General features: G+C 46.0%; 2 protein-coding genes across 2 annotated transcripts; one reads left to right on the top strand and one right to left on the bottom strand.

Moving 5' to 3' along the window:
- Positions 1–13,733: 13,733 nt before the first annotated feature.
- Positions 13,734–36,980, top strand: LOC144821673 (uncharacterized). Its single transcript, XM_078678897.1, has 4 exons — positions 13,734–13,770; positions 34,154–34,246; positions 35,483–35,614; positions 36,341–36,980. The coding sequence occupies exons 1-4, from the start codon at positions 13,734–13,736 to the stop codon at positions 36,739–36,741; spliced, it is 663 nt and encodes a 220-aa protein (XP_078535023.1). The 3' UTR covers positions 36,742–36,980.
- Positions 34,761–39,333, bottom strand: LOC144821865 (zinc finger BED domain-containing protein 4-like). The gene is made up of 2 exons (XM_078679019.1): positions 37,238–39,333; positions 34,761–34,975 (listed from the first exon to the last, which is right to left on the bottom strand). The coding sequence occupies exon 1, from the start codon at positions 39,256–39,258 to the stop codon at positions 37,243–37,245; it is 2,016 nt and encodes a 671-aa protein (XP_078535145.1). The 5' UTR covers positions 39,259–39,333; the 3' UTR covers positions 34,761–34,975; positions 37,238–37,242.
- Positions 39,334–72,089: the final 32,756 nt, after the last annotated feature.

Here is a 72,089-nt window from a genome sequence, read left to right as displayed (position 1 = left end):
CCCCTTTGTGTTCTCTTTGATGTGTACTAGAAACATTAATGTCCCACTTAACACCAATATAAACCCTTGTGCTTTCCCATGGTACACACGCTGTGGGGTTCTAGAGTGGGCTAAAAAATAGGTCGGCCACGCGAAGAGTTGAGGGTCATGCCCCTCCATCTCTTGGCAGTTTGGAGCATGAACTGGAATTTTGGAGAAGGAACGAAAGGTGATGCAGTGAGCCATTGGCCACCATGTCATAGGTTTTTGCTGCACCACTTGCTCTTCATGCACTCAGGATACTTCCATTCTCTCAGGAATCACAGACATGGAGTTCTGTCTTGTGTCCAAGATCTTGTGTGTATTGGGGGCCCCTTGGTGTCCTGCAGAAATTAATGCAGCGAAACATGCAGTTCATCAACTATGCATGGACCCATACAGCATCAACTAGGCCATGAGACCAAATAGGACAGCAAGGCTGAAGCATTCACATGGTGTCAGTGGAACTTCTTGCCTGTGATGAAGGGCAGGAAAGGAACATGTCAGCAGTAAGAGTGAGTGACAAGCAAGGGAGAGAGGGTGGTATCTAGAACAGGGGTGAAAACGTGGATAATAAAATATAGACAAAGGGGAGCAGTGAGAGTAAGGCAAGCAAAGGGGGCACCACGGCCACACTAGAGGTGGCATATTGGCTATTTCTTATTCATACAAATCTACAATTTTCATACATATTTTCTTCCAGTGGCCTGCACAGCTCATGCTGGACCTGACGGTTGCTAGTCTCCTGCTTGGCCGGGTCTGCCGTTCCATTCTCCTATGCCGGGCACCTTAATGCAGCACTGCCCACACCTCACCCTCTATACCTGCCAGGACTAGAGCCCACCCCTCCTTCCCTCCACAGCCTTCATGGTCCTAAGCCACTGATTTGGGGACGCCCACTGCAACAAGACCACCAGTTTGTCTTTGCCCCTACCGACCCATGCTTTGTGTCACTTTGCAGCTATGAACAGCCTGGACCAACCACTCTGTGTTCCCTGCAAGGACCGTTACCCACCCATCTGACTTGTCTTGCTGCCACCTTCACTACCCTCACTGTTCCTGGAGCTGGGCCTGATGATTTGCTGATGCCCAGCTGGTCCACGATCCTCGTGGGCACCCTGTAAGTGCATGCATGTGATCACGGTCTTGAGACACCAATGTACCCAGATCTTTGCTAGGCTAGGGTCTAGGCTAACCCTGCTGACGAGTGCCTCTGTAGTCTTCTGAAAAATCCTCTTGATTGTAATTGCCTCACAGCAGTTGACAGCCCTCCCTCCTCTTGTTCCTCTTCTCTGGTACCTTTAATTCAATGCCTACACACTCTATTGGAAGAATTGCAACCGGCAAGCCATCGTTGCAACTCCATTTCACGGAGGTCATTGATAGAGGGAAAGCTGCCACTGTACCTGCTCAGCTTCCCCCGTCCTCACCATCGGAGGCTCCTTTGGACTCCATCTGAAAAGAACTCACCTCCATAGGTACCTGCCTCATGGCAACAGACACTAAGATCACCGATCCTATCCAAGATGTGCAGACCGCTAAAACAGATATGGGGCTCTTCCACTTGATAGTGGCTGATCTAGATTAGCGCTTCTCAATGACAGAGGAGAAAGTGGTGGCTCTGGCAGCCTCTCAATTGGATATATGGTGTATCCAACAGAAACTAATTGACCTTAAAGACTACTCCCGCCGTGGTAACATCAGATTCTACGGCATTCCAGAGAAGATGAAAGGATCTGAAACGTGTGCATTCTTGCTGGAATCAATCCCCAAAGTCAAGGGGCTTGCCTTCACGCCCCCTCTTGAAATCCGATGAGCGCACAGAATTTGGGCCCGTCGTCCACCAGCAGCTTAAGAAACCAGGCCCTGCCACATAATCGCCTGTTTTCTGCACCATGCCCATACCAGACAGATCCTTTTGGAAGCACAAAAACATGGTTCATACGACGTGGAAGGCTTCATATCGAGGTAGATTTCTCAGTGACAAGCGTTGAGCTTTCCTAACCCTCTATCCTCAACTGAAAGATGGGATATCAATTATGGGCTTCTGGAACCAGCAGTAATGTGTATCACCCTGGATGGCCACTCCAGGAACTATCATGATCCCATTGATCTAGCCTGTTTTCTGGATTCCCTGAGTGATTCCAGTTTGGACACTTCTCTCCCTCCACCGTAAGTGCTGGACGGCCGCAATATACCGGGGGCTATCCCTCCTTGGCACAGGCATCAATATGAAGCTTCAACTGAAGCAGCAGGAAAGGGAGAGGGTGTTAAAGACGGTTGAAGAACTGGCCCATTCTGATGAGCAGGACAATTCCAGGTCATCTCTCAGACCTCCCACACCTCACAGCGAGTTTCCGGACAATCCTCCATGAACCGCATCAGAGACTCTGCTTGCTAGGCCAGATGAGTATATTGTCCCTAAATGCAGACTTTGTTTCAATTTTTGGTTCTAGGGTTCACTCTCAGCCTGTGATTGTTCCTGTGTCAGTACGATTTCATGCTCCTGCTTTGTTGACTTTTCCTTCTTTATTTTTCCCGACCTGTAATCATATTTAATTTGATCTGATCTTACTTTGTTTTATCTTATTTTATATTATCCTATTTTTTCTTATCTTATTTTTTACCCCTTCCCAACTTCTTCTTTCACTTGCCTCCTTCCTCGTGCCTTGTTTTGGCTCATGTGTTTTTTTTCGCTTCCATTACGTAAAGCAGGGCCTCTGTTTGTTTTCTTTTTACTTTGTTTTGTCTCAGCTATTCCTTGTTTTTTCTTTTATGCATTATTACTGTTGGGCTTTGAATTTTTGCTTGTGACACATGGTTATTGCATTGTTTACCGTTAACAATATTACCTTCATTGCTTGTCGGCCACACTGCCCATCAGGTGCCAGTCCTTAGTGCTTTGTCACCTTCTACGTTCTCTGTTCAAGCTAAGGTGTTCTCTTTGTCCTCGGGGACTTTCGCTATTTGTATCCCCTTTCCCAGACTTACCCACATACATCCCCACTCTCTAATCCTTCAGCTCTCACCCCGGCATCAAAATCCGAGAACCCTTCTCCTGGCGGCTGCTCCCATCCCCCATAGCGACCTGGACTCTTGAGGAAGGTTCATCCCGATTTCATCTCAACTATCTTCCTTGGGCCTTGTATCCACCCTCCCTCTTTTTTAAAGACCCTCCCATACCTGCCCTCTCCCCTCCCACCCACACTAGCCTCCAGGCTCCCGTACTTCCCTGGCCTCTTGCACTGAACAGAGTTTCACCTAATTGGCACTAATATTTCCAATTCTGACAGTGCCCATATGACTGTACCCAGTCTGCTCTGACACCTAAGGGCACCACCCCCTTCTCGTCCCCTCCTATCACCATGACATCTCCCCCTTACCATTATTTCTCTCAACGTGAACAGAATGTCCAACTATGTAAAACGCAAAAAGATGCTTTCCTTCCTTGCTTCCCGTAAAACACAGACATTGCTATTCTTCAAGAAACCCACCTGTCCCTCAAAGAGGCAGAAAAACCTAGGTGGGACTTGGTGGGAAACGGCATCTATAGCTGCACTTCTTTCCATACTCCCAATCATTCTGGACCCCACACTTAATAGCCTATCTCAAGGAGGGGAGTTGTTATCCTTATTCCTAAGACCCTCCCATGTTTTGTACTTCATACGTGAACCGATGACGATGGGCTCTATGCTCTTGCGAAGCTTAGGATCGGCTCTACACTTCTTAAAATGGAATCCATATATGCCTCGACTGACCCAAAAGACCAATGACTGACAGGGCCTGACCGACTACTGGGCAGTTTGGAATGCTGCCGAGCTGGGGGCTGATTTCATTGCGGTGGGGGCTGATTTTGTTCATGGAGACCTGCGTGTGCTCCGAAATATTTAAAGCAAAATGAATTTCGTATAGCACACGCCGGTCTCCATGAACAAAATCAGCCCCCAGCTCAGCAGCATTCCAAACTGCCCGGTAGCCAGTCCGGCCCTGATGACTGAGCTTAACACATCCAAAGTGGTACCTTTTGGGGACTGGAATTTGGCCCCAGATGCCATATTGGATAACACAGGCCTCATCGGGAAACAAAACAATGCTGACAGAGCACTGCTACGGGACCTCTGTGAAGACCGCAGGTTCTTTGATATTTGGCGTCTTCTCATCTGACGGACAAGGACTATAGATTTCTCTCCACTGTTCATGGTACATAGTCTCAGCTTGAGTTCTTCCTTGTGTCCCATTCGATTACCACCTAACCCAGAATTGTTCTAACCTTGAGGGCTCTCTTTCAGACAACGCCCCAATGAGACAGACCTAGACCTGAACTTAAGGTTTCCTAACTGCAAACCCTGGCGGTTCAAAGAGGCGAGATGCAAGCTGCCACAGGAAAAGTAGAGGCTTTAATCCCACATGACCACATACTTGGCAGACAACTAGGGGGCATATTAGCAAGGGCGTGCGACAAATATCGCCAATCGCGCTTAGCATATATTTTTTTATTGCCGTCTATCACTGGATCCTATCGCGGAGATAGCGAGTTATTACCAACATTTATCTCCCATGCGATAAAAGATCCAGCAATAGCGGCGAAATCCACCAAAAACACAAGTAAAAAAGCATTAAAACTTTTATCACTAACGTAAAGCTTGCTAATAGGCAAGGGGATTCCGCCTTAGAATTCACCTCCCATTGAGGATAATGGCTAAGTCAGGATTTTAGCAGGTGTAAAAATTCCTGCGATAACCCCGGTTAGCGCAACTTTTTCCACCGCTAACCGGGGCCGGGACCTCTTTGCTAATAGGCGTTAGGTCTGTTAGTAGCTGATTCCGTGGTCTTTTGGTCGGGAACGCCTACTTTGCATGTCATTAGCGATAAATATTGCTGACATGCAAAGCGGCCCCCAAAACGGTCGCTTTCGCCAGAAAGCTATCACTAACAGCTGTTTGCGACAGCTTGCTGATAGGGTGATAAAATATCGCCGCTTTAGCGGCAAAAAGTGCTGCTAAAGTGGCAAAAACGCTCTTGCTAATATGCCCCTAAGTTTCTCTATGGGACACAGCCAAGGCCACTTTGTATGGGCAATTGATGAGGGATGATGTATTAGCTAATAAATAGCATAATCAGTGGCATCTTTTACTGTTGCAAGATGTCAACTCCTGCTCCCGAGCATAAGCAGCGGGTCCATCAGAGGCCACCAGACGTGCCCTGGAGATGGCCAAAATAGAACTCAATTCCCTTTATACATCTCCGGCAGAATATGCCCTCTATAAACTTAAAAGCCCGTCATTATGAACAGGGAGCAAAAGCAGGCAGACTCCTGGCGTCAGAGCCCTATCAAAGGTAAGCAGCGGCAGCGATCCCTGCTATTAGGGATGACTTAGGCTGCATGGTCCAGGATATACAAAGGATTGCTAACACTTTTGGGACCTACTATGCCACATTGTAGGGGCAACGATGATGCCCAAATAGATGCCTTCCCCTCCACTATCACCAGTGGCGTAGCAAGGGGGGAATTCACCCTGGGCAGCACGAGTTTTGGGGACGGCACCCCCCATTCTTACCTGTGGCAGATGCGGGGCGGCAAAGGCAGGAATGGTCACCACCCCCACTCTTCCATGCGGCCGCAGGGCGGCAAACACAGGGACTGCCGCAGGCAGCAAATGGTCTAGCTATGGCTCTGACTGACACTCTTACTAGTCTTACTTATGATAGTAGAGCCCACATGGACAAAGAAATCATTAAGCAAGAGGAAGAGCAGGCCATCTCTGCCCTCCCTTATAACAGAGCCCCTGGAGATCACAGGCTCCCAGGAGAATTCTATCGATGGCTGAAGACTGATGCAGTGGAACACCTTCATGCAGCTTTCCAGGAAGCAATCGACATAGGCTCTATTACTTTAATGTCAAACAAGGTGGTGATCACGGTCCTGCCGAAGCCCGGCAAAGACAATCTCCTTTTTGGAAGTTATTGCCCCATCTCCCTCTTGAACACAGAAACAAAAATCCTAAGGAGCATTGTGGCTGCCTGTCATCTCATGTCTAATCCATGGCACGCAAGAAGGGTTTGTCCTAGGTAGATCCTACCATCAGCACCTCTGCATGCTGGCTCCTCTTCTAGAGTTCTCTAAGGACTCTCCGGAGGCTAAGATTGCTCTCTCTTTGGATGCTGAAAAGGCAATTGATCCTATAGAGCGGCGTTACATCTTCAGAGTCCTCGATTGGCTGGGTCTGGGGTACGCTTTCAAAAACCCAATGGCTCTATGCGGAGCCTACTGCTCAGTTCAATTGTGGGGGATTTCTATCGAACACATTCTCGATTTACAGAGAGACAAGACAGGGGTATTCCCTTTCACCTCTACTGTTCCTATTGGCCATGGAACCCCTAGCAGCTGCCATATGACAATCGCCCCATATTGTGGGCATACCAATCAATGCCGGTATTGCCAAGATTCTGGTGTATGATGATAGTTTGCATACGCCCATGGACCTTGACAGATCGATCTTGGCCTTGATGTCTCTTATCTTGTCCTTTTCCAAAATCTTGGGGTACAGGATTAATTAGGATAAGAGAAAGGCTCAACCTATGTCCGGTGTAACGACACAGGCATCCGTCTCTTTTTTTCCATTCCACTGGAAACAGAGGCATCTCAAATGTTTAGGTATCCTGGTCAATAGATGTCTCAAACACATTGTTTCGGACAATACAGACCCCCTTTCCGCTAATGCCTGTCTTGAATACACTAAATGGAACCGTCTTAACTTGCCTCTGTGGGGGAGGGCACATGCGGTCAAAACGGTGATAGCACTGCGCTTTACATATGTCTTGGAATGCTCCATCTCCTGATCCAAGCTCACATCTTGTGGACTATAGATAAAGGAATTCTCTATTTTGTCTGGGGGGCCTCAAGGCCCTGACTATCTTTCTATCTTTCTCTAAACTGGTAGCACATAGGAGGAGTGGTGGACACGGGGTTCCTTGTATTGATCTTTATTATTACGCCTTAGATTTGGTGAAACTTCCCTATCTAGTACCTAAGATGAGGGATCCCATGTGTGGATATGAGTAGAGTGCTGCATGAGTGGCAGTGGTCATGGTCTAGACATCCTTTATTGCCACAAAGCTCCCTCCACTCTGACAACTAATCGTATGGCACAAACAACAGTGCATGTTTTCAACCATGCTCACAAGCTCACTGACAACCCAGCCCATCTTCATCTACAGGCCTCCCTGTGGAATAACGTCGCCATTCTAGTTGGCAACTGCCCTCTCCGATGGCTAATCTGGATGACGATGGGGATAAGAACACTAATTAATTTAATTCACAATGGTGAACGGAAGTAATTTCATATACTCCCTCACAGATATGCTGCTAACCTTAACAGCGACACTGCCTTCACAGTGCAGTTGGGACCAAACTGTGGAACATCCCAGCCTTTTCCACTGGCCAATATCTGGACACCTGGGGGACCTACAAAGGAGTCATGCCTGGGTTTTACAACTAGCTGGTCCAGAGCCTTCACTCATGCTACCTTTTGTCCTCTCTCCGGACGTCTTGGCAAAATGCTCTTGGCATCCAATACTCAGAAGGAGGATGGAAGAATCTGATCGCAGTACTGAGCAGTAGGGTGTGTAAAGCTAGAATTAAAACATTTTTTTTTTGCTTTTGAAAACCTTTATTATTCTTTATGATGTCGTACACAGCTTGCAGCCAGAACCCGGGGGCCAGCAGCGAACTTAGCAGTAGTACTGCTCTTTCAGTCTATTATACACAGCCAAATAGCCGACAACCCGGGGGTCCGGCGGCACATTCAACAGAGGTCATGTATGCACAATCAGGAGTGTCTGGCATCACTATTTCACCCTGTATGCTGAACTCCGGATGTAGGAAGAATACCTTCTCCTCACTACGCGGGCTTCTAGGGTTACTCGGCTAGTGTGTACAGTCATATGTTCCCCAAGAAGGCTCTTATCTAAACAAACCCCGAACAGCCCCCCTCCCCTACCCCATTTTCACCCTCCCCCGCTGAATCAACACTTACTCTAATCTACACTCTGCCATTTGCCCTTGCCTACCTAGGGAGAGCCTTTACTCAGTGGAGGTCCCGACCCGTTGCTCATGAAGTTGGTCTACCACAAATCCGTCCTCCCACTATTATGAGGTCCTGAGCTCCCCTTCCTGTGCCATGCCAGATTGCGTCACCATCTAACCGGGTCTATCGTACCACTTCTCGTCCAGGCCCCCTTCCGTTCTCTCTATGTGCGTCAGGACTGCGTCCATTACTTTCTGCCTTCCAAGTCAGCCTCGTCTAAGTGTGCTGTCCGTCGACCTCTTCTACCTGTCGTCCTTCTCAGCGTCCTTTATTCTCAGATGATCCTGATATAGGCCCCAGAAATTCTTTGGGCGACTCGTGGGAGGGAGTAGCTCGCTGTAGCATTCTGACTGCGTACAGCAGTACAGCATGTCATGTGCCCATCTTTTCGTGGTTGGCAGTGGCCCTCTCATCCAGCACATTGCAACAACACGTCTGGCCATCAGCATGCCCATATCTGTTAGTCGTCTCACCGCGACAGGGAGGCGCCTGGAGTGGCCTAGAAGTGCTAAAGCGGGATCGGCAGTCAGCTCCATTTCCAAAATCGAGCTCATTTCAGTGAATATACCGTCCCAGAATTTGCGGATTCCCGGGCACCACCACAACAGGTGCATGAAGTCTGCAATCGGTTCATGGCATCGTTCGCATTCGGCCGTTTGTCTAAGGCCGTATCTATGCAGCCTCTTCGGAGTGTAATACACTCGTTGGAGATATTTGAAATGAATCAGTCTGTGCCTGCCATTTAATGACAGTTTCCTGGTGCTCGCACAGCAGTATGTCCACATGCCGTCATCTATTGTAATCTGTAGGTCTCTCTGCCAGGCTATCTTAGCTTTCGAGTGCTGCTGCTCCCTATGCACTCTGTTCATTCTATATAGATTTGTGACTAATTTATAGGGGGAGGAAGTTTTGATAACATAAGTGAGTTCCGGCACCTCCGGCGGTTCCGCCAGGTCCGGACCCAAGAGGTCCAGTAATGCGCTGCGAATTCTATGATATTGAAATCGAAGTAGTAGTGGGGCCTCTCCAGGGACCGGCACAGTCTGCTCCCATGTTTTCACTGTGCCGTTTGAGAACAAGTCTCCGACAGTGGTGATGCCCACCGTTCGCAACGCTCGAATTACTCCCTTCTCCGTCATAGGTGACAGCCATAATGTCCATTCAATAGGCATAAGAGAGGAGTACAGTAATATGCTTTTCTGCGCTTGCAGCAGCGCATTCCATGCATGGTTAGTGGTCGTGATCGAGTCCAGTATGCCAATTCTGCGGTCTACCGGTTGAAATACCGTGGCAGGAAGCGGAGTCGGATCCGCGAAAAGTCGTTCTAAACGTACATGTGGTATTGTCGCATTCCCGTGAATCCACATGTGCAAGTGGGTCGCTTGTGCCACTCTGTAGTACCGTTCCATGTTTGGAGCGCTCAGTCCCCCCAACTCGTACGGGAGCGTAAGAGTCATCCATTTCACCCTGGGCTGTTTGCCCCCCCAAGCGAGTTTAATCAGTAGCTGCGTCAGGTTTTTGAAGAAGGACTTCGACAGCACGATCGTATGTTGTTAAATAGGAATAAGAATCTGGGTAGTACCACCATTTTCATAATTGCTATCCGTCCCATCAAGGACAACTGTAGTTTGCACCATGCCTCTACATCGTCTTCTAGCTTGCTATACGCAACACCATAGTTTTCTGGTACAAGAATTTCCGGGTCAGTATGGAGCATAACCCCTAGATACCTGACCGGTTCCGTCATCCATTGCAGCGGGTATTCCATGTCAAATTGTGCTGTCTTTGGGGTCAATGGAAAAGCCACCGATTTAGACCAGTTTATCCTGAGGCCGGAAAGTGCGCCATAGCGTACCACCTCCCTCAGCACCGAAGATAGATTCGTCTCAGGGTCGCGGACATACAGCAAAGTGTCATCCGCGTATGTCAATATGACAATTTTGTACGTTGGAAAGTTTATACCTTCGTTACTGGGATACTCCCTGAGGGCGCATGCCAGCGGTTCAGCCACCAGCGCATAGAGTAGTGGCGAAAGTGGGCAGCCCTGCCTAGTGCCCCTGTTAATCACGAAAGAGTCCGAGACACGATCGCCTATGCGAAGTCTAGCCGTAGGGTGGTGATATAGCGCTCCTATCATTTGCAAGAACGGCTCGCCCAGTCCCAGCCTTCGTAGAACACGCAACATAAAGGGCCTCTCCACTGGCCTTTTCCATGTCAAGGAAGATAGCTATGGCCTTCGTGTACTGCCTGACAAGTTGAATAGTTCCCTATATGGTTCTAATATTATAGGTGAGATTCCTGCTGGGAATAAAACCCGCTTGTTCCGGTGCCACCAACTCTGAGGTCAGTAACACCAATCGTGTCGCCAGTACCTTGGCGTACAGCTTGGCGTCAACATTCAGTAAGGACAGGGGCCTGTAGGAGCCACATGCATTCGGGGGTTTGCCTGGTTTAAGAATGGTCACAATCAGCGCTTCCCTCATGGATCGCGGCATACTGCCCTCGACGTCATCAAATAGTGTGGATAAGTGTGGAATCAGCTTGTCTTTAAACGCTTTATAAAAGCCCACAGTGAGCCCATCTGCCCCGGGGGCACTGTCCGAGCGCATACTCGCCAACGCATCCGCTATCTCATCCTTGTGTATGGGTTGCATCAAGAATTCCCGGTGGGTATTCGTTAGGAAAGGCAACTGTATATGACCTAGCTAGTCGTCTATGTCATCCTCGTTATTCTCAGTCCTAGAAGTGTAAAGTCCTGAATAGTAATTCCTGAACTCATCTACTATCTCAAACTCCTCCGTGAGGAGCATACCGGCTGACGTCTCCAGCTCCGATATCACCTGAGTGCGTCTGGTATTTTTCAGTATCCTGGCTAGGAGGGAGCCTGGACACTCTCCCTCACCATACGTCCGGGAAGTCGCATACTTCCCCATGTGCTGGACTTCCCTATCGGCTTCCTCATTGTATTCTACTATGAGAGACTTGATGTCCTCTGTCACGTTGGTGTCTAAGCCACCCAGCTGTCGCTTCTCCAACTCGGCTAGCTGCTTCTCTAAGTGTAGCAACCTCTGGCGTTTAGACTTGAGTACACTCGAATGTTTTGACATAGCTATGCCTCAGATGTACACTTTAAACGCCTCCCATACTGTTTGGAAGCTATCAACCGACCCTGTGTTAGTTTCGAAGAACTTCTCTATCTCTTCAGCTAGCTCACCCCTAAAGTGGTCATCTAGTAGGGAGTACGGGGGAAAGCGCCATGTGAAAGGCGGAGTTCTTTTCACTGGCGTCTCCAGTACCAAAAGAAGTGGTGAGTGGTCAGAGAGGGTGCGCGTTAGCACAGGACTTGATGCATCTCATAACTGAGGGTGACGCCAACCAGTAGTCAATTCTGGTGTGTATATCGTGGTAGGCCGAATAATGTGTGTACCCCCCCTCATTGTGTGCCTGCTTCTCCACAAATCCACTAGGTCTAGTGTAATGAGCTCTGTTTGAATTTTCAATGCAGCTGCTGAGGGTCTACGCGGAGGGCCTGAAGACCTGTCTAGCTCCGGGTCTAACACCAGGTTTAAGTCTCCCCCCAAAGCATTTGTGCAGTGGTATATGCTCGGCAGTACTGAGCTAGGATATCATAAAAGTCCGGGGAGTCGTAGTTAGGACCGTAAACGTTAACCACTATGAGTTCGTATCCCTTCTCCGTGCATCTTGATATTAGATATCGGCCTTCCGGGTCCGCTCTCAGTAAAGACAATGTTAATTTTGATTTGGGATTTACCCATGTCAATACTCCCCTGGAATGTGTCGTGAACCCCGCTACCGTGATGTTGCCCATTAGCCCCCTACCAAGAAGCATTTCACTTGTGAGCGGGAGGTGCGTTTCCTGTACGTTGTGTCGCTGTACATAATTCAAGACCTTTCTGAGTTTGCGATGATCATTCAGACCTCTTACAGCTCTGAGTGTCCCTGCCTCTCCCTCTGCAGTTACTCCATTTGTACTAGCCATCTTAGCAGTGGGGTAGTTCGGCGAATGTCAGCAGATATTTCAAGGCTAGCGTAGGCAGCATGAGCAGACAGAACGTACAATATTGTAACCAAATCCTCCCCAGTCCATCCACCCCCCTCCCACAGCAGAGTCCCCCAACTTGGCCTTGCAGATTCCCATCCAACCCGCCCCACCCCACCCCAAATCCAGATCCCCCAACTCGGTAACTAGAACTTCAACAGTGCATTGCGCTCGGGGGCCAAGGTCGCCTGGCAGCCTATTACCCTCAATGTTCTCAAAGCGCTTTGTCAGGACCCTACCCCCCCTCCACCATGCACAGACTTAAGTATGATCAGAGCTACATAACATTTCCGCATTCTTACCCAATAAGGTCTTCATCTCCCCCCCCCTCCTCCGCTGTCTCTGTTCTCCCCCTTATGCCCACTCAGTTCAACATGGGACAGCCTGGTCAGCTTCAGTTTATTCGCAGATGCCAGTCAGATATCTGATCTATCGCCACCGCCCTCTACTCCTTCCTCTACTTATCTGACAGACGTCTACCGTCCGAAGAGCGGTCCAAGCAGCCGATCATATCCTCTCAGCTGGGCGTGACATTCTAGCAGCCGGAGATCTTATGCTCCCAGTCCGGCCTACTGTAAAGTTCAGGGTTCTCGGTCATTCCTGGTCGTCGATGGCTATTTTCGCCGTCTTCCGGCGCTTCCGCGTTGCCATGTCTCTGTTCTCTCGTCCATCGCTTCATTGTTTGCTGCAGTTCCTTTGGGTCTGTGAATATATGCGAGTGCCCCTGTCTATTGACACGGAGTTTGGCAGGGTACAGCATCGCATAATCCAGTCCCAACTCAACTACCGGTAGTTGAGTAGTTTAGCAATAATTGGGCGGGGAGGCGCTCCCGGTCGCGGGCCCAGAGGTCGGTGTGCCCGTTCCACAACAAACGTCGCTGAGAACACCCCCTCCCCCAGGAGGGTGGTGAGAAGCTTCTCAACGAATAGTTCCATTGTGCCAGTTTGCGTGTTCTCCGGCAGGCCCCGTCGCGAGCGTGCTTCTAAATCCTCCGTCTTGTCTTGGAGGGTCCGCATCAGGCTCTCCATCTTCTTGTGCGCCGTATCTAACTCTATCTGCGCCTCTTCAACTTCCGTCATCCTCCTCTCAGCCATGTCGTGTTTCTCAGCATGTTTGTCCAGGTGTTCAGCCATGCGGTCCATCCTGTACGTCATAGCGTCCATCTTGGTGCCCAGCGCAGAGATGCTGGATTGAAGACTTTGTTCCATGGAACGCAGCATGCTCTTGATATCGGCGCCAGCCGCCTGGTCTTCCTCCGGCTGCGTGATTTCCCTGTGCTCTGCGGGTGGGCTTTGCAGCTGCAATCTTCTCTGCGTGAAGGGAAGTTTACTTTGCGTTTTGTTCCCTTTGCCCATCGCAATGGCTGGTCCGCCACCCGACTGCGGATGCTCACGTTGTTTGCCTCACCGGGGGTGTTTGTTCAGCGTCCGGGCGATCCACCGCGGTCTAGGCCGCTCCACCAATCTTAAGCGTAGGGCCGCAAATGTCGCCATCAACCAGGTTTAGGGCGTCTTCCGCTTGCCCTACCGTTCCTAACGGCCTGGCTCGATGTGTCCCACTCAGGAAGATGGACTCTGTACTCCACCAGGGCCACGCTGTAGCGGGTATGGCCGGTTGCCCAGCGTTATCGCCGTCCTGCACTCCTCGCTACTGCTGGTCTGTGAGGGCCATCGTTGCGCCCCTGCGGTGGGGTGCGCTCAGCATGTATTCATATGCCAGGTTATGACCGCCACAGTTCTGCTCCAGTTAGCGTGGACCGGTCCCGCAGCGAGGGGCCTGCATTAGGGATCTATGGCCTCCTCTTCTGGCCTCCAATGCCGCCAAATACTCGCGGCCTCCGCCGATGGCTCTCGGGCCGTGTCGCTGTAACCACCTCTGGGGGGGGGGCGCTCCCAGTGTCCCGTGGCTCTCCTCCTGTGGGCCTCTAGTCGTGCCCTCCCTCCAGGTTCCTGGCCTCAGACCGCGCTGACATCAGCACCACCACTGCGCCGGGCCCCCTCACCGCAAATGGCCTCACACAGCAGCGTGTTGCCTTTCCAGTCATGCGGGACCTCAAGGGCGCGGGCGGAGATGGGATACTCCCTCTACGAGTCGCGGCGCCGCCTCCTCATCTTCCGACTCCGTCAGGAAGGTCCCGATCAGGGCTTCGGGTTTTTTCTTTTTGTTTGTTTTTTCCCTTTGGTCTCCGAGGCGACCGCACTCTCTGTGGCCGCACGCCCGTTCACGTTGCCCGGGCCTGTGTTCCACTGGGGACCGCGGCTTTTTGGCCCGTCAGCGCGTGGAACTACACCGCCCCGCGTTCGGACCCCGGGGCGTCGAACCTCTGCAATTTTAGGGTCGCCGGCGTCCCAGCAATGTTTGCCGTCCAGGGAGGGAGTGGGGGACGTGTATAGTTGCTCTGTGGTAGGATAATGCAGGATATTTAGCGGTGCACGGCGGAGCTTCGGGTTTAAGCGGCCATCTTAGCTGCTGGCAAGCTCCGCCCCTAGAATTACATTTTGTATCTTCAACATGATTCAGGACTGGTACTGGATCCTCGAAAACTCACGGCAGTGGGACTATTGCCCCAGTCGCAATGTTGGTGCTGCTCCAAACCCAACTGCGACACACCGCATTATAATTGTCAGGCCATCTCAATAGGTGACCCCCTCAGCCTTGTGCTTTTCCTGCCCTCTCCCCTCCCATGGTCTATGGTTCTACTGCATAATACTGCCGATTTACCAGTGTTTACCACACACATGCAACAATTCTTGTCCACTGCGTTAACTACAGCCAAGATATATGTCATGCGTCACTGGTGCTCACAATGGTGAGCAGTCAAAATATCGAAATTTTTATACCGACCTACAGTAATATCGAGTTTTTAATATCGTAGGGACAGAATATTGAAGTCAAGAATATAGTTGACCAGAATATCGACTGCAAGGTAAGTAATATCGATTCATTTAATATCGAAGTAAGTAATATCGAAGTAAATAATATCGTTAGCAAAAATATTGGTAGTAAAAATATCGTTGTAAATATTATCGATTTTTTTAGTGTAATGTATTTAGTATGTATTTTATATGTATGTTTAACTTTTTTATTTTTTCATTATTTTCAAATATATGTATTAAATGTTTAAAAAATAGTAATTTTTTAAAATATTTTTTTTGCGTTTTAGTATTAGAGCGGGTTGTGGGTTTATAGGGGAATAGAGTGGGAAGTAATTTAATTATAATTAAAATATGTTTATTTATTGTTATTGGTTGTTAATTTATTGTTAATTGATTATTAATTGGTAATTCGTTTTTATTAATTGGTTAATTTATAATTATATTATTTATAATTAATGTATATTAATTGTTAGTTATTGTTATTTATTTATTGTAAGTTAATTAATTGGTAATTCTATTTAATTAATTGAGAATTAAATGATGTTATTTTTAATGTTTAGCGGGTTGTGGGTGTACAGGGGAATAGGCTGGGAAGTAATTTAAATATAATTAATTAATATGTTTTTATTTATTGTCATTGATTATTAATTTATTGGTAATTAATTATTAATTGGTAAATTAATTTTTATTAGTTGGTTAATTGTAAATTATATTAATTATAATTAATTTTTATTTTTTGTTATTGTTAATTAAATTATTGTTAAATAACTATTAATTGGTCTTTTTTTTTTAATTGATTGTTTGATAATTTAATTCATTGTGTTATTCATTATGTGTAGTGTGTTGTATGTTTATAGGGGAATAGGGTGGGAAATAATGTAATGTTCTTTAAGTAAATATTAATTTAATAAGTATTGATTCATATTTTTTTTATTCAATAATTATTAATGTTATTTATTTTATAAAAAATATTTAATTGATAAGTATATTAATTTAATTCCTGCGCTATCCAACACTTTCCCTACTGAGTGGGAATAGTAATTTTTACCCCTACGCTATCCAACGCTTTCCTTACTGTTGCACTCTCTGGAGTTGGAATAGTAATTTTTACCCCTACGCTATCCAACGCTTTCACTACTGTTGCACTCACTGGAGTGGGAATAGTAATTTTTACCCCTACGCTATCCAGCGCTTTCCCTACTGTTGCACTCGCTGGAGTGGGAATAGTAACTTTTGCCCTGACACTATCAAACGCTTTCCCTAATGTTATAATATGTTGAGTAAGTATATATATTAATTTATATGTAGATTTTTAATTAATTTTAATATTATATGTATTAGTTATTTTTTAATATTTATATCGATTTTTTTATGATATGTATTATTGACTTATTTTTACATTATTATTAAAACATTAAAAAATATATATTTTTAACATCGATAATTTTGACAAGGATATTTTTGTTCTCGATATTTTTGTACTTACCTTTATGTAGATAGGACTTCAATATTTTTGTCTTCGATATTTCTGCGCCGATATTATTGTATGTCGATGTTTTGTCTGTCGATATTTTGACAGACATTCCTCACAACACCTACTCTCACACGAGTAATGCCTCTTAGATGTTTAAAGTGGAATTGTATGGGCGCATAACCTATTGATTGCAAGACAAAGTTGACCTATTTTACACCATTTGGTCCCATTTCCTGAACCTTGACGCCATCTCCTGAGGCCTCCCCCATCCTAATCGTATTCTTAATCTTAATTCTAATTTTAACCTTATTCTGCTTTGATTTTAGGACCTGTGTCTGAACCCCTGCATTACCCTCCCCCCTCCCATTTAGGATTTAGCTATGCCATCTATTCCTTCCCCTCCTTCAACCTACCCTCCTTCCCTACCTCTTCCTTTCCCCTCCTATATGGAGCGCAACAGTCCAGGATGTTGACCGGCCCTGCACCTCTCCTACTTTGAGCCTGGGATCCTTTCCCCATTCCTCAACATTGCTTCCCTGCCCACCCATTTGACACCCCCTCAATTGCCTCCCCATTAAGGTGCAGAGTACTCTGTACTTCGTTATAGAGTTTCTAGAATGGTATACTGTTCTCATGATAGTTTCCTATGGGTCTACTTCCTCAATACATATTGTGTTCCCTCCAGACGGCTGGTGTGTTGTCTATCCTGTTACCGATATTCCAGATGTGGGTTTTGCTAATGGACCACTGTTCGACTGTTGATGTTGAAATTAGCCTACATATTGTGATAGTGTAGCTAAATGTTGAATGGTTGTACAATTGGTCTTTGTTTCCAAACAAATAGTTTGAAAGCTAAAATAAATAAATAATAAAAAATAAAACAATATAGTGTGATCTCCAAGGGGATGGGAGGACAGGTGAGAGATCTGACCATGGTTGACTAATCCTGGTGGGATTGTGGGAGAAGCAGGAAGAAGTGTAGGATGTACCTACGATTAGGTAGGAAAAGGCCCTGAAGGAGAGGGTCTTGCTACAAGAGGGGAGTACCAAGAGGTTACAGGGTAACAACATGTCGATTGAGGAGGAGTTTTTAGCATTTTCCTTTAAGGATGGAGGGATCTGAACTGAGATGGTGCTCCAGCCCTCTGGCCATTACAGGATTCTTGACATCTGTTCATCTAGCCTTTGGTGCTTTATTCGGGCTGCCATTCATTTTATTTGATAGCACAGGAGCCACTCTAACCAATTTTAAAAGATACTCAAGCATTTCCCACATGAATGCAATTGGTATCACACTTATGAAGATATTAAAAAGTTTTTGTGTTAACATCTCAAATCTATTTAAGATTCAGAATTAAGTAAAGAAGGCATAAGAAGAGAGAGCACGGTTGTGGACACATGTTTCGCTCTCAACTCACTTTCTTAAAGCCTGTGAAAAAGGACATTTTTTAATTCAAACATATTCTCATTTTGTGGTTTCCAAACAATGGAAGGTTTCTTAGTCTCACAGTTAATCAAACTATGTTTCATAAATAACAGTCCAAAGCATGTTCACATCCTGCTATGGTCATATTGCAAGAAATCCCTTCCCAGATGGGTTTGGTTTGTTCACATGTCTATTAAGTCTGTTGGTATTCTGCACTACTACCACAGTGAATTGCTTGCTCTTGTGGTGACAAGAGTTGTGGTTATTTATAGACAGGAAAAAAGGCTTTCTGTTGACAAAGAGAGAGTTGAGACGAGAGTTGCTGAAAGTTGAGCTTTTTCTATGCTAGACTGTTACTGTGCTGGGCTTGTATCAGGGTCACCATTACCAGTGCTGCAATTGCAGTTTACCAAGGCCCCCTCCCCTACGTACCTCCTTAACCATTGCTTGAGAAGCTTCTGTGGACTGTAGCATTAGCAGAAATATTGAAACGCTGTGAGAGGATTTGGTGACCATTTTGAATGGCACCATACATACATATTTATTTATTTTAATGTATTTAATAGTTTTTCATATAAACATCTACATCGAAGTTTTTTAACTCATAATTTTATTCTACTTCCTCAGCCTTCCGTTCAAGATTTTTCTGAAAGAGAGAGCACTTTAGATGTAAATTAAATGGCTGATCCGACCAGTAGCTAATCGATGAACGTTTTGAAGACAGAGATGTTTTAAGGCATGGGCAAAAGGGGCAATTGCCCATGGCCCCCACTTTCCTGGGAAAGTGAATTTTCTCGTTATTTTTTCTCCATTTAACCTCTGCCTATCCTATTTTTCTATTTGCACCACTCTCCTTATCTTCCTACCTCTACGTCGGACTCTGTTTCTCCACCCTGAATCATTTTAAGGATTTTTGGGTTCATGGGCAAGACATATTTGAGCTTTTTGTGTGGGCTCGTTAAAGGATTAAATATAATTTAATACTGTTTGGCATTATGCAGGCTTGAATTAGCAAGAAATGGATAAAAAAAATTAAATTTGTTCTGTATGGGGGCACCCAAATTTGTCTTGCCCAGGGCCTCCAAAATCCTTAAGATGACACTGTTTGAAGAGTAGCCCTGTACATTCTGATCCAGATGAACAATGTGTGTAAGCCGGTCCTCTGCCCTGTTTCTGAAGTAGTCAGGTTCACCCACCATGCCTCATGACATATGCTCATGCGGTGAGTTTTGGCGGTGTGTCTCATTGTACATAGCAACAGTTGCTAGGAGGGGAGTCTGCAAGCAGCAGTAGACCGCTGGGGCTGATCTCACAATACCCCGTAAAGGGCCCCGGGCCACAGTGTGATAAGGAGTATCACATTAACAAATCACCATCAGGCAGTGGCCTGGATACCTTTTTGATGGGGGTACCGCCTGCCATGGACTAGCTGCGCAGAGGTTGAAATTCCTACTTTCCTTCTGCTTTCCCTTGTAGGGTACAAGGGTTTGCTATGCAGACAGTGCAACTGAGCCTGAAGAAGGGTAAAGGGTCATAATGAAAGAAATACTCTTACTGGCCCTGGATAGTAAATAACATACTGTCAGGGCCCCAACCGATCAGCATTTATTAATTTCCATCATAAGCTCTGAGGAAGCGGGACAGCTTTCGCGAGACATATGTGTTCGTTGACTGCACCAATCTTGGTTCAAGGAACCATCTTTACTCTCGCCATAACTACATCATGGTACATTCAGAATATCAAAATAAAGAAAATTGAAGCACTCGAACAAAAACATAAACGCAAAAATCAGCATGTCAACATACACCATTTGCGAAAAGTTGAAATCAAATATATTGCTAATGAACTTTTGAAATTAGCTTAATTTGTTTTCATTTACTAATAGTGTATAATAATAAAAATGTGATTTTAATTTAATCTGCACCTTTAATAGTTTCGTTTTCTGCCTCAAACAAGCAATTTTCTTGCTTTTGTAAACGTTTATGCAGACAATGCAATTTACAATGACAATTGTGAACTGCAACGTCCATTTCAATAATTTGGGCTGATCCTGTCTTTTTTTCCTTTTTTCTTCTGAATGACAGTCTTAGCCCGCCACTTTCAGGCCATTTGCATTTTCACTTTAAATACCATATTTGTCTCAGTGACGTTACGTAGAATGATTCGCTACTCAGATGACCAGCTAGCCTCTTTGAATCTGACGTCCCGGCTAACATGGAACAGGGAAGGCCTGGCAAACAACGTGTGTGATCTTAGACATGTCTTTTATGACTCGACGCAGACCCCAGGCAAGCTTCAGGTGACCCTCTTTCAACACTTGGATAACTAATGAGTCTGGCGCTTCTTCGCCCCCCTCCACCCCTCCCCCGCCAGAGAAAGCGCCTAGCACTCTTTGGGTCTCTCTGCCTTAAGGAGCACATGTCGTTTCTTGGTTTTTCTATGACGGATTACTGAACTCAATCCACATACAGAGCATTCAAAATCCGAGTCCTAAAACGGGTAAATCTATGAGCTCTAAGCTTATGCCTATGGCTGTGCCTTGTGCACTGTACATTGCAAATGAGCACTTCTATGCATTCATACACTGCCCCTCTCCCTGTTTCATGATGCAACACGGCTCAGCGGTATCCCAAGGCAAGCTCAAAATGGAAGCTGGCTTTTGTAAGTGTAAACTTCAGCGGCCCACTGAGCCATGTCTCGAATGGACTGCATGGCTTTATAACCAACGTAGATACAATAAAGCATGCAATAAACAGTACACCTGTGTGAGAAGTTGGGTTGTTGTTGGGGGGGGGGGGATAGAGGGTGAAACCCTACTCAAGCAGGAGCCACAATCCTTATCAGGGTGAACCACCAAAAGTTACAAAATGAACCTGTGCTGGCTCTAATTAGAGGCAATGTGTAAAACACTTATACCCCATACAAACAATAATAAAGTGAAAACACAACACAAGACAAGAAAAATCCCACACCAATTAAAACAAATAGAGTACAATGTAATTCATTATTTGACACCAAAACGACTAAACAACAAAAATCCAATCAGTACAACTGGAGATATGCAATTTTAAAGGTTTAGATAAAAACAGCAGCAAAAGGCACAAAGACCCAACTGAAGGTATCTGGGCACGCTGGACCAGAACAAAGTCACAAGTTGAGGCGGACCACGATGAAGTGTAGGCTGGGCACAGGACCAAGATTGGCAGGTCCAAAATGAGTAAGTGCACTTACTCATTTTGGTATTCGCAGAAGGCACTTACTCACCAAATGAGTGCCTTCTGTGAATACCATAATGAGTTAGTGCCTTCTGTGAATACCAAAATGGTAATAAGTTTAGGATTTTGTCTTAAGTTAGTTCTGTGAATCGGGCCCAAAAAGAGTAAACACGTTATTTTGTGAAATAACCAACATTATTTTCAACTCTTTCCAAACAGAGAGAGGGAGAATGTGTGCGTTTTTAGTGGGTGTGTGTGTGTGTGTGTTTGTGTAAACATTCCTGGGGAAATCCAACAGACACCTCACCATATGCGACGGAAAGCACCTGTACCCAACTATTTATCACTAAATACGTTTATTAGGGGGGCGTAACGCCCTAAAACACCCTCCCCCCGAAGCTACACCCCTTTTGACAAGATCAAAACTCATGTATTAAAGAACTGTTCACAGCGGAATGGTCAGAGGGTCAACATGAACTATTCTCCTCCAGGCCATGGGCTGATTGCCAGAAGAGCTGGCAAAGCTAGCAAGAGGCCCTACCCAGTTCCCATTCACAACCTGAGAAAAGGACCCCAAATAATATGAAAGGTGTGCAGTGGATCATTCAGTTTATATATGAGTCTCTCATGGGCTGCGGCCATGGAGTCCATCCAGCCGTCATGAGTTGAAGTGGTCCCTGTTGTCTATTCCTGGTGACTGCACATCTTTGCAATCGCCAGGGCCGATGTTAAAGCAATGGTGCTTGTGGCAGGTCTGGCTCAGGAGCGCATGTGTGTCGTTGAGTATCTCATGCAGTTCTCCATAGCTTCCACCATAGGCCGTGTACCATATCACCCACCACTCGGTGGCACCTCCAGCAGAAAGGTGTAGGGGACATTTTGGCTTGGTGAAATTTACAGGGAGTTCAGTGTCAGTCCTGTGGCATTTTGAGGGCACTAGATTTTAGGTGGGCTTCTCTCGAGGGTCTTGTCATATAAGGACATTAAGTCAGCTGAGGCCATCTTATGCAACACATAGCATCTCAGTTGCAAGAATCGCCAATATGGATTCCCGCGCAGGTAGAATTCCGCATGAAGGATTTGAAAGGACCTACTGAAAATAATTACCCAAGGGTATGGAGTCCCTTCGTGGACCTGTCTTTCCACAGGAATAGTTTGTTACATTGTTTTTTTTTTTAAAGTTCAAAAAGCAAGTTTATTGAGGGGAAAGAAAATGATAATAAAGAAAATATAATAACAATGAAGTATTACATACAATAAAGCACTTTAGAATTAATTTGTTACATTGTTTAGATGAATTATTCCAGATTGGGGTGTCTTGAAAGAGGTAAATCGACATCCTCTTGCCCTGTATGTATTTGGTATTCAAGTTAATAAATACACAGCTGAACAAACTGGCAACAGACAATAAAAACAGAAGTATTATTTCAGCATCGAATATTGTAGAGAAAGGTCATACATTCATATCCACTTCAGCCTGGGGTCTAATAATAACTTATAAGTAACCACTCTTCTATCTAAAAACATGACAGTGTGCTTCCCTAAGATCAAGTCGTTTTGTTGTTGAATTCAGCTCGACTGGTGGACATGTTGTGATTCACCCCACTGAACTGAATCCGGGAAACAAATGCTTAAAGAGTTGAAAGTAACAGGTAAACCCTTATGCTGGTATCACAATTGCGAGGTGTTTAAGTGAGAGTCCTATTACACACACAATTATTGCTCACTACACTTAGGGGCTTATTTACAAGAGGCTTGTGCTGCTTGAGCGCCACATTTGTTTACGCTACAGCGGCACAGACTCTCAATAATATCTATGAGGCTACGCAAAGCCACTTTGCGTTGCTTTGCATTGCTCCATAGCTAGGGAGTAAGACAAAGCAGTGCAAGTCGCTACGTTGCCTTACTCGGCGCCAGGGAGGTGTTCCATGAGCATTTCGTAGGTTTTCCCACGCAACACCCATGGATTTTGACGCAGCCACAGATGTTCTTTACCACATAAACCTGGAGCATCACTAAAACCTTATGCCTCCCCAGACCAGGTATAATGAGGAGAAATATTTGTATATAATAAATATATTTCTCCTCATTTTTTCCTCTTTCCATGTGTGCTGCATTCTACAATACACATAAAAAGAGGAAAACGCCTCTCTCGGTTTTGTTTTTGTGCAGGAAGGTGCTCCTCCTGCACAAAAATAATCCTGCATGCAACGCAGACACCCTTGCACTATGGTGCACCATGCAAGGGTGCCAGCATATGCGCTAGGCAGCAAATTGTGCACCAGCGTAGGGGATAAGGACAGGAATGCACCATACTTCATAAAGACGGCACCTTCCTGCGCTTTCACATAGGTATAGGGCAGCGCAGCAAGGTGACCTGCGGTGCTGCCCTTAGCCATTTGCCCGTAAATGAAGGCCTTAATTCATATTTTGCTAAATGCACAGTCCAGGGTTGTCTCCTACATCAACAGTATAAGAGAAACGTTTAAAGCACAGTTTAATGCCTAAATACGTTATGCAGCAATACCAGATGTAACAATAAAAACTGGAAAATTCGTAACTACCTTTACATTATCGTGTAATACCAAATCTTCATTATCAGCATAAGCAGCTTGCTAAATGCATGTAAATGTAATAAAACACTCGCACGGATAGATAAACCTGCAATCCCAATATTTTATGAACCAAGTAAATATCCATATATAACATAAAGAAAGTACTGTATTCGGGCAGTCATGAGCATATAACCAAGTACACAATAAAGGTGTAATAAAGGTCGTAATAATGCTACCTGAACTTCTATAATTAAAAAGGGTAACACGATGATATTGAGGAGAGAAAGGTCAATTTGGAGGTAGGAAAGCGGAGCAGGATATATAGCAAGTTGCTACACCTCACATAAAGATAATGTTGTACCCCTAAGTTATGAAATTATTCTAGTTGCCTTTTAAGAACCATATATAATAGAGAACAACTTAAATTTGAATATGAACAAATATTTGCTTAGACAAAACTAAGGACAATATACATTACATTGAAAAAAGGGAGTACTTTTTTTGATCGGTTTCTTCTGCCTCGTGGACAGATGGAAGTAAAACATCCTTCAGGAACTAGCTTACTTAAAGTTTTTGTCTCATAAATATTAGTTTAATCAGAAACGTATGCCCCACCCCCCAAGTCCTGACTAAAGCACCTGATTTGACTCCTTTCTTTTGTCAAACCAGGCAGCAGCTGTGCGTCAAATGTCAGAAGGGAACACTGTGCCTTTGCTAATGTGTGCATTGACAGCATACTGGAGTTAAAAGAGCCAGGGAGAAGGTAAAGTAAATCACTGAATAATTTCATGAAAATTGATAGAGGTGTAGATTGAGTCAATGTTGTAAATCTGCCAGCACAGGTAGGACAGTAACCCAGACTGCAACTGCAGATATTAGACACTGTGCCTTGACTTAGACAGTCCTGAGTTACCACTAAAAACACAAGGATGATCCGGAGTGAGCATTTGCTCATTCCTTCTTAACTTGAATAGTTAATATTTCAGAAACAAATAGTAAACATTCCATATTTCCCCCGACAACCATGACTAAGCATAGCAGACAGAGCGGCATATTTAATAGGAAGTGGCAGAGCATGGTGTTACATCAAAACTGGAAATGCAACACACCGTCCATTTCAAAACACAGGAATGCGATGTGGTAGAAATGGGGGTCTCTAGTTGGCAATGGTTTGCAAGTTTGTCCAAGTAGGGACCCTTCTTCCTAGTCAGGGTCAGGGGGATACACTTCTAAAAATACCCCTGCTCACCCCCTCGGTAGCTTGGCACGAGCAGACAGGCTTATCTCAGAAGCAGTGTGTAAAGCATTTGTGCATGCATTAAGCAACACAGTGAAAACAATACAAATGGACACCACACCAGTTTCGAAAATAGGCAATTCTTGATCTAAACCAACCAAACAAGACAAAAATAACAAAAATCCACAATAGTGTTCTGAAAAATATGCAGTCTTCAAGAAAACCTTAAAATTTTAGAAATATCCACAAAACACAGTTCTTCCTAGTCAGTAGCTCTGTCCGGGGCTACCGTGATGCTGAAAACAACAGAGTCAAACAGTTCCAGCCGACCATGTCGGTATGGGCCAGCTAAAGCGCTGACAGGCTTGTGAATAGTACCTTTCTCGTTGCAGCCGACATGTTGGTGTAAGTCGTTCGGGGCAACCATCGCGGCTGCATTGTGAAAATGGAAGAGGTGCAGGGCGCAGTGCCCTCACGACGCGGTGCAGGCAGTGGCTCAGTGACAATCATCCACACGGCATCGGTGAGACCAAGGCTTATGGTGCGGGGTGAGGCGGTGCTCGATGCAGTGCTGGCAGGTTGTGGTGCAGGCAACGGAGCCAGTCTAGTCGGGTCGTGAAGCGACAATGTCGGTAACGTCCAGGCAGGATGAAGCGAGGTGGTGCAGAGTGCGGTGCTCACAGGTCATGGTGCTAGCAACAGCTTGGAGACGATCATCCAGACGGCATCGGTGAGACCAACGATGCGATACGAAGTGCAGCGGGGCTTTCTGCATTGCCTTCACAACACAGAAACCTGCAGCCTACTCGGTGACAGAGTCAGCTGCTCCTTTCTTCTGCGGCGAATGTAACCAGCGGTTCCAGAGTCGGTGGCCAAAAGGATGGGGAGGTGTTTGCTGGTTTTGAGACCTCTCGAACAGGGGGCAAGCTCCACTTAAGGCCCTTGGAGATACTTCACAAGCAGAATACACACACAGTCCTCTCCTTGGCAGAAAATAGCCACTGCAGGCCAACCTCAGACACCACACAGCAAAGTGGCAGCACTTCTCCTTCAGCTTTTCCCAGCACTTCTTCTTGGCAGAGGTTCCTCTTGAATTCCAGAAGTAGTCTAAAGTTCATGGGTCTGGGCCCCAACAACAGTTCTGTTCTCTCTGGTGCAGCTTCCTGGCAGGAGGTGGAGACAGCATTGTTATAAGCAGACCAGGCCCATTTAGGTGTGAAAGAAATCTCCTCCCCTACTCTGAATGCAACTCAGGTCTATTCAGCCCAGCCCTGACTCATTCAGGAAAGGTAGGACCCACATCAACCCCCCCACCCCACTGGCTGTCTGAGAGAATGCACATCCCCAGCCGCTGTCACTCCAAAGCCAGACAGTTAATCCACAAACCAGCAGAGGCACACAGGATGGCTAAGCAGGAAAATACCCACTTTCTAAAAGTGGTATTTTCAAACACACAATATAAACATCATCTTTACTAAAGGATACATTTTAATATTCTGAGTTCAGGCATACTAAACTCCAACTTTCGATGTTGTCCCAATGGAAAGTTATATTTCTAAGATGCTATAAATAAACTCCCATTCTATCCTATAGGACAGATAGCCTTTCAAAAGTGAAAAATTAAATTGGCAGAAGTTCACTATCAGGGCATGCCACACACATCAGGGCATGTCCTACCTTTCCAATACACCGCACCCTTTCCACAGGGGTACATTGGGCCTACCTTAGGGGTGACTCACATGTAGGAAAAGGGATGGTTAGGGCCTAGCAAGTAGGTGCACTTGCCAGGTTGACATGGCAGTATCAAACTGCACACAGACACTGCAGAATTTGGTCTGAGTTACCTTTGAAAGGCTGCTTGTGTGGGTGGCACAATCAGTGCTGCAGGCCCACTAGCAGCATTTGATTTACAGGCCCTGGGCACACACAGTGCACTGTACCAGACACTGGGGGACATATTTACAAGGGCATACAAAGCCAAAAAAGCAGAGATTAAACCAGCACCCTATTTAAAAGAGGGTGCTAACATGCATAATCGCATGTTAGCACCCTTTTTCCCAACGCCTCCCTTTGCATCTCCAATGACATGCAAAGTGGGCGTTACTGGGCGTACCCCTGATGGACTACCTTGCAAATATCGCTGATGTTTACATCGTGATATTTACAAGGCAGCCCACATGAGTTTAGCACTGCCATTTTCACCAAAATCTAACGTCTGCTAAAATCATGATTTAGCCATCCATTTCATAGGGGGTCGACTATGATGATATGGCCCTGTGGGTCCTATCAGCAAGGTTATTGCATTTTGCAGGGAACATCGCTTCGTTGACTGCTTTTGATGAAAAGCATTGATTGAATAAAAAAAGTTGGATCCATTAAGAAACAGAAAATCCGAAGTGATTATTTTATTAATGGACTGATGATAATTAAGGAATGAACAGTATTATTCTTTGAATTTTGGAAAGACAAATCAAGGATGGACATTTACACACTCCTTTTCTTCTAAAATTGGAGTATACTTTATTTATTCACTATTAGTGTAATCAAAAATTGACAGAAAATAAAGAGAGGAGCCCCTGCTGCCCTTTGTTCCTGCCAATGAATTAGCCACACCTGAGGCCAGGGATCGCAAAGGCAGTTCTAGGGTTAGCAAAGTGCAAGCCAAGGGATCACAATAGCGACCTCTAAATGACATTCATGCATTTAAAGGGACCAGTCAGTGTACAGATGACAACCTTATCTTTACCCAGGCCTGTATCTCTAACAATTACCAACAAAAGGTGTTATAGAATGATGTTTAATTGGATGATGTCTGCTTGGATTTTTAGATGTGTTTGGACATCATTCATCAGGTGGCTGGGCCATGCGATATATCTATAGGGACACAATACCTGTTTGGGGTTGGAAGGGGAATTTGCACTACAAATATGTCTTTGATGTAGCTGTAAGAAATTGGAATACTATTTATGAAGGATGCAAGTCCTTCACACGAAATACATCTACAACTGTCTTTTTACTGGGAAACAAGTACCCCATTGTAAGACTTGATTCTCTCCGGGTAGTGAAATAACACTCAATAGATTACTGTCCAGTCAGTGCCTTTTCTTTTAAAGGAAAAATAACTTGATACACACTACTAAATAACACTTGATGAATTACAAATATATACATTCAGGTAGATGGAAATACATTTGGTGACAGCCTCATATCATAATACACCTCTAGTGGGCTCCAAACCCCATAACTACAGAACTCCCACCTATACCAGATGCCATATCACAACAAGGGAGTGTCATTATAATTAAGGCAGGCCTACTTGCTTTGTTAGCATTTCACCCCATTAGTAAACACAACCATATATAGAATAATTCAGTATTGCAACACCATTAAAATCAATAAACACAGTATTGACGATAAAAGCATTCATTATAATGGTACATTTTGCATTGTCAGTATAAATGTTGTACCATTTTAAATTCATGACCCAACCATAAGTGATCCCCACACTACAGAGTAAGAGCAAATGCAGGCGAACCTCTCCCGGGGTTAGACTTTCAATTCCATGGGAGAGGTATGGTGACTTATGTAAAAATCTCCTATGGGCTTCAGCACTTCCTGAAGCCCCCAGAACACTGTTAATAAATGTTGATGGTGCCCCCTTGTTCTTCTTTACGGGCACCATGAGGAAAGTATGCCAATTTTACCCCCCTTGCGTGCCATTATTGGGCGTGCCTAGGCCGGGAGCATGAATATTAATTAGCTGAAAGAGCCGGTGTTCTCCTGTGAGCAGCCTTGTGCTGTGTGCTATCTACTTTCTCTATTCTCTGTTTAATGGGGGTATCAGTCCCAACTGGGACACCCAGGAGCAGTAGGGGTTGTTTGCAGCCATGTAGAGATCCCCAAGGCCCTGCAGCCATGCTGGCTTAGCACCCATCTTTGGGTACTGCGTAGGAGCTGGCAGCAGTTCTCTGTGCTCCCACCTGGCAGGAGCAGCCTTTCGGTGGGAGCCGCACAATTTCCACTGCCCGTGCTGATGGGCAGGGAGACAGAAGGATGGCACAGCCTTGCCTCTAGATGTGGGCATAAGGGAAGGGCTGCAGATGTGAAACATCAGTTTCCATGGTCCAAGGGGATTTAGTCCCCAGGACCTTACAGTCATGCATAGGATCTGGGGAGATGAGGGCCACCGGGGGCACATGGAATCTGGGGAGGGCACCCGACTTACCCCCCTGGGGAAAATATAGATACAAAAAAACAAAGGGAGTGGTAAAGGGTCCGAGGGGAAACTGTTTTTATAGACCGAATAGTACCTAGTCCCCCAACTTGACAGTAAAACACACGGGAGGTACTAACAGTCTGAATTCAATGAATCTACTGGAACCTAATAGTGTCCCGCATTCATACTAAGACCACAAAGTTGATCCAAAAAAGTAACATTGTTATACCAGAAACAGTGAGAAGGAGAAGATACAGAGTCTGAAGAACTAGAAAAAGTACCCATCAGCCCACTCAAAAGTGGAAACTCGTCATCTGGGTTGTTTGTGTTAGAGAATGGTGTCCTGTAGGCTCCTCCTCAGGGAGAGTCTGAGGCTACCTAATTCCGGACCCAATGATCAAGCATTCAACCAACAGATGACAGTGTGTGAGCGGAAGGGGCAAAAGTTGCAGTGCTCAAAAGAAGAAACAAGAAGGAAAATGATCCTCGTGATTTAAAAATACCTACTTTGATGTCATAAGAACAAACTTTATTAGGTCTGACCATCAATGTGGTATTATTAAAAGCAGTATAATGATAGCATGCAAGGAATTGCTATCCACCATGTGTGTTAATTGGTCAACATGTTTCAGCCTTAAGCGGCTTTCGTCAGGACCTATGATGTGCTACTGCAACACTTACTTAATGTGATGTGATACGTGATCTACACCCACTCTCCAATTTCTAAAAGGAAATTGGTGTGTCTTCTCCTGTATATACAATGTGGGAAACAAAAACAAAACAGGATTAAAAGTATACACATCTGTCGCATGTATCTCTCGTCTCTGTGTAAGTTGAATATTTGAATAAATGATTCTCACTCACCCTAGTTGAAGGGAGAAAAAAAACCTCACCTCACCTGGCAACTGCTCAGGGTAAAAGGAGGCCACGCACTAAAAGTAAGTGCATAAATCTGAAGTTAACTCCAGAATCAGACTTTAACAGTCACAAAATTTAAAAAGCATTTCATTAGTGATACAATAAAGGCAATATGGCAGGCCTAGATTAAGAGTGCATGAGGATGAGAAAGGCGTCAAACTAGAATCCTTAATTTGGCTCAACTGGGCTGCCTTGCATAATGATTAAAGTAGCAGAGTAACCAGATGTCAGGAAACATGGACGCCTTATCCTGACCTGTAAAATAATTACTTCCCAGTCTAAGATCTAACAGTTACAGCACTCAGCTATCTGAACCATCTATCTGAACAAAGCCACCTCATTGTATGGTCCCAAATCGCGATCACTCACCTCTCCGTCGTTGCCTCGGGTGAAAAACTGAGCCGAGGGGGAGGTGGTGACGCAGAGTTGTGCACAGGTTTTTATCCGTGAATAGCGGACCTTGGAGGGAACTGTCGAAAGGAATGCTCTAATTGGCTCACTGCGTGTTAATGGTCTGGGCAAATGGCAGCTTTCCTCATTCAGCGCCTCGGAGAGGAACTGTCCGAGGCGGTTTGTGTGAATGGTTCAATGAAGACCAATAGGAAGGGCCATTTTTGTTATTAGCGTGTAGCGGACTAGAGAGTCCGTTAAGAAGCGGACCTTGTAGGGAACTCATGAAAGCAATGTCCTGATTCGCTCACTGCGTGTTATCGGTCTGGGCCAATGGCAGCTGTCCCTTCGTTCGCAGAACGAATGCGAACTCGTTTAATTAGTTGTCTGTTTACAGAAAAGCGGAGATAGAAAGCCACGATGTAAACATATACAAATGAAAGCAATGACACATGTTTATGCAGTCTTTTGAGGCGTAAATCTATATATGTTTTACTGCGCACATGGTGAAATATTAGACGGCATATGTGGACTGTGGAGACCACACGCAGTGTGAGCAACAGGTCAGTTGTAAGGCTACGATAATTGACCAACCACTGCCCGGTCTCAACATGTGCGTTATCAGGTCAATATTGTTCTGAAAATAAACAACATACAAAGGCATTAGTGTGGCACCTGATGAGACACAACAGATCACACAGATATGGTGTGTGGTCAAATGATATTCTGGTGAATGTAGAGAACTGGACAGTTATGCTACTTCGTATTTAAGGGACCTTAATTGGAAGAATGGCAAAACACTTGGAAAACACTGTGCCAAGTGAATTGTAGTCAAAAAGTGAACAAACACAAAGTGCATTTAGAGGGGAACCAGTTGAAAAAACAGCTAGACATACAGATATAGACTATGGTCTGTAATGTTAACTCAGTGACTCTGGATATTTGACAGTTATGCCACCTAGTATTCAGGGACCTTAGTGGGAATTCTAGCGAAACACTTCGGGGCCACTCTGTTGTTATTTTAGTAAGGAGGGAGAACTGCTCGATACTGGAGGAGCTCCTGATGGGCCTTTTACTGGGTGACACCAAAACATTGTCAAATGATGTCAACTATAGAGGTTGAATGTGTAGGTATATAGATGTATGCACTAAGTTAAGACTCACAACTGCATCCACGGGATGTCATCGTTCAATCCTTCCGTGTCACTGCGTAATTTGAAGACCCATCTTTGCTCTTTCCTTAGTAGGAAAAGTGAGACATCTGTGACATGACCAGGTATATATGGTTGTTCTAGGATTAGCCACTTCAAATCATCAGGATTGTGTTTTTTATCCAAAAAGTGCGAGGTGAGCCGGGTCGCCTGCTTGTTGCGCCTGATTGTGCTCTTGTGTTCTTGTATGCGCAATTTGATCTTTCTTGTAGTCATTCCTATGTACCTCAAACCACAAGGGCAGGTAATCTGGTAGATGACTTTCTCACTGTTGCAGTTGGTATGGCGTTTAAGTAGCCATGGTCGAGTGGTGCCGATGTCGACTGCAAGAGTCTTGGTTGTTTGCGGACACACTGAGCAGTTCCCGCAGGGATGATGTCCTTGCACTGGCGGAAGGTTCCACAAGGTAGACGTGGGTTCTTCGACTTCTTGTCGAGGTCTCGTGTGGACCAGTGCGTCTTTCAAGTTGGTGCCTCTTTTAAATGAGAACAGTGGGAGAGGAATGTTCTCACCAGAACTATTCAAGATCCGCCATTTCTGTCTAATGATTTTCTGGATCTTGGACGATGAGGTGTTGTACGTGGTCACACATACCAACCTGTCAATGGGTGGTTTCTTAACTGGAGGCTCCAACAGGGCCTCGCGATGGTTGTAACCCTGGGCGTAGTTCGCGTAGCCGCACTCCGCGACGCTACGCGAAGACGCACTTGCACTCCGCGAGCTACACGTAGCTCCGCGGACATGCGTAGTAGCTTGCTAGACCCGTTCGCGCGCCGTTTTTCGTCTTCGGGAGCGCGGTGCGCGTGTTCGGGGCGCTGCCTGCATGCTCGCAATAGCTAGCGCGCTAAGTTACTCAATGAGGTTTGTCCCGCCCGCTTGCGTTCCCTTATTTCCGGTTCCGGGTCACAAGTAACGTGTTCGCGTTGTGTTAGACATGTTCGGGAACTCATCTTCTCGTTCGCACTGCCAAAGTGCGTGATCGCGTCAAATATCGCGCGAACTTACCGCGGCGGTCGCGACGGGCAGAGCCATCTTCGATTTCACACTCTGGCTATGGTTTTGGGCCTACTTTAGCATCTCACTCCTATCTCTTCCATCCTGGTCTTTTCCCTCAGTTTTTCTAACTTTCTTTACTTCTTACCTATTTCTGTCTGTGCCTAGGTTTATATTTCTCATTTTATTTTTACTTTTACCACTTTTTTTGCAACTTTTCTCTTGTTTTATATTACTTCCTTCTTTTATCTTTCTTCTTTCTTCCCCTAACCTTTTTGTCTTCAACTTTCCTTCTCCCCTCCACCCAGAACCATGGTGAAGGGTGCCAGCAGCATCGGCGGCTCAAAGGGCAAGGCGGCTGTGCCTAAAAAAACCCGGCTGCCTTGCGGCAGAATGCGCCCGGCAGGAGTGACGCCCCGCCAACTTTTTGGGGAGGAGGAGGTGGCCGCCCTGGTCTTTTTTATCCAACGTCACCTCCCCTTGACTTTGGCAGCAGGCGGCAGGCCCGGCTCCGGCTACCAGCGCATTGAAGAGCGTCTCCGGCGGTGGGCGAAGGTGCGCCGTGCAGTCTTCCGCTGCTCCGGTATCCGGCGTACCCACCATCAGCTGTCCCACCGCTGGGCCGACATTTTGGACCGGGAGCAGGACCTGTTGGACCTGCTTGGTGTGGAGGTTGTGGGTCTTGGTGAGTGGCTACCCCAAAAATAAAGTGTGTATATATATATATATATATATATATATATATATATATATATATATATATATATATATATATATATATATATATATAGTTATATACATATATATATATATATATATAGTTGTATAAATATTGTTATTGTATCTTTGTAAATATTGGCTGAATAAGTAACGCGATGACTGTTGCCCCTAGTTACATTTGCGATGTATTCCGGTATATCTACTGTCATTGTATGACAGTGTTCTTCTTCTTCACTGGCTCTTGCGTGTTGTTTCAACTTGGCGCTAGCTGTTGCTGTTTATTGATGTGAGATTTTCTTTATTGTTGAGAACTGACGTTAGTTAATGCTATTAATAGAGTCTTGTCCTTCCTTTGTCCGTCAGTGAAATAGCGGTGGATGGATAATTGTACGTAGTTTGCATATTGTAGCATTTTTTTCACGGCCTTCTCTTCTGCATGAATCGAATCCTTTTCTTGCAAAGAATGCTAACGTTACTTTGTTCTTCTTACCTCAGCCAGGGCCGGCTCTAGGGGGCATGTGCAAGCTGTGCAACTGCACAGGGGCACCAAACTTCAGGGGCCACCGCACCAATAGATATCCTTAATTTAATAATACTCTAAGGATGGATACATATTTGCGTTGCGGCCCCTGGCATGGATTTGTTGCCTCCGGCTCTGTTCCACTGTAGCAGTGTTTTTTGCAATGATGTCTATGTTTCACAGCACTCAATGTTTTTCTCTTTGTTTATTATTTTAATTTTTACATGAACCACAGAACCCAGGGGCAAGCAGAATACAGGGACCGAGTCGGCGGGTGAACCACCAGTTACACAGAGCTCCTCTACTGAGGATCCTGCTGCTGTCCCCAGTAAGTCCAACAGTGCTTGTTTTTTCCTCTGTAATGTGTCTGCAGTGCTTTGGCAATTGACAGCAACCAAGTATGCATCCAGAATGATGTTTGTCTAGTATTTTTGTAAACGTTAGTATACCACTACTAGTCTTGTGGGTATTCTTCTATCTCCTATGGAGTTATATACATATTACACAACTATGTAACTATGCACACGAAAATTGGATGTTGGTACTGATAGGCAGGTTGGACCTTACTTACACCTCAGTCACAGAACTCTGAGGAACGCACAATTCACTGAACGTCAGCCTATATGGCCTGAGTCATTGGTCAATTATTCAATTCACACTCCTGAACCCCAATACCAAGATGCCGAATGCTTTTAGGACACAAACCGTTACCTAAGAAACCCCCTTTTGCTCACTCACTCGTGTGAGTCTCTAAGACAACAGACACTGAAAATAAACTTCAGAGTCAAAGTGGTCATTCAAAAGCTTTATTTTGTTAGAAGTAAGTAAGTAACATCAATGTTTTTAAGTTGTTCCGTCAAATACGTTGAAGGGCCCACCAGAAAAAATCCAGAGTTAAAAAAGGCATAATAAAGTAATCAACATTTGTACAGCTACTAGTGCACAATAGGGAAATGTGGCAACTATCGGAGACCTCTCACCAACGTATACTGGTCAGATATTCCTCTTTTTTTGTAAGCTATGGAAATGTCCGCTTCGTAGAAGGCAATCTTCTCACCTGCCGAAAAATAATGACAAAAGTGGTGCACGTTAGACAGTATGAAATACATTTATGCCAGTTTTATGCAGCCATGCTAAAAAGAAGTTGTAACCTGTAAGCAAACTCTATTCCACAATCCACATAGAAAACTTAAATACGGGCCCTTTTACTTTCCCACCTCTTCAGGTGTATGCATTGAACAATGATGTGTTGCCCCAGAGCGTCTTCTCGTACTGCGCAACTCACTGCGAGTTAACATGCGCAAAACTGGATACATTGATGTACAAAGGTTACATAGTTCACTTCCAATTTCCAAGGACTAGAGTAGCAGGACAGATGAGATGAGCTTGGGTACCATACCATAACAATGAATGCTAATATGTGTAGTGACTCTGCTGTACTATGCAATGTGGACTCATACTGATTACGTACGTTGTACTTAACTGTTTTGAAGAACTCCATTCTTGGTGAACAAGTACAAAGGGGGCTGTGCATCCATCTAAAAAGGTGTACCTATTTTTATAGGTGCAGAACCCTTACCATCGACCAGTGCCGACGGGGACAGCGGCGCAGCTTCAGCGATCCCGGCGGGGACAGGAGGAACAGAGGCACCTACACCAGCAGCAGTGGGGGGGGAGCCAACAGCGGCGGGCGATGGTAAGTTACATTCAATAGTGATCTGCATTACTTGGTGGGAGGGGAAAACTTTCTCACTGTACTCTACTGGAAAATATATGATGTTACCTTTACTTGTCATTAGCATGCTAAGCATTACCACTACAGTAATGCAAGTGGCTGATAGCAGTCGGATGCATGGGTTGTTGTTAAAGCATGTAAAGGGGAAAACACAGCTGCCAGCGTGGTTGGGAGACACACCCAATACCGGTGGTTAGTGGATAGTCTCAGCAGCAGCGGTGTTTTGGGCAAACCCAAAGGCAAGGGAAGGAGGGGACGACTGGGTGCATGGGTCGTTGCTGGTGAAACACAAACCAAATAAGGTTTGTTGCGCGGTATAAAGTATTATAGTCTTTACTAGACATGTGCTACTAGCTGCCCCCTGTTAATTAATGTTACTTTGAGAGTGTTCCCGCCTTCCCGGAATCAGAGTATATAATACAAAAGGAGATATGAAAAAGACAGGTGTTCGTTCTAATGTGTGTGACCGTTGAAGTACACCCATGCTAATAGGGCAGGCATAATGCCGTGCCAAAAAGTCCCAAAAATTAATAGAGGCTGTAGAATGTTCAAGATAGACGCAACACAATTTCTGGTACTCAGCTTGCTTGCTAGTGCTACTGTGCCGCCCACTATGTGTTGAATCAATGTTGTGTTCTTGATTTGCGGGGAGTTTGGATTACAACAATTCTGTTTCTTTCTTTATAGTTACTCCTTCCCAAAAACCAACAAGGAAGGAGTTGGCAGTCCGGGCCCGGCAGCGGAAACTGCAGGCAATTGTAGAGGCCTACCGCCGGCTGGTGGATCAGGCCGAGGAGGAGGAGGAGGAGGCGGCGGCAGCAGCTGCTGCCTCTTCCAATGCCCCGGGCCCCAAGCCTGCAGGACTACGTCGCCGTGGTCAGGCAGCCGCCCGCCGCCGCATTGTTACATCTTCGGCGGCCCCCCCACAACAACAACAACATGCATGCAAGTGTAGGTGCCGTGATTTCAAAGCAAAGATTCTCCGCCGGGTAGCGAAGTTGGAGGAGGAGCGGAAGAAGCTGGAGGACGGTCTAGAGGAGCGTGTGAAGATAATGGTGGACAAACACCTGAAAGCCCGCCGGCTTTGAAATGGACCCTGTTTTTTGCCCCTTTTTTAATCCTTTTGTTGGTGGGTGGGATGTGGGAGTTGGGGTGTACATTTGGGTTGAAATTTGGTTGGGGTTAGGGGAGGGTAGGGACAGCTCTGGGTCAGGGGGTTACATTTGTTATATATTTTATTTTTCTATTATCATTATGAAAATATAAAAATAAAACAAAGATATTTTCACAAGAAAACATTTGAAGTTCATTTGTGTTTGTTGGGGGGGTGGAGGGGGGACTGTTTCACCAAATAATGTACGTTGTGCAACATGAACATGAACTACGAACGATAAATTAAGTACTGACTGCACCTGTAGTAGTAGGGTCACAAGTGCATAAATAATTTATATTATTAAATAACATGGGAAAATTGCCCATCACGTGAGTCTGAAGTTACTACTAGTATACTTTAATTCCATGCACATTTGCTCAGAGTCGGCTAAACAATTCTATGCAATGCATTGCATCATTCCTTTAATATACCTGTCCTAGTTGTCAGGGAAGAGGAGCTCGTCCTCAAACTCTGTGCGTTCAGACAGAAGTAGGTCATGTAACCCAGTAGTGAGGACGTCTTCTTCACACTCGCTTTCTTCATCCGGCGGTGATTCACGTACTTGATAGTCTGGTGGTATGAAGCGTTGATTCATTTTTATCATTGTCAGCCGCTCCACGCTTTTGGGGGAGAGACTAGTCCTTTTCGATGTGACAATGGCACCAGCAGCACTGAAAACCCGCTCAGAGGAGACACTGGCTACAGGACAAGCCAGATACTTTATCGCCAGCCTGCTCAGCACTGGCCACTGTCTCCTTCTTTCATACCAATAGACCAATGGGCTTTGCTCCATGAACACCTCTGTTGTGTCATCCAGATAGGCCTGAACCATCCGCTCAATGTTCATTGGTGCTCGGCTTTGCTGGTCCTCTTTTCCCTTTGCAACAGCAACGGACTTACCCATCCCTTTCTGTAGAAAAAAAGCAGTTATGCTTTTGGTTGGGTCTGCTGAATCAGATCGTGTAGGTGCTGCTTTTGGTACTGTTGGTGCCTGCTGGAAAGCAGACGCACTGCTCTCACGCTGTGAAGAACTTGCGTCAGGAGTACTTGGACTGGCCTGGGCTGGCAGTGGCAGGCCTTTAAGTAACAGCCGTTCAGTTTCTAACTCATTAGCTTCCGCAGCTATGGAAGTTTTGTACTTGTCAACATCCTCATCTGAAAATGGAATTACTTCGTTACTGCTGACAAATAATTTGTACCGTGGATCCAAGATTGTTGCAGTTATGTAATGTTCACCTGACACAATATTGTTGAGCCTTACATTTTCACACAAGCGGTTGACTAAGCCCTTGGCTAAGGTATATGCATCAACTTTTTGTTCGTCACCTTCGTATGTTTGACAGACCTCCTTCACCTGTTGCTCAAGCATGTACAACAATGGGATGGCTTGGCCCATAGTACAGTCCTCCCTGCTAACTGCACGTGTGAAGACCTCAAAGGGTTGTAGCATCTCTGTGATGCATTTAATGAGGTCCCACTGCCACATCTCAATGGTCAGGGCTTTAAGATTAACAGTAGGATCCCCTAATCTTCTTGACATGACATAAGCATTCAGTGGGATGTACTGCTCAAAGAGACGCTCAAGCATGAAATAAGTTGAGTTCCAATGTGTTGGGACCTCCTGGATCAGTGCTTTGACTGGCAACCTATGCTCTTGCTGAATGACCCGTAGCAGCTTCCGTCCTTTGAAAGAATGGTTAAAGTGCGTGCATATTCTTCTGCAGATGGCCATTATGTTGCTGACTTTGGCTTCATTTTTCAGAAAGTCTTGCACGACTAAGTTTATGCAGTGTGCCAAACAGGGTACCCTGAAATAATGTCCTTCTCTCATTGCCTTCACTACATTACTGCCATTGTCGGTGGAAACAAAACCAATCTTAAGGCCTCTTGGTTTCAGCCATTCAAAGACCTTGTCGTTAAAGTCAGACAAAATGTTTTCAGCAGTATGACTTTTGTCCATACCAAACATGGCTATAGTTGCATGTCTGCGCGTATCATTAAAAATTCCAGCAACGTCACGGAGGCCTGAAGTTAACTTGTCTTTAACACCTGCAAAAGAGATCCAGTGTGCGGTGATGCACATGAAATCTGTAGCATCGCAACTGCTCCACATGTCTGTTGTCAGGTGGATACAATGGACAACACTCTGTTGTAAGGCTTTCCCAATCAATTCCAGCACATCGTGGTGTAGTGCTGGAACAGCCACTCGGGCAAAATAGTAGCGACTGGGAACGTTCCATTTTGGGCAGAGGGTTGCCACTAATTCCAGAAATCCAACAGCCTCAACAAATGAAAATGGGAGAAGGTCCAGTGCTAACATTTTCGCAAGTTTGGCATTGTATAAACGTGCTACTGGGTGGTTCCGCTCGTACTTTCCCTCCTGCCTTAACATGCTAGGAATGGTAAGCTGCTTTGCATGTCTTTGAGTTGTGCTAGACGGACCACCTTGCATCGCAGACTTTGCACTCCTTGGTGTTTCCAGCTGACTCTGGTGCCACTGAGAAGTTGCAGATGCGGAGGATGTGGACTTTACCACTCCAGTGCTGGCGACAGGGGTCCATTGTGTACCACTCCTAGATAGAAGGTCATCGTCTCCCTCTTCTTCTACCTCCTGGTCAACCATGAGTGGACCTTGTACCACTGTATCCCCACCAACACGAGTGCTAACATTTTTTAAGCTTGCAAGGTGGTTCTCCCACCTGATCACGTGTGTTTTTTTCAAATGGGTCGTTTGGCCTCCAGTCCCATAGTTTGTACCAAGCTTACTACGACTAACATTGACATGACAAATGGTGCATACAGCAATGTTCTCCTGAACTGGGTGAACCGTAAAGAAGTCCCACACTGGGGAGGTAAACTTTTGTCTCCTGCCATAGGAAGAGGAGGACCCACTGCCAATGCCGGATGGACTGGAGGATTGTGGAATTTCACTATGGGACAGCTCAGTCCTAGTACTGCCACTACCTCCTTCTGTTGAAGTGGCGCTTCTGCTGGATGTCGGATGCTGCCGGGCCTTCGCTGTTGAAAAAATTGGAGCTGGTGTTACTTTGGGTGTTGAGTGTGTAGGAGTTATGCGTGGTACCCGCTCATCAGTCATTGCAGCATTTCTGGATAGGGTGAAAATGTTGGTCTCTACATCCTCTGCACAAGGAATAACGCTTGTGATGATGACAGTGTCAGACCCGTCTTTATCACCAGCAGTATCCTGCTCACCTACATCGACCTCCATAAGTTCAAGCCTGCCTGGAAACTTCCTTTTTCCTAGCATGGTCTTCTTGGGATGTCTCTCCTTTGAATGCGCAGATAGTTGTGGCTGCCAATCCGTATCAAGGTCATCGGAAGGGATGCTTTGCGAAGAACTCGATGCACTAACCCTCCTTTCCCTTGGTGAATTCAAAGGAAATAGATCACCTACAGAAGTGGCTTCCTCTTCTTCTTGCTCGGAAGGAGGCTCTACTTCCTGAACTGCCCCGACTTCGGGAGGAACAACTACTACTATTTGGTGCGGAGATGGTGGTTGTTGTTCTTGAGGAAGTACTATTGCGGGCTGGGGTTTTTCAACAACAACTGTTGCGGGCGGTGGTTGTGGTTGTTCAACAACTGTTGCGGGAAGTGGTTGTGGTTGTGGGTGAACAACTCCTATTGCGGGCGGTGGTTGTGGTTGTTGAACATCTACTGCTGGCGGTGGTTGTTGAGCACTTCCATCTTGCGTGGATTGTGTACTACTTTGAGACAGCGATAAGTTTAGTTCTGGCTCAGTATCACTGCTCGCAAGCAGAAGGCTGGCTACCTCTTCGACCCTCATCATGTGCTTGGCCCTGGGATGCTGGCTTGCCCCCACTAATGCAGATGTGCTGGTCCCAGCTTGCACCCCAGACCCCGCTGCTGCAGGCGTACCTTTTGGGGTGCCAAAAAAGGTTTTGGGGTCCATACCAGACTTAAGTGACACTTCCTTCTGCTGTTCCTTCTTCGCAGCAACTTTCTTTGTGGTGGAGGACCTGGTAGCTTTCTTAGGGCCCATCTTCTTCTGATGTCAGTCAGCTCACAGCAGCACAAATTGCAGAGATGTCTGGTCAGATGAGTCACACACCACACGTGGCGTACAACTGAAGGACGTCCGTCTGGCAGTAGAACGAGCGATGGATGAAAAAACAACCAGCACCTCCTCAGTCTTTTTTGTGCACCTACAAGTAAAGAAGGCAGAACAACATCAGTCAAACAAGCAGTAAGGCAACATGAACAATTGAAAGACACACAGGTCAATGTATAAAAGACAAAACAGAAGACTAATAATACCAGTCCAGCAGCACCACAGCTCAAAGGCCACATGAAGTCCAGAAAGAACCAATAAAGTCAAGCAGGCCTATAGATACCAATATGGACAGAAAAACGAGGATGCCTGCTGCACATGACAGGTTAATGTGCAAGGAATAAATAGCCCATGGCTAAGACAGAGGTTGTAAACCTAACACCGCAAAAACACATACAAAGAAACCCCTGCCCAGGCTCCCAAAACAACAACCAAATGACAAATTCTGTTTTTTTGGGTGCACAAGAAAGACCTGCAACATTTTTGAGAAACTTTTATGCAACTCGGGACATATTGTCCGCGAGAATGCTAAATCGGCATGTTCGGCAGCGCGAACGGAATAAAAAGTCGTGTTCGCGTTCCCGAGCAAGTACATTGAGTGCGCGAACAAGACAAAAAATGTAAGTTCCCGTGCTCACACTGTGCGAAGTTACCAAAACTACCCAAGCTGTATTCCTAGGGTTACCTAATGGCAGAAATTGACAGAGTATTTAAAGTTTAAACACACCCAAAACCAGAAATACCCCACACATAAAAATAAGATTTTCTATATCAATCCAAGACATCCATGATTTTCACATTAAGGGTACACCACAAAAACAGTTGATTAACTTTCATGACCCTACTATGAGTAGTACCTATGGCCTACTGCCAGAGTAGGCCACAAGGTTGGAGGCCTATGCCTATGGCAAAAGCACAAAGGAAGGACACACAAAATGGCCGCCGACATAGGGCCTGGCCACCAACAACAACATGGCAAAATCACAAAGGATGTATACACAAAATGGCCTCCACCACATGGCCTGGCCACCAACAACAACATGGCAAAATAAATCACAAAGGAAGCATACACAAAAAGATCACCACCATAGGGCCTGGCCACCAACAACAACATGGACAACTTTACAAAATGGCCTCCACCACATGGCCTGGCCACCAACAACAACATGGCAAAATAAATCACAAAGGAAGCATACACAAAATGGCCGCCACCACATGGCCTGGCCACCAACAACAACATGGCAAAATCACAAAGGATGTATACACAAAATGGCCTCCACCACATGGCCTGGCCACCAACAACAACATGGCAAAATAAATCACAAAGGAAGCATACACAAAAAGATCACCACCATAGGGCCTGGCCACCAACAACAACATGGACAACTTTACAAAATGGCCTCCACCACATGGCCTGGCCACCAACAACAACATGGCAAAATAAATCACAAAGGAAGCATACACAAAATGGCCGCCACCACATGGCCTGGCCACCAACAACAACATGACAAGAAAGAGAAGACAGACAAAAATGCCTATGGCAAAGGGACAATGCTTTGCTTCAGAAAATGGACACACCACACCACCGCCCAAATTGGTCACCCCACCCAAAAAAAAAAAAAAAAATTACATAGAGGACAGAAAATGGAAGTGGTCCATGCTCCAAAAAGAGAAAACTACAACCAAAATGACAACATAACATAAATGAGGACTTTTTGGGTGCACAAGAAACACCTGCAACATTTTTGAGAAACTTTTATGCAACTCGGGACATATTGTCCGCGAGAATGCTAAATCGGCATGTTCGGCAGCGCGAATGGAATAAAAAGTCGTGTTCGCGTTCCCGAGCAAGTACATTGAGTGCGCGAACAAGACAAAAAATGTAAGTTCACGTGCTCACACTGTGCGAAGTTACCAAAACTACCCAAGCTGTATTCCTAGGGTTACCTAATGGCAGAAATTGACAGAGTGTTTAAAGTTTAAACACACCCAAAACCAGAAATACCCCACACATAAAAATAAGATTTTCTATATCAATCCAAGCCATCCATGATTTTCACATTAAGGGTACACCACAAAAACAGTTGATTAACTTTCATGACCCTATGAGTAGTACCTATGGCCTACTGCCAGAGTAGGCCACAAGGTTGGAGGCCTATGGCAAGAGCAAAGTGGCTGGAAACATTAAATGGCCGCCAACACATGGCCAGGCCAACCACAGAAAGTTAATACAATGAACTCATGCATGCCTACACACTAACTACATGGGGTACTAGGGTCAGATATTGGCTTAAAAATTAGAAACATTTTAAATTCCACAAAATGCAATGTTAGAAAAAAATTACAATTTGGGACCTCATGAAAGTACAGGCCTCCATCAATAATTTCATTCCAGGATTGAATACTGTAGTTAAAAAAAAAATCAAATCAAACAAGCACAAGTCTACATCACTCATACATTACACAAACTTACTTGAAAAAGAGAATTCCAATTCAAAAAGTCCTCATTAAATCCAAGGTAAATCAGTAATGCAGCCAACACAGACAGAAAGTGATCCTTCCAGCTCAAAATCCAAAGGAAAGTGAGCACCACATGGACAAAGCACTGGGAGGAGCCTGGTGGACAGGAACAGGAAGTTGTAAACTCAAGAGCCCTTCCTCCTTACTCTTCAAAACAAGAGTAGAAACAAAAAGAGGGGTCCTTCCCCCCTAAAAATAAAGCCAAAGGTACAACTTTAGGTTTTTTGCTTTTTTTTCCTAACCAAAATGGTAATTTATTATGGTTTTAACATGCTCGCGAGTTATTCTGTGCAAGAATGCAGTTTCTGCGTGTTCGGCAACTCGATCTTACCAAAAAGCATCCTCGCGCATCCTTATGACGCTATCGCGCATCAAAATGACGTTATCGCGTTCGCACAGTCGCACGGGACTGTGCGAGAGTGTTTCCAAACATGGTGGCACAAGCGACCAGGAAAAAACGAACGCAGAACGAAGGTAAGCCATTGCCGCGCACGCGATAATGTTATTCAGCGCGCGAGAACTATGCTACGCACCGGATCGCGGAGTTATCGACAGCTACGCGTTCTCCGCGGAACTGCCGAAACTCCGCAAGCTCCGCGAACGGAGCGTAGTTCTTCGCCCAGGGTTAGATGGTTGTTCGCAGCACGTTTTAAGGATCTGCGAACTAGAGTGTTGGGGTAACGCCGCTTTCTCAACTTAGTGGAGAGATCTTTGGCTTTTAAATGGAAATCTGTTGTGTTAGAACAATTCCTCCGAACCCTCAGGAACTGCCCAAACGGGAGGTTCTCCCGGAGGGAACGGGGATGATGGCTGTCAAATCTCAGCAATGAGTTGCGTGCCATTGGTTTGCGATATAGGGAGCTGGCCAGATGCCCTTCTTGTGGAAAGATTACAAGGTCCAGAAAAGGAAGTTCAGTTCTGCTGTACTCTAATGTGAACCTTAAATAAGGGTTCTGACCGTTTAGCCATTCTTGAAAAAGCAAAAGGGATTGTACGTCACCACGCCAGACAACTGGTGGACAGTCTGGCAAATTTGTACGTCCACCATTTTGAAACCCATCATGTACTGAATAACAACAATCCACATCATCAGCAATTGATGATGTGGAAGCGGTACATTGACGACATCCTAGTTGTCTGGCGTGGTGACGTACAATCCCTTTTGCTTTTTCAAGAATGGCTAAACGGTCAGAACCCTTATTTAAGGTTCACATTACAACCATCGCGAGGCCCTGTTGGAGCCTCCAGTTAAGAAACCACCCATTGACAGGTTGGTATGTGTGACCACGTACAACACCTCATCGTCCAAGATCCAGAAAATCATTAGACAGAAATGGCGGATCTTGAATAGCTCTGGTGAGAACATTCCTCTCCCACTGTTCTCATTTAAAAGAGGCACCAACTTGAAAGATGCACTGGTCCACACGAGACCTCGACAAGAAGTCGAAGAACCCACGTCTACCTTGTGGAACCTTCCGCCAGTGCAAGGACATCATCCCTGCGGGAACTGCTCAGTGTGTCCGCAAACAACCAAGACTCTTGCAGTCGACATCGGCACCACTCGACCATGGCTACTTAAACGCCATACCAACTGCAACAGTGAGAAAGTCATCTACCAGATTACCTGCCCTTGTGGTTTGAGGTACATAGGAATGACTACAAGAAAGATCAAATTGCGCATACAAGAACACAAGAGCACAATCAGGCGCAACAAGCAGGCGACCCGGCTCACCTCGCACTTTTTGGATAAAAAACACAATCCTGATGATTTGAAGTGGCTAATCCTAGAACAACCATATATACCTGGTCATGTCACAGATGTCTCACTTTTCCTACTAAGGAAAGAGCAAAGATGGGTCTTCAAATTACGCAGTGACACGGAAGGATTGAACGATGACATCCCGTGGATGCAGTTGTGAGTCTTAACTTAGTGCATACATCTATAAACCCACACATTCAACCTCTATAGTTGACATCATTTGACAATGTTTTGGTGTCACCCAGTAAGAGGCCCATCAGGAGCTCCTCCAGTATCGAGCAGTTCTCCCTCCTTACTAAAATAACAACAGAGTGGCCCCGAAGTGTTTCGCTAGAATTCCCACTAAGGTCCCTGAATACTAGGTGGCATATCTGTCAAATATCCCGAGTCACTGAGTTAACATTACAGACCATAGTCTATATCTGTATGTCTAGCTGTTTTTTCAACTGGTTCCCCTCTAAATGCACTTTGTGTTTGTTCACTTTTTGACTACAATTCACTTGGCACAGTGTTTTCCAAGTGTTTTGCCATTCTTCCAATTAAGGTCCCTTAAATACGAAGTAGCATAAACGTCCAGTTCTCTACATTCACCAGAATATCATTTGACCACACACCATATCTGTGTGATCTGTTGTGTCTCATCAGGTGCCACACTAATGCCTTTGTATGTTGTTTATTTTCAGAACAATATTGACCTGATAACGCACATGTTGAGACCGGGCAGTGGTTGGTCAATTATCGTAGCCTTACAACTGACCTGTTGCTCACACTGCGTGTGGTCTCCACAGTCCACATATGCCGTCTAATATTTCACCATGTGCGCAGTAAAACATATATAGATTTACGCCTCAAAAGACTGCATAAACATGTGTCATTGCTTTCATTTGTATATGTTTACATCGTGGCTTTCTATCTCCGCTTTTCTGTAAACAGACAACTAATTAAACGAGTTCGCATTCGTTCTGCGAACGAAGGGACAGCTGCCATTGGCCCAGACCGATAACACGCAGTGAGCGAATCAGAACATTGCTTTCATGAGTTCCCTACAAGGTCCGCTTCTTAACGGACTCTCTAGTCCGCTACACGCTAATAACAAAAATGGCCCTTCCTATTGGTCCTCATTGAACCATTCACACAAACCGCCTCGGACAGTTCCTCTCCGAGGCGCTGAACGAGGAAAGCTGCCATTTGCCCAGACCATTAACACGCAGTGAGCCAATTAGAGCATTCCTTTCGACAGTTCCCTCCAAGGTCCGCTATTCACGGATAAAAACCCGTGCACAACTCTGCGTCACCACCTCCCCCTCGGCTCAGTTTTTCACCCGAGGCAACGACGGAGAGGTGAGTGATCGCGATTTGGGACCATACAATGAGGTGGCTTTGTTCAGATAGATGGTTCAGATAGCTGAGTGCTGTAACTGTTAGATCTTAGACTGGGAAGTAATTATTTTACAGGTCAGGATAAGGCGTCCATGTTTCCTGACATCTGGTTACTCTGCTACTTTAATCATTATGCAAGGCAGCCCAGTTGAGCCAAATTAAGGATTCTAGTTTGACGCCTTTCTCATCCTCATGCACTCTTAATCTAGGCCTGCCATATTGCCTTTATTGTATCACTAATGAAATGCTTTTTAAATTTTGTGACTGTTAAAGTCTGATTCTGGAGTTAACTTCAGATTTATGCACTTACTTTTAGTGCGTGGCCTCCTTTTACCCTGAGCAGTTGCCAGGTGAGGTGAGGTTTTTTCTCCCTTCAACTAGGGTGAGTGAGAATCATTTATTCAAATATTCAACTTACACAGAGACGAGAGATACATGCGACAGATGTGTATACTTTTAATCCTGTTTTGTTTTTGTTTCCCACATTGTATATACAGGAGAAGACACACCAATTTCCTTTTAGAAATTGGAGAGTGGGTGTAGATCACGTATCACATCACATTAAGTAAGTGTTGCAGTAGCACATCATAGGTCCTGACGAAAGCCGCTTAAGGCTGAAACATGTTGACCAATTAACACACATGGTGGATAGCAATTCCTTGCATGCTATCATTATGCTGCTTTTAATAATACCACATTGATGGTCAGACCTAATAAAGTTTGTTCTTATGACATCAAAGTAGGTATTTTTAAATCACGAGGATCATTTTCCTTCTTGTTTCTTCTTTTGAGCACTGCAACTTTTGCCCCTTCCGCTCACACACTGTCATCTGTTGGTTGAATGCTTGATCATTGGGTCCGGAATTAGGTAGCCTCAGACTCTCCCTGAGGAGGAGCCTACAGGACACCATTCTCTAACACAAACAACCCAGATGACGAGTTTCCACTTTTGAGTGGGCTGATGGGTACTTTTTCTAGTTCTTCAGACTCTGTATCTTCTCCTTCTCACTGTTTCTGGTATAACAATGTTACTTTTTTGGATCAACTTTGTGGTCTTAGTATGAATGCGGGACACTATTAGGTTCCAGTAGATTAATTGAATTCAGACTGTTAGTACCTCCCGTGTGTTTTATTGAAAATATAGATACACCAACCCATGTGACTTTCATGGAATTTACATAATGGTTTCTCTGGCCCCGTTTGGGTAATTTCAACTAATTGTGACTCATTTTGCTCCTGGTGGCCAGCTCAAGCCACCAGGAATATTTATTTCAGTCTTCCTGGCCTCTCACGGGGTGCTTTTTATGGGGGAGCTGGATTTTCTGTCTCCCTGCACCAGACCTATAACCTGCCTAGCTCCTGGTGCTCTTCTCTTGCTAATGGGGCATCTTCCACTACCCTTCCACATCCAGTCAGCAGAACACCCACTCACTTCTTGAACTGCACCAGTTCACAGAAGCTATGGGGGAACATTCCAGGGTCTTCCACCTGGTCCATTCCTCCAACTGTCCCTCAGGTGGTTCCTCTTCCACTAGCCCTGGTGAGACGTCATAGTCCTGGGGGTGAGATGGAACCAAAGTTCCAAAGTCCATACTTGTAGGGCATCAGGTGGCTTTTCCTTTCAGCTGGTCATCCTTTTGCCCTCCTCACTCCCAGTTCCAGTGTCTTCTCATCTGCCTCTCCTTTGTGCAGGGTTGTTTAAGTTAGGGTAAAATGTTCTTGAAACAAAGCACTTAAGGACAATCCTAGGATACCACATCATCATTCTGCCCCTGCCCCAACCCTCCTGCACAGCATTCTGGCCATTCCAATACAGGATCTTCAAGATATCTGTGGAAACAATTCCCCTGAGAGCCTCAAATCCACCCTTAGCTGACACTTTAACCCTTGTTGTATGCAGCAGGATGTGGATAAAAACGGTGAAGGACACGACAACAAAGCAATGGATGAAGAGGGCTGGCTGAAACCCCCTATAAATTAGTATACTGTATGTATATTCTTCTTAACATCTAAACGTCTTAGCTATCACCAGACCTTAAACACTGGAGACTTTCAGACACAGATACCACATCCCCTACAGGGACATAACAAAATTTACCAAGAATCACACAATGAAGTGTAAAATACTGCCACCGGGAACACAACCATGAATCTGAGTTGGATGGTATACAAATAATCACTTGTCCAACTGTCCACTTGTATGCATTTCATAATTGTGACAGGATTTTCCTACTCAATTTTTTTAGCTCTGGTCACCAGTCTCTTATAGCACCAGCCAGTATTGCAGCTTCAAGGAATTCAGTGATCATATTTGAATAAGAGTGTGCTAACCTTCCAGGGTCCTGCTTGGCCTCCCTCCCCTCTCTTCCTAAGAGTTAAGCACCTCAGTGCAAGCTACATGTTGACAGGCATTAAGATTACAATGCCTAGTGCAAACAGGTACAAATTCAGGGGACTGAGCATGAAGTCAACTGTGTATCATTTACATGGATCAACATGTCTCCTTCTTTGTTGTACCATTTGTATTATGTATTAAAGAAACTGCCAAATACATGGGCTCTCATTACGGGTGTCCTTGATTTATAGGCTGACAAGACTATACCTTTACATGTTTCCGACTCCATCTGGAATTATCGGCATGGGGTCAATGTAGAAACCTTAGGGATTTATAAAATGAAATATATCGTCCCAGTGCTGTAAAACTAATCGGGCCGGATTTATCAACACTTTGGACCAGTGCAAAGTCACAATGAGGGATTAAAACAAGCTCACGGTGTTGATTTGTTGTTTACTTGTTTTGTGCCTCAAAGTAACACAAACGTTGCCCTGCTTTGAATGACTTTGCATCAAGAGGGCGTCCCATGAGTGATACATGAGCATTCCCAAGCTACCAACCATGATTTGTGACATAAAACTCTCTCTACTAACAATGGCAGACCTGTCAACTCGCACGGTGCCACTGCATGACACACGATATCAGCTCCCATCACAAGGACACCTGACAAAGAGCCGATATCACACGGTGGCAGGGAAAACGAGCTGAAAACCACTGTGAATAGTGGATTTCCAGCACATTTTCCGAGGCTTTGAACTGCTGACGTCCATTGAGGGGTGTGAAAACACACCAGGACATCAGCTTCAGCTTTAGCAAGCATTTTGTTTTAAAGGCGGGAACTTGGGAGGGTGGGGGGAAAATGTGCTTCTTAGGTACTTCTCAGCACCAAGCCGCGCCCCCGCCAAGGCCCCATCCCCTCGCATGCTGAGACATTTGTACAAGTTGGCAGGTATGCAATGGTAAACATGGTTTTGCATAAAAAACTACACCTCAATGAGGCAGGTGCAAAGTAGGAGAAATGTTTTGCTTTCTCCAAACCCTGCATTTGTTCTACACTGTACAGCTCCTCTATGAATTTGGAAAAGTTTTAAAGTTGGTATAAATATAGTGTATTGTCCAAGAAGGGTGTCCTACCAGTACAAAACCTATACTAGACTCACACACACACCTTTGCATTATAGTGAAAAGGTGTGGGCTTGTGCATAGCAGTCTGATTGTGTTCCAAAACTTTTGAAGAGAGCAGGAGTACCATATGTTATTAGATATGGTGCTGTACTGCTCTCTCCCTATCACCAACGCAGCACAGCGCCTTTGACTGCTGTGCCACGTTGCGTGAAATAGTAGTCAATTTCCCACTATTTTTATTTGTTCCCATAATTTGGGGCAAGATTAAATAATCATTGTAATGTATGACTTAGCCAACACCTCCTCTATCCCACAAAAAATACATAGAATGAATACATACTGAATGCATTCAAGGTATAGTGTGCATATGCATATTTTGGACATATCTGGGTGAAACACGTGGTAAAGTAGGGACAGAGAGTTAAGATGATGTTCCTAATCACAGGTAGCCATTAGGACCTATTATGATGGTCGTCAGGTCTTCACCAGCGACAATTAAGTTCACAAGCAGTTGATTGAGGCACATGGATATGAGTTACTGTTTGTTACTAGCTCTTTTCATAGGGAACATCCACTCTTAATAGAGATTTTTTGCATTTCATGTGACTAATATTTTGTGTATTCAATACTATTTTACAGCCGCGGTCCGTGCAGGTAACATCGGTGGGGCGGTGAGGCCGGGTAAGGGGAGATTTCGAGGGACGATGCAGAGGGAAAATTAAATAAATAAATAATTTTCCACCTGCATCGTCCCTCAAAATCCCCCCTTACCCGGCCCCACCACTGGTACCTGCATAGACTGCGGATGCTATTTTACAAAAAGTGCAAAAGTCTTTACATATTTGCATCACAAGTCTGTGTGATAATTACTTTCTGATAGTTCTATTTTATAATATTTTCGCCTCACTGTCTTTTCCCTCCATTGAAAACTAACTTGCCTTCTTCATTTTCGCTTTTATTAGGTGCTTAATTTGTTTAATGCACTCTTATTTCCTATTAAATGTCCTTTCTCGCAACGAGGGGAGACCAAGGGCACACTGCCGTCCAACTCCTACCTGAACTTGTCCATTATCCCGCAGAAGCTTTTTCCCGGTCTGGGTGCGGGTGACCAGGTTCGCACGTGCTTTTTTGATTCTTGTCCTGGAACATGCGTGTGGCAGGACAAGCACAGATCATTTAGTTTTCAATCCGATTCTTGTGCTGGGAAACATATCAGGGCTGGACTGGGAACCAAAAGCAGTCCTGGCAAATTTGATCAGACCAGCCCAGCGAGAAAGCCTGCTCAAAACAAGGAAAGCTGAGGGGGTTCTGCCCCAAGAATATTTTTAAAGAATTGCCTTTTACATTGAATGGATGCATGGAGACTAGAGACATGGCTGCATAGTTCAAAGAATGAAGAATAACTGGATGGCTGGGCAGTGGGAGGATGAATTAATTCATGAATGGATGACAATTAGTAAAGACTTTTAGCTAAATGGAGCAAATGGTTTCTGTTGTGATGGAAAGGTCCCTTGAATGATGGGCGTGTTCCTGAGTGCCGCAACTGCCTCGATGTCTGTACCCCTGAGGAGTAAATTTGTTGATATGAGTGAACGATTGGATTGGATTCGCACAGATTGCGGTCTTTCTGTACCCGGAGTGGCATCCAAAGCGATACCCTTATAATGGTGAAAAGCTACTGCCTTTTCCGGGAGCACAAGTGGGGTGGGGCAGCATTCCATGTAGTGATCAGTAACAGTGAACAGGACCTGTGTCACTGAAGTGAGGCCTACAGGCTCACTCATTTAAAATTCGGCTGCTCTTAGCTCAACTTACCGTCCTCCTACATCATCTACGCAGTGCGTGTGTGTTATATAAATGAGCTGAGCGTATGTGTGCCTGTGAATGGTACAATACATGGAGGATTGGGTTCCATTTTGGGAGACCCAGGGCTCACTGGAGCAGCATTAAGAGGTAGAGGAATCCCCCCAGACAGATTGTGGATTGCTGCATTACTGTGAACTGGGAAGAACACACTGGAGAAAGAATGAACAAGGCTCTTCAGTATACTTCAAAGGGTGCTCTTTGATTCAGGGCGCGGTAACTGGCAAGGGGCCTGGGTACATCTCAGGAAGGAGATGGGGCTGATAAGAGAATCAAGTAGGGTGGCAGTGTCTCCCAGACCCGCTGCTGTGCCAGTGAGTGTTCTTACAATTGCTGTTCCAAGCGAGGGCTGCGAGCAATATTAATACTAGCGGACTGATTTTATAGTCTCTTTGTATTTTAATACTAATTTTAGGACAGACTTACATGTCCCTTTAAAATCCGCTTTCTCTCCCCGCTACACCTGGGCTCGATCTTACCGCCTGCCCGCCTCGTTCCGACTCGGCAATCAGTGCCGTTGTGCGGAGGGCGGACAGGCAAGAGCCAGGCAGGCAGCACTTCCGGTTGTGCCGGACTTGAGGTTAACGCTCTAGTGGCTACCCCACTCCGGGCTATTTAGCCACGCCCTTCCTGTAAGCGCGCAGCGGTTGCGCGCAGGGTGCGCCTTCGAGCGCGCCTAAGAAGCGCCGAAGAAAAGCCCGTCTGCGCCCGTCCGCGACAGGACGGGGCGAGGGGCGATGGACTCTGACATTTCGCAACATGCCTCTACCGGTAAGGGTACACGGATAATTACGTACTCTGGCCAAACGCTACTGACCCTCAGACCATCTAGGCTATGTAGCACCAAAATTCCATGGCACCGTGTAGAGGGAGGCTTCTCTTGTCTACAATGTCGGCGTCTCTCTACAAATAGCATACCTTCCTCTGACCCTAAAACCCCCTCACTGGGCCTCAGGAGCTTTTTTCTAAATGTGCGATCACTACCTAAACGCCAACATGAGGTTTGGGATTTAATTCATACAATACAGCCAGATATCTGTTTCCTTGTTGAAACATGGCTAAAACCCCACACAGTTACTGCCATTGCAATGGGGATCCCCTCTGGGTACAAAATCAAACATTTAGATAGAGAAATAAAAACTGGAGGTGGTCTTGCTATCATACATAAAGATTGTATAAAAGTTACTATTAGTGAACAACACATGCACCCACAGCTAGAAATAATGGTTTTTAAAATTACTCTTACTAACCACATAACCTGGAAAGGTGCTTTGGTCTATCGACCCCCAGGACCCAACCCGAAATTCGCACTTACTCTCCAGGAAATTTTAGCTCCTTACATTAAATCCAAAGAAGACTTTCTTCTTTTGGGTGATTTTAACACACATGTAGATCTACCAACACTTTCCGAATCCACTGCCTTGATTACTGACCTTTTTAACTTAGGTCTAGAATTACATAATCAAGGACCCACTCATAAAGGAGGGAATATGCTGGATTTACTTTTCTGTAATTGTGCCAAAGTCATCTGCTCCCCGGTAAAAGAAATGTCATGGACAGATCATTCCATGTTAGAATTTTTATTAGTAACCCCATTAACAACTGTAAAGAGTGTTTCTCTTCCCCCCACCTGGCGACGACAATGGCACAAAGTCACTGCCAACAAAATTCAGGAATTCTGGAAAAATCCAGAAATTTTGGCAATAGACACAGCTGATACGGCCTTAGCTAAGCTCAACATTTCTATTAAGCAAGCCATTGACATTGTAGCTCCTTTAAAGAAGCATAAACAGTATCCTGTGTCCAAACAAGATAGCTGGTATACTTACGAATTGAGAGCAGAAAAGCAAAACTGTAGGCGAGCTGAGAAAGCTTGGAGAAAAAGGAAAACTGAGAGTAGCAGAGTAGTTTTCTTAGATGCTCAATCAAAGTATTACAAGAATATTAAATTTGCCAGAAAACAACACCTAACGCAACAGATAGCACAAGCTTTTTAATATCCTGCAGAATTTCATTAAACCAACCGCATGTGAGAGCTCAGAGGACTTCTCACAAGATCTATGTGATGAAGTTTCGATATTTTTTGAGGATAAAATAAACAATATTTATGAAAGAATAGTAGCAGCCAACAGCGCTATAAATAAAACTAACAATGGCCATCTTCAGACCTCGGCTACAAATAATAAAACACCTCTAACATCCTTTCCTCCAATTACCAATACAGAGCTCCTTTCCCTCTGCAGTCATATTAAATCAGGGTCGCCTAGTGACCTCATTCCCGCTAAGATGGTTGGCCCCATGATCTCCCTCCTGGGTCCTCCCATATTGGATGTGGTCAACATCTCCCTAACAAAAGGCCAGGTCCCAGCAGACTGGAAAAGGGCGGTGGTGAACCCAATTAGAAAAAAGGCATCTTCCCCATGGACAGACCTCTCCAATTTACGACCTATCTCCCTCCTACCCTACCTGGGCAAGGTTACGGAGAGGCACGTGAACACCTATCTTTCTCAACATCTTGAAGCAACGGATGGCCTGGACTATTCGCAATCTGGGTTCAGGCCAAACCACAGCACAGAATCAGCCCTTCAGACGGTGACCAATAACATCAAAATGGCACTGGATGACGGCAGCTCAATGATTCTGGTGCTGTTGGACCTTTCCGCCGCTTTTGATACGGTGTCTCACACGGTGCTTCTCAACCGCCTAGGCGAGGTGGGTGTGGAGGGAGAGGCTCTGGCATGGATGAAGAGCTTTTTGACTGGTCGTTACCAAGAAGTTAGGCTGGGCTCCCACAAATCCACTCTTAGGGAGCTCAATAAGGGAGTGCCACAAGGCTCGTGCCTAAGTCCTACACTCTTTAATGTGTATGTGGCCCCCTTAGCCAACTTAGCAAGATCTTTCGGGTTCACCCCGGTGTCGTATGCCGACGACACCCAACTCCTTTTTCCCTTCAAAAACCTTACACCTGCAATAAAAAGATCTTTTGCAGATGGCATGAGAGCCATTGCAGAATGGATGTCATCAAACTGTCTGCAGTGTAATGTGGGGAAAACGGAGGTCATGTGTTTTGGGCAAGCGGCAATACACTGGGCATCTGACTGGTGGCCCTTAGAGCTAGGCCCTGTTCCTATTCCCAAGAGTACAGTCAGGAATCTGGGAGTGCTCTTTGATCAGCAACTTACTTTCCATACCGGACCATCACAGAAAGACGCTTGTACAGGCTCTTGTCATCAGCAGGGTGGATTACTGCAATGGTTTGCTCCTTGGAGCTAACGAGGAGCAACTTAGCAAACTACAGGTAATCCAAAATACAGCAGCAAGGATTATCCTGAATGCTCCTCCAAGGACACCCTCATGTCCCCTGCTGATGAGACTCCACTGGCTTCCAGTGAGGAAACAAGTCCAGTTTAAAACTCTATGTACAATCCACAAGAGTATGATAGGGGAGGGCCCAAAATACATGACCGAAATCTTCCAGCCTTACATTCCAGGGCGCCTTTTGCGCTCTAGCCATCAGCAGTTACTGCAGGTACCCAGAGTAAAAAAGACCAGACAAGGCGGCCGTGCACTAGCCTATGCCGGACCAGCACTCTGGAATTCTCTGCCCCCAGAACTAAGATCTCTTTCTAGTCACCTGACTTTCCGGAAAATTTTTAAAACCTATCTGTATCCTGGTAAATAATGCCCTGCTGCTTTTATCTCCTTCTTGGACACACAATCAGAATTGGAACACTTTCTTGCTGCAGCAATAGCGCGGAGATACCCCTTCGGGGGTCTAGTCTGTCGCTTTATAAGAATATAAAATAAATAAATAAAATAAATAAGTAGGTCTGAGGCCCTGGGATAACCTTCAGATGTGCATTTTATTTGGTTGACATCCAGGTGTGAACCCCCAGTCACTCCCATAGCCTTTATTGTTGGGTTATCCAATTTGGAGTCATTCCTTCTGTGACACACTGCTTTGCATTTGGTGTCGGAAAATGAACTACAAGAAGGGGAGCTCGAGGCACCTAAAGTTGTCAAGCAGACAGTAGGGCTGTGCGAGATGGAGAAGTTCTGAACAACTTGTGCCTGTGACCAGGGTTCGAGGCTAAGGCCTATCAGTCTTCCAGCTGGGTAAGGGGATATCACCCAGCAAGTCAAAGATAGCCTGCCACTAGAGCCTGGAAAATCTGTGCCTGCCTGCTTTCCAAGTCCAGAGTGCCCTGTGAGGAATTGGAGTGTGATGGAGGGAGCAAGGTCCAGTGGGGGATTCTGGCAATTGGATCCCTGTACCAAGGTGTGAGGAGAAGGCTGCTGTACCGATTGGGTCATTGCCCATGTGCAGATTTAGGTCAGTGGCCCCCGTATGCAAAAGGACAGCCGCCGTGAAGTGAGCAGAGAGCTTTGCTACACCATTCGAGTTGTAACCCATATGCCAGGTGGGGCCGCCATGAAGATTACTGCTGTGGTAATCAGGTTGTAGCCCACGTGCGGAGTGAGGACAGTGACCCTGTATGCCGGGTGGGACCACTGGGAAAAACAGCAAGAAGCTTGGTCTGATCAAGACGTCACTGAAAGGAAGAGGCTGCCGTGGTAACCCATGCATGCCCAAGCCATTCCGGAGAATCAGAACCAGGAGCATCAGACCTCCCGCTCCTCTTCCCAACCATGGAGTGGACCCAAGCAAGCTTACCAGTATCTGAGGAGCACCAAGGACACCCCTGGAACCATGTGTGAGGAATTCAAAGACGCCCAACCACTGCCCCTGCAGTGTTGAATATGAGGAACTCACTGGGGACAGCCACTGCAGCTTCGGTGCCCATGAATGGGGTGCACTTGGAAACTCCGGATGTGCTGGTGCGAGTAAGATTGATTTACTGGTCAGATGGCCAGAGGGTAACTAGCCTGCCATAAAGTGCTTCCGCGCTGGAACACTTTGAGTTAAATTGGAGTCACAGTGGGACTCTTGAGACTCTGACTACTAGTTGCGCTTAACCTGAATGTCACAACTATGTGAATGGAGAATAACTACTACTGTTTGCAAGAGGTGAGTGGGAAATAGGGACCCACCTATTAAAACATCAGAGCCCCAAACTCAGGGAACTGTGTGTATTGTTTATGAATGCAAATTTTACTTTGTGTTGGTATATAAATACCCCTTGTTTCATAAAAGCAAGTATTTGACAAGATAATCATGTATTACTGCTACTGAACTTATTTTGAGCTGTGGGCCTGTGTTTATCCCCCTGTATCTACCTCTCCCCTGAGAAGACTCTGTTTGCTTTGACCCACGCTACCACTGTGCTAAAGGGGTACCTGGCTATGGTGCTGAGGATCCATAGTAGGTTGGGCCCGGAAGATCAGTAAAAGGGCTCAACCCTGCGGTTGGGATCCGTAACTCCTGCTTGCCCTTGGTCCTCTGAACGGTTTTCTGATATCCTCAGTACACTACCAAGGGTGGGCGCTCTGGTTTTCATATTAGCTTCAGCATTAAGGTGGAGTAGTGTGGCTCACTGGTTAGAGGCAGCAGGCCTGAGAGCAGAAGTCAGCCCGGGACTAGGGTTCAATTCCCGACGCGGCAGGGTCGTGGACCTTGGTCAGCGGACTCGATAATTCTCGCTTCGGTGCTTACTCTAATCAGGGGTTCCACTCGGCAACTCTGGGCATTAGCTTGCCTAATCTCCACAACGGCCCCACCAATTCCGGGGATGCCTGGCTCCACCTTGGGGACTCCCAGCAAGGGACCATCCCACAGGGAAAGCCAGGACGGGTTCCCCAGAGTTATACAGCGCCGGGACGCCCCGTTGCTGGGGCAGCTGTGCGCTTTACAAGTATACTACATTTATAATCCTCCCAAACACTATCCCTGCCAATCCTTAAGAAACATGCATAATTTGGGGCCTTGTCTCTATACCATGGTTTTAGGTTGATTGATGTCTTAAATATTTGAAGTGCTACAGCGGATCATAGTGCCACCGTTGAGCGCGGTAAATGGTTACTTTGCACTTAACATTTTAATGGAATGTGATGCTTTCGTTTGGAAATCCGCCACTTCAGAAACTCAGGGCTGCACCATATTTACAACAATATAGCGCAGCGCTGCGTTTCCCCCTGCAGTCTAGCACCAACACAGACACCCTTGCACCAAAGTGTAGGAAGATCTCATTTCCTGCACATAAACAATCTTTAAATGGTGTATTGTAACTTTTATGTGTACTGCTTAATGTAGCGCACACATAGAAGTTGCAAAACGTAATTTTCTTTTTGATTGTTTATGTGCAAGAAGGCCCACCTTCCTGCACATAAACACTCAATGGCAATTTGCTGTTTCTATGTGTGCTGCACAATGCAGCACACATGAAAACATCAAAAAGGAGGACAAATAAATCATTTCTCCTCATCTCGCCTGTTTAAGACCAGCTTTTCCCTGGTCTTAATTTTGGCACTGCCTCCTATTTACGCCAGCCTTGTAAATAGGGGCCAGCGTCAAAATGAATGGGTGTTGCCCACCACAACACCACTTGCCCTCCTCTTTCACACTAATTACAGAGTGAAATGGTGCCTTATTTACAAGGCAGTGTTAAGCCACATTAAGTGGCTTAACTCTGCCTTGTAAATAAGTCAAAGCCCCTATCGCCACCTCAGCGTCACTAAAAGTGATTTTGTGGTGACAAATGGGGCTTGTAAATATGTTAAAGTATCGTTTACAGTGATCGCTGCAATAGTCAGCGAAATCTGTCTGCAGCAAGGCCACAAAAATAACTCGACAAATCTGGCAATTTGTATCATTATAAATTCAGTGCCACAGAAAATATGCTTAGTGGAACTTCCTCTTCAGTAGCCGGGATTGTAAATATCCACCAACAACTTGTATTCATTGCCACTGACTGCATGTACTTCATATCACAAATTAAACAGGATTAACTGGCCCTTTACAGTCTTTATATTGCTTTGTGTTCCTATTTCAATGTATTACAACTATTTGCTTGAATGTAAACATACTAAGATTGCAGCTGAGAATAGGTGAGCAGGTACTTTGATCTGTGTGGATTCTGTGATGTATTCTGCACCTCAAACAAAACATTTTCAGTAACCTTAAATAATTAGTCCTCCTTTAATGTTAGCTGTGTCTCATACATGGAGCCCAAGTTTATGAAAACACCACTTAGCCACTGAGCGATGAATGGAAACCCTATCTTTCATCAACCCTGCAATTATCATCACTTAATAACAGAACCATCTATACTCACTTCGTGTGAGGTGAATAATTATAAGCTGGTGCTTGTATAGTGCTTTATCACCTAATTATAAGTGCTGATATGACCCTATCCAAAGATATTCACTGTATCCTCTTCAGTAGGATGAGAGGCTGAGAGAAACTGCCAGGATTTAACCAAGTAATAGTTACTTTACACTCAAATGTTAACAGCTGAGTTATTAGCCCACTGGGGTGTTTTACAAATGAGTGTATTATAATAGCTATTGTTAGCTTTCAATAAGAACCAGAGAATTATTAAGAAGAAGAATAGACATTTTGTTTAATATCATTATGGCTAAAGGGTTCAAATATTTCCATACCAAGGTGGGAAGCATAACATTGTAGGCATCGAAAAAAGAACATAAGGGTGTGAAAATTACACAGGATAAGTGGCATTAAGACAATGCAGCATGAGCAAGTGGAGTTTTTGCTTACAAAAGGCTTGCAGCTTAAAATACCTCTCCATAGCTCCCCAGACCAGAAGGCAGCAGGCACACCCGGGAGTTACTACATCACAATTTATACATCGGGAGACATTACATTGCAGGGAGGTTTTACATGTGTAAAATACCCTAACCGTAGCCAGTAGGTAGTTATCGTTAAGACCAGGTTTCTACTGAAAAAGCGTTTTATGACTTGCCTTTATCTTTGGCGCTGTTTGACAAATCTTTACTAAATTTTCCCCCAAAAAATGCGCTGTTAATTCTTGTTGTGCTTGGAAAGTTTCGGGGCAATCCGTCAAGCGGGGGGGCTGAGAAAAAAGGGCAGTCAAAAAAAGTGTTTTTACAATGTTAATCCCCATAGGGATGTTGAGGAAGTCTACAGCCCAAACTGCTAGATGGAACTACACCAAATTTGTCCAGAAAGAGTGCTTATGCTTATTTTGTGTAAACCCATTTTGGAGTTATTAAAAGAAATCCAAATTTGTATATTTTGAGGTGGGGATCCTTTGCAACGCCTACGTGGAGCTTCGTGAACCCTTCGTGAATCCTCACGCCAAGAGCAGTGCTGTGATTGGCTGGCAGAAACCTGTGTAGAAAGTTGCTGCCGCTATTTTATAAAGTTACTAAGGTATAGAAGGGGTACACCCCATGGGTGTATAATATAGGGGTTTCTGAGAGGACAGTTATAAGTTTTAAAATGCCCCAAACAGTTTTTTTCCACATGCTTGGAGTCGCAGACCCGTTGCGATGCTCAGTGCTGCCCCCCATGTAGCAGCGGAGTAGTGAACCTCAATGAAAACATAAAACAAAACCTCACATGACCTCAAAGGCTTATGAACCCACTTACAGACCCACTCATAGACTCATGCACCTACTCAGAGGCTTATGCGCCCACTAACAGACCCATTTATACTCTCATGCACCTACTCACAAGCCCACTCAGGCACTCATGTGCCCACTCACAGACCTAGAGTTACACCCCCATTCACAAGCCCACTCAGACACTCATGTGCCCACTCACAGGCCTAGAGTTACACCCCCATTCACAAGCCCACTCAGACACTCATGTGCCCACTCACAGGCCTAGAGTTACACCCCCATTCACAAGCCCACTCAGACACTCATGTGCCCACTCACAGGCCTAGAGTTACACCCCCATTCACAAGCCCACTCAGACACTCATGTGCCCACTCACAGGCCTAGAGTTACACCCCCATTCACAAGCCCACTCAGACACTCATGTGCCCACTCACAGGCCTAGAGTTACACCCCCATTCACAAGCCCACTCAGACACTCATGTGCCCACTCACAGACCTAGAGTTATACCCCCATTCACAAGCCCACTCAGAGACTCATGCCCCACTCACAGACCCTCTCAAAGACTCCATGCACCTCCTCACAGACCCACAGTTACGCACCCACTCACAAGCCCACTCTGAGACTCATGCATCCACTCACAGACGCACTCAGAGACTCATGAACCTCCTCATAAACCCACACAGTTTTGCACCCACTCACTAGCCCACTCAAAGGCTCATTCAGCCAGCAAATAACATTAAAAAAACTTAGAAACTCACTGAGAAAACCAAAGGTTACAGGGACGTTATAGTAAGGAAATAGAATTTAAAAAACCTTAGAAATTCACAGAAAAAAATAAAGGTTACAGGGACGTTATAGTTAGGATGACATTTCACTCGTAAAAAGCTAGAGAAATTCAGCAGTTATAGTTACTTTAGCTAACTATAACGTAAACACCCACAATGCACTGCTTATGACCTCACATATTACATCACTCATGTCATGGTCAGTTACATCACTGATGACGTCACTGTTTACATCTCAAATGACATCATTGATGACATCACCCACAGAACCACTCACACACCCACTCACAACACTATACAACCTCTCATATACCCACCAAAACACACATGCAACCACTCCCATACCCTTTCACAGACCCATACAAGTACTCAAACAACCACTCATCCATAAAGCCACTCACACACCCACTCACTAACACACCCACTCACACAACCATTCACTCACCCATACAGCTATTCATACAACCAGGCACTCACCCGTACAGCCGCTCTCACTGCCACACCCTCACTCAAAAGCTGCCCAGATATCCATATATTTACCTATACAGCCACTCACACACCCACTCACACACCCATACAGCCTCTCAACACAGCCACTCACTCACCCATACAAGCACTCAAACATTCACTCACACACCCACTTACATACCCATTCACACATCCATACCAGCACTCCAACATCCTCTGACTCACCTATACAGCCATTCACACAGAGGCACACTCTCCAAAACAGCCACTCATACACAAACTTACTTTACTAAACACCCACTCACACAGCCACTGGCTAATCTACACAACCACTTATACACCCTGTTACTCACTCATACACCCATTCAGGCACCCCCTCACCACCCTATACAGTCACTCACACACCTACTCAACCACCCAGACCTCCAGGGACCACACTTTCTGGGCGATGGCTTTCCACAGCCCTTGCTTCTGATGGGCATTGACCTGTATGTGTACAAGAGATAAAGCAAAACATTGTAACTGGATCAATGTCGAGGTTACACACATTTTGTAGGCATCTAGCACAAGCAAGTAATAATTCTTTATAGACTACATGTGCACTCCTCACATGCTTAGCCCCACAAAGAGGGTTATCCACACTTTGGTAGCCATTGGCGGCCTATCCTCAATCCTGGTTGTGTCCTGCACTAATGAAGACAGCCCACTAACACCATGTAGGCCAGGGCCATCCTACATTTAGTGTGCTGTGAGCTACTGTGGCACACGCCACACCATTCAGACCCTCTGAAGGGTAACCTACTGGTGCATGTTTGTACACACGCTGTAACTGCCAGGCCCATTTACATACAGCCTGACACCATAGTACAGATTGACAACAAACACTAAGGTCACAATCAAAGGGCTTGCATGTGTCCCACTGACAGATACCACTATGGTATTGCCTGGCCAATAGAAAAGGATACCATACAATGTGTCACAGAGTTTGAGTGGCTAGTACTAGCATCATAGGACATACATCTTGCACTGACACAGGGGTGAGACCTTCACACTTTAGAATACCTAGTTGTATATGTGGTATTTTAACAAGCTGCTAATTGATTGTCTCACACATAAACAACTTCCAGGACAGTAAAAATGTAACATGAGCATTAGGCCTGTACAATGCAAGCATGACGTTGGGAAGAGTTACAACACGATACAAAAGGGGATGATGGACGAAGCGTTTGAGCAAATCAAACACTCGCCCCCAGTCAACTGATCTGGGTTTAATTCAACACCATTCTTTAGCTAACTCAGCCACCCCAGTTCAGACATGGCCATATGCAAATCAGTCTGACCCTGTGCCTCATGGGAACAGTCCAGCCCGAACTGCCAAGCCATGCCTTCCCTGGACCAGAAACAAGCATCCTGGGACCGGTTTCGGATTCATAATCCTCATCAGCCAGGCTATCTTGAATCCAGTGGCCAAGTGAGCAAGGAACTCACGTCTGAGCATACCCTGCCACACTTAGGGCGAACAAAGCGATACAAAAGGGGATGATGGACGAAGCGTTTGAGCAAATCAAACACTCACCCCCAGTCAACTGATCTGGGTTTAATCCATCACCATTCTTTAGCCCACTCAGCCACCCCAGTTCAGACATGGCCATATGCAAATCAGTCTGACCCTGTGCCTCATGGGAACAGTCCAGCCCGAACTGCCAAGCCATGCCTTCCCTGGATCGGAAACAAGCATCCTGGGACCGGTTTCGGATTCATAATCCTCATCAGCCAGGCTATCTTGAATCCAGTGGCCAAGTGAGCAAGGGACTCACGTCTGAGCATACCCTGCCACACTTAGGGCGAACAAAGCGATACAAAAGGGGATGATGGACGAAGCGTTTGAGAAAATCAAACACTCACCCCCAGTCAACTGATCTGGGTTTAATCCATCACCATTCTTTAGCCCACTCAGCCACCCCAGTTCAGACATGGCCATATGCAAATCAGTCTGACCCTGTGCCTCATGGGAACAGTCCAGCCCGAACTGCCAAGCCATGCCTTCCCTGGACCGGAAACAAGCATCCTGGGACCGGTTTCGGATTCATAATCCTCATCAGCCAGGCTATCTTGAATCCAGTGGCCAAGTGAGCAAGGGACTCACGTCTGAGCATACCCTGCCACACTTAGGGCGAACAAAGCGATACGAAAGGGTATGATGGACGAAGCGTTTGAGCAAATCAAACACTCACCCCCAGTCAACTGATCTGGGTTTAATCCATCACCATTCTTTAGCCCACTCAGCCACCCCAGTTCAGACATGGCCATATGCAAATCAGTCTGACCCTGTGTCTCATGGGAACAGTCCAGCCCGAACTGCCAAGCCATGCCTTCTATGGACTGGAAACAAGCATCCTGGGACCGTTTTCGGATTCATAATCCTCATCAGCCAGGCTATCTTGAATCCAGTGGCCAAGTGAGCAAGGGACTCACGTCTGAGCATACCCTGCCACACACCTGAGAAAGTAATGGCCTGACCTAATTCAATCACACACATCCACAGTGTGGGCCGAAGGAAGGAAGTATCAGGTCAGGGGGTGACCTCTGACAACATACAGAATTTACAACATGCAACGGCAATCTGGACAAATAGTGGGGGAAGCATCCTGAAAACATCCAAGAATCAGCAGCACTACAGGGAGGTAACCCTGTGACTCAAAAGTGCAGCCCAGAGTGACTGTGCCTCTCAGCCTCTACCATGGCCATTATCGGCACAATTCGTCATCATCCCTTGCCCTCTACAGGCAGTGCAGACTGATCCCATATGTGCAACACAAAGCCAGCATTTCAATCTCAACATGTACATCTTTGGTTCATGTTATATGTGACATGACAGTTGTGTGGCACTCTGAGGGGGCTCCATAAGCATAGTTTGACGAGTATAGACCTGTCCTGCATAAGTATTTTGACTGTACACATGCCTCACATCATCCTTACCTGATTCTAACAGTATACATACACAGCTCAGACTGTAAACCTATAAATATCGAACGCCCTTTGCCATGATTTGGTAACACAAGGTTTATATTGCACCATCAACTGAACATATGAATTGAAATGTGCATGCTACTACCCAAATGGTCTGACCAAGTAAAGAGCAGTGCCTCTTGAACTGCTAGACGAGTGTCACTGGTAAAGATTCCGTCAAGGGTAGGTCCTGCTGCGTGTGTAGGGAGAATGACCTGCTGAATTGGTCCAGGGCAGGCAAGGACTTCCTTAAGTAGCCTAACCTCTGTGTTGTTGGAGGCCTACAGATGGAAATTAAAGACTCCCAAGATGGTAAAGTTGTTTTTTATCAGATATGGCTCATTATAATTTGCAGCTTCTGTTGCAAACACCTACCTTGGACCAGAAGGAATATTCTTTAAAATTCCAGAGAAGGAGTAAGTGGCAGTAATTTTTATGGTAAAGCCCATCGCCTCACGCGGACTTACCCACTGTAAGCTTTCACTGTGTTGAGGAGGAATCGCTATCGTCCACAGGGACACCATCAGAATTTCGACCAACACCGAAGACTCCCTCAGCATGGTCGAACACCTACACTTCCAGATCCACGTCAATCACAACACCCTCAGAGGAACCCTCGTATACAGACCCCCGGGACCTCTCCCGCAGTTCAGCGACTCCATAAGCGACCTCATCAGCACGTGCGCCCTTGCCTCCACAGACTACATTCTCTTCGGAGACCAGAACTTCCACCTTGAGAACACAAAGAACAGTAACTCCGCAACCTTAATCGACAACCTCACCAACCTCGGAATCAAACAGCTCGTCGTGACACCCGCCCACTCAGCCGGACAAACCATTGACCCCATATTCTCTGCCAGCAACCACGTCACCTTCAGCCACACCACCGAACTCCACTGGACCTACCACCACTGCATCCACTTCGTCTTCAAGAAACAAACTGCGCACAACCAACTGCAATGAATCCCACACCGCAGCTGGAACAAAGTCACCGAAGACCAGCTTATCACCACCTTTGCTCGAGGCCCTTATTCCAAGCCCTCAGACACCAATGCAGCCGCCCACAACTTCAGACAATGGATCCACGACTGCGCCAACACCTTCGCCCCAATCAGGAAACCCTCCAACAGGCGCACCAACACAAGAGCCATCTTGTTCAATGCCGACCTCCAGACTTCCAAGCAAACCTGCCGAAGACTCGAGAAGCAGTGGTGCCACGCCCTGATACCAGACATCCAGGCAGCCCTCAAGAACGCCAGACGCAAGCACCACCAACTCATCCGATCTGACAAATTAACCTCCTTCAAGGAGCGCATCGATAACAACGCACACAACAGGAAAGAGCTCTTCGACATCGCGAAAGAACTCGCCACCCCCAGCTCCAGCTCCAATGACATCCCGCCGTTGCAAGAACTCTGCGACTCCCTGGCCACCTTCTGCCACCGCAAGATCGCAGACATCCACAACAGATTCGACACCCAGACACTGACAACAGACGCCAACACCCCCGACTCAACGCCCACAAAATACACTGCCCTCCTGCTCTCCTGGAACAACGTCAATAACGAAGACACCATCAAAATCATGAACACCATCCACTCCGGCTCACCTTCAGACCCCTGCCCCCACCACATCTTCAACAAAGCAAGCTCCATCATCGCACCCCAACTCCGTAAGATCATCAACAGCTCTTTTGAGACCGCCACCTTCCCGGAAAGCTGGAAACACGCCAAGATCAACACCCTACTCAAAAAACCCAAGGCGGACCCAAAGGACCTCAAGAACTTTTGACCCATCTCCCTGCTCTCATTCCCAGCGAAAGACATTGAGAAGACCGCCAACAGACAACTGACCCACTTCCTGGAGCAGAACAACATCCTGGACTCCTCCCAATCTGGCTTCCGAAGCAATCACAGCACTGAAACCGCCCTTATCGCCGCCACCGACGAGATAAGGGCCCTGCTGGACAACGGCAAAATCGCGGCCCTCATCCTCCTGGACCTCTCGCCGCCTTCGACACCGTCTGCCATCACACCCTGCGCACACGCCTCCACGATGCAGAGATCCGCGACAAAGCCCTGAACTGGATCACCTCCTTCCTCACCGCCAGAACCCAGAGAGTACACCTTCCCCCATTGCGATCCTAAGCCACCATGATCACCTGCGGTGTACCCCAAGGATCATCCCTCAGCCCGATCCTTATCAACATCTACATGGCACCTCTCACCAACATCGTCCGGGCGCACCACCTCAACGTCATCTCATACGCCGACGACACCCAGCTGATCCTCTCCCTCAATAAGGACCCGGCCACTGCTAAATCCAACCTCCACAAGGGAATGAAGGCCGTTGCAGAGTGGATGAAGATCAGACACCTGAAACTGAACTCGGACAAGACGGAGGTCCACATACTCAGCTCCACCCCCTCAGCATGGGATGACTCCTTGTGGCCGGCCATGCTGGGAATGGCCCCGACACCCACCAACCACGCTCGCAACCTGGGGTTCATCCTGGACTCAACACTCTCTATGACCCAGCAAGTCAAGGCGGTCTCCTCCACCTGCTTCAACACCCTCTGCATGCTCCGCACGATCTACAGATGGATCCCCACCGAAACCAGAAGGACAGTCACCCAAGCCCTCGTCAGCAGCAGGCAGGACTACTGCAACGCCCTCTACGCGGGAACCACGGCCAAACTCCAGAAAAGACTTCAGCGCATACAAAACACCTCCGCACGCCTCATCCTTGGAATCACTCGCCACAACCACATCACCGCCCTCCACTGGCTCCCGGTCAACAAGAGGATCACCTTCAAGCTCCTCACCCACGCTCACAAACCACTCCACAATGCCGGACCAGTATACCTCAATGAACAACTCACCTTCCACACCCCGAACTGCCAGCTTCATTCTGCGGACCTCGCCCTCGCCACCGTTCCACGCATTCACCGAATGACCACCGGTGGCAGATCATTCTCCCACCTCCCGCCAAGACATGGACACCCTCCCCACCCACCTGAAACAAAGCCAGGATCTGCTGACCTTCAGGAAACTTCTCAAGACCTGGCTGTTTGACCTGTAGCTGCTTTTCCCCCTCTATAGCGCCTTGAGACCCTCACGGGTGAATAGCGCTCTTTACAAATGTTTTGATTGATTGAATGTGTGCCACTGACACATCAGGGGACGGAGGTGGTAGGGCTCCATCACTGTGTGCCTATGACACATCAGGGGGCAGAGGTGGTAGGGCTGCATCACTGTGTGCCAAAAACACCTCAGGGGGCGGAGATGTATGCGTCAAAGTTCCTGTCGCAGTAATCTGGGACAGGCTCTATGGCAGCAATGGCAAGATGAGGATCTGCAGGTCATGGAAGATCCCAGCTCCATCTCGCTGGTGTTCTGCCGTAGCAGCCATCCTTCCAGCCTGCATCCGCTCCATGTTCTCCATTGTCCTCCACAGCTGTGCCATCTCTGTGCTGTCATCGAGGTCAGCCAAGAATTGTTGGAGAGCATGGAACAGACTGTGGGTATCCGTTAGGGACTGAAAGAGGACCATGATGGGACTTAGACACCCACAAATGGCATCTAGTTTGGCTGCCATGAGGTCGAAACCAACCCGCACCTGTTCAGCCAGCTCCTTCAGGCAGTCTAACACACGACTTTGGAATGCCATGAGTCTTTCAATGAGGTGGTGTGAGCCAGCCGTGGTGGTGGGTGCTTCCTGCTGTGTGGTCTGTGCAGCGGGTGGGGTCATCTCGATGCAGCTGGGCTGCCTTGCTCCTGGAGGTGGGGTGCAGAGGCTGTCTACGAGCCGTTGGAGGGTGTCGGAGCAGATGGCCAGGGGGTCTTCTTCATCATCACTGAAGAGATGTCTGGTCTGCTCAGCAGGAGGTGTTGATTGTCCCTCTGCAATGTAAAAGGGTGATGCAGGTTAACAGTGTGTTCCATGTATGTTGACTTATTGTACATGTTTCCAGACAGACAGCATGACAATGTACATTGTGACTGTTTTGGAAGAGCTGGTTATTTGATGGGAGACAGTGTACATTTCAACTACATGAGGGATGTGGGGTTGTAACCGTACATTGTCACCTCACAGTTTCCTCCTATGCCAGATGTGATTGGCAAGTTTCTACGCACAAGCGGCACCAGTTGTGTCCTCTGTCCTGTAGTAAAGTGTGGCACTTTGTACCACATTGTCGTCAATGTGCTGCGATTTCTATGTGTGTGTAATGCATTGTAAATGTAAATTGTAAATTGATACTGGTATAGCGCACTACTCACCCGCAAGGGTCTCAAGGCGCTTGTACGAATACCGCTGTGGAACCCCTCCTGGCTTTCCCTGTGAAGTGTCCCCTCCTGGGCACCCCCAAGGTGGAGGCCAGGCATCCTTAGCGTTGTGGGGGCCGTTGTGGAGATTAAGCAAGCTATTGCCCAGAGTTGCAGAGTGGGACCCATGGTTGGAATAGGCACCGAGGCGAGAATTATCAGGTCCGTGGAATTTTTGAGCTCAAGACCTGCCGAGGCAGGGAATTGAACCCTGGTCCCGGGCTAGACCTTTGCATCAGGGTCTGCCGCTCTAACCGTTGAGCCACACTTCTCCTTGTGGGAGAGTCGCACCTGCAGCTCTGATTTAGCTGTCCCTTTATCCCGTTTTGGCAGTGTGGCTTTGACTTGTGTGCTTTTACGGTGCTGAGATGTTGGTGACTTGGGTAATTTGTGCTCTTGGACAGTTTTTGTACCCTTGTGCATTGTTTGTCTGCAGATGTGTTGTTGACGTCAGAGGTTGTATGTGCACGTGGATGTGTCAGAGTGTGAGCTGCTACTTTGAGGATGTGATCCACACTGGGCCACCTCAGTGTCATGTTGTACACCATGTCATGTATTTTGACTGCAGCCATGCTATCGGTCATGCAGTGTCACTTGCATTGTCATTGTGGCTCACAGAGCCGCTGCTTTGCTGGATTCTGCACATGTGCAGGGGTAGGTTGTGGGATTGGTGATTGGGAGGGGGCCCCTTTGTGCACATAGTGGATAGGGGCCTACTTGGTGTTTCTATGTGTGCCAAGGGTATCAGGGTCATGTTCCACGATCATTGTGGGTATGCAGTGTGCTACACATAATTGTGCATGTGTGCCATAGTGCCCCCTGTCCCTGGTCGTTACTCACCCTGTTGCTTTTGGGTCAAGTCATATCGAGCTGTGTCTGGACTCCCCACTCCTTGCACCATCTCCACACTTATGACTGTGGCCACCATTTCCTCCATCTCATTCAGCTCCTCCTGTGGAGCAGGACTCCCACCTCCAGTCGCCGTTGCTGCCTTCCTGTTGGCAGCAAGTTTCTGTTTGGTTTGGCTTTTTACATCATGCCAGCGCCTCTTGATCTCCTCCATTGACCTCCACAATACTCCGACTGCATTCACGTTGTTGATGATGGACTGCCATATTTGCATTTGTGTTGCCAATGACAGTGGAGATGACGAACAGTTGTTGGTAGTGTTCTATCACCTCCGTGATGATGATCCGGTCTTCCTGCGGACTGAACTCCGTCTTCCTCTTCTCCTTGCCTTTCCCCGGCTACGGGGTTCCTGGCTGGTCCTCCGGGGCTTGTGGGGTTCGAGTTGTCCTCTGCACTAGGTCCGGGTGCATCCATAGTTTTGGTGTGTTTTTTTGTTGCTTTTGTAGTGCATTTTTCTGCATGACGCGTGGGAATTGCAGGCCTGTCGCTGGTTGTCGCTGATTTTTGTATCGCAATTTAGGGCATCGCAACTTTTTTCTCGTTCATGTTTCACATTTTTTCTGCATCGCTTTAATTTTTACACAGTCATTTGGCACGTTATCGTGAGATTATCGCATGGTGCCGAAGGGTTGGGAATACAACGTTACCATGGTGTTATTTTGTCGTGCTAGACTGCGATGTGCAAAGTTGCGTAAGCTAATTTTGCGATGATTATCACACGTTCTTGGGAATATCCCCCAAAGTTCCGTGGTGCTAGATGGGAGGATCTAATGTTGAAGCATACCACACTATGTGGATGGCGTTCTACCTTCTTGGTCTATTGTTATCCTGTAATCAATGAAGTGGAAAACTATCAAGAGTACATCACCTGTGGAATTTTGGTATCGGTGATGTTGCTTGTCATTGAGGAACGCTGCATCATTCATCTTTCTCATACTTTTCCTGACTACAATTATACTGGTGGGGTATGTATGTGAGTTCTCTAGGGAGAGGAAAGATTTCACACTGTACCCTAATGCTGCTTTCACATATGGTGTTATGGTGTTTGAGCCCAGGGTCAGCCAGTACCATGGGAACTCTAGCAACCTCAAAAATGTCTGAAAAGTAGAAATTCAGGGGAGACCAGGATGGCATGCCTTGCATAGATCTTTCTTACCAAGTCTGCAATGCAAACATCAAACTGAGGCTAAAATTACAGATTTTCTTCACATTTCTGTGAGAGTAAGTTCCGTAATCTATGGGGAGCCACAGAATTCCTACTACCCAGCGTTCTCAGACTTCTCCCAGTGAAAAAAGAAATCTTCCACATGTTTGGGTGTGCCTAATGCCTGTCACAAGAACAGACCAAATCAGTGATCATGCGAAGACAACATGGATAGCACTTTGACTTCATTTGGTCACGATATTCATTTACTTTTATCATGGGCAGTAGGCCCAGTCACACAATTGGGTCACTGGTTTTATTAGAAGAAGTACGGGAATCCTGGGTAGTAGGAACTTTATGGATCCCCACAGATTTCAGAACTTTCCCTTCCAGAAATGTAAGGAAAATCTATGAATTTAGCCAAAGCTTGAGGTTTTTATGGGTTGCATATTGTCGGGTAAGAAAAAGTAAGTAACACCATCCTAGACTTCCCTGAGTGTCTAGTTTTCAGAAATGTCAAGAGCTGGAGGTACATGAGTGCCAGCAAAACCCAATTTCCAATAGTACAGCCGTCCAAATTGTTAAATTAAATTAATTTTAAAGCAAAAATCTTTATTTTTCTTAGTTGCGTTTTGGGGCCTTTCCTGTTGCTGGCGCTAGACCTAGCCACAAACATGGGTAACTTTAACAAAGAAAAGTAGAACATTGTTATAAACAATTATATTTCTCTCCATTTTGACTTGAAAATGAAAGGCTTTGTGCAAGAAAGAATACATTTTCAAAATGCTGTTTGAATCACTATATTATGGGTAATCCTAAATCTGGAATAGTGCATTTAACTACTATTGCAAACCCATCTGTTTTGAGCATATTTCCAAATGCATAGGGTTCAGTCATATTAGTGGTGGGTGGAACTCACGGATCTTCAGTCTGTGGAATTTTGCAGATTTACATAAAAACTCTATATGATTCCATGGAGTTTCGCCAACAGGTGGAAAATATGCAGCTCACGCTGCTCGTGCTGCAATTTAGATGTGGTAGCACGAGCAGCACTGAAAATCAGCACGA

This window comes from Lissotriton helveticus, chromosome 2_2 (assembly GCF_964261635.1).
Source record: "Lissotriton helveticus chromosome 2_2, aLisHel1.1, whole genome shotgun sequence".
In the NCBI taxonomy this organism is placed as follows: Eukaryota; Metazoa; Chordata; class Amphibia; order Caudata; family Salamandridae; genus Lissotriton; species Lissotriton helveticus.
Note: the sequence above shows the minus strand (reverse complement) of the source record. Positions and strands in the feature narration are given on the sequence as shown.

Excerpts from the sequence above, each read along its gene's own strand:
- LOC144821673 (XM_078678897.1), top strand. The coding sequence starts at position 13,734 with ATGGACTCTGTACTCCACCAGGGCCACGCTGTAGCGG. Across the intron at positions 13,771-34,153 it reads CCAGGGCCACGCTGTAGCGG|AACCCAGGGGCAAGCAGAAT; the intron begins GTATGGCCGGTT and ends CATGAACCACAG. Across the intron at positions 34,247-35,482 it reads GGATCCTGCTGCTGTCCCCA|GTGCAGAACCCTTACCATCG; the intron begins GTAAGTCCAACA and ends CTATTTTTATAG.
- LOC144821865 (XM_078679019.1), bottom strand. The coding sequence starts at position 39,258 with ATGCAAGGTGGTCCGTCTAGCACAACTCAAAGACATGCAAAGCAGCTT.